The sequence below is a fragment of the Diadema antillarum genome, unplaced genomic scaffold (genome assembly GCF_040938485.1).
Source record: "Diadema antillarum isolate AM-2024a unplaced genomic scaffold, OU_Dant_1.0 seq00000384_RagTag, whole genome shotgun sequence".
In the NCBI taxonomy this organism is placed as follows: Eukaryota; Metazoa; Echinodermata; class Echinoidea; order Diadematoida; family Diadematidae; genus Diadema; species Diadema antillarum.
Genome location: NW_027271382.1, coordinates 842,558 through 903,505, shown reverse-complemented (window position 1 = coordinate 903,505; position 60,948 = coordinate 842,558). Strand labels below are relative to the sequence as shown.

At 37.8% G+C, this 60,948-nt stretch overlaps 2 protein-coding genes and 1 pseudogene across 2 annotated transcripts; 2 read left to right on the top strand and 1 right to left on the bottom strand.

Annotated features, from left to right (window-relative positions):
- The first annotated feature begins 24,568 nt into the window (after positions 1 to 24,568).
- On the top strand, positions 24,569 to 28,972 carry LOC139731745 (methyltransferase N6AMT1-like). The gene is made up of 5 exons (XM_071642629.1): positions 24,569 to 24,711; positions 25,553 to 25,639; positions 26,267 to 26,441; positions 27,488 to 27,629; positions 28,802 to 28,972. The coding sequence occupies exons 1-5, from the start codon at positions 24,569 to 24,571 to the stop codon at positions 28,915 to 28,917; spliced, it is 663 nt and encodes a 220-aa protein (XP_071498730.1). The 3' UTR covers positions 28,918 to 28,972.
- A 10,726-nt stretch (positions 28,973 to 39,698) lies between these two features.
- LOC139731744 (riboflavin kinase-like) lies at positions 39,699 to 52,733 on the bottom strand. Its single transcript, XM_071642628.1, has 4 exons — positions 52,649 to 52,733; positions 44,691 to 44,842; positions 41,062 to 41,164; positions 39,699 to 39,817 (listed from the first exon to the last, which is right to left on the bottom strand). The coding sequence occupies exons 1-4, from the start codon at positions 52,731 to 52,733 to the stop codon at positions 39,699 to 39,701; spliced, it is 459 nt and encodes a 152-aa protein (XP_071498729.1).
- A 6,013-nt stretch (positions 52,734 to 58,746) lies between these two features.
- Positions 58,747 to 60,948, top strand: part of LOC139731777 (serine beta-lactamase-like protein LACTB, mitochondrial) — a 10,457-nt pseudogene continuing 8,255 nt past the window's right edge.

Sequence of the window (60,948 nt, the reverse complement as noted above, 5' to 3'; positions counted from 1 at the left end):
GTTTATATGAATTCACATCATTCAGTACCGGTGGTAAAGCGAGAATTTAATTGTGGTCCTTGGCAGATAAACATATACAGCACTCTGAAATCCAAAACGAAATACATTGAACAAGGATGATGACATAGCAGGCTCACATATTCCAGTAATGAAGCGATGTAATTTCATAACATAACTACTTGCTTAATAAGTTCACCTGCGATAAAATTTATACATGCTTTCCGCTTTTCTTCTGCTTCCTTGAGCACCCAATCATTATTCTTATTTGAAGCTGCAATGTCATCATCCTTTTTCATTGTGATTTGCTATGAAATTTTGAAAACATCCTTATTGCTCATCCCAATCACTATAAATTCAGAAACGCTGTACCCAGTGCAACCGATTTATATATATTCTAACGCAAAAGTAAAACAAAACAGAAAATCATCTGGAGGTCACCTTGATAAGAAACGAGAGAAATAGAGAATGAGGAAACACATTGAAAACAGGGACATAAGGATGCGTAAAAGAAATTGAGAAAGAGAGGGAGAGAGAGAGAGAGAGAAGATGAAAGAGAAATATAGAGGAGGGAGAGAGAGAGGGAAGATGGGGAGAGATGCGGGATGAAAGAAACGGAGAATGAGAGACAAAGAGAGGATGGGAAGGAGAAAATAAGGTGAAGAGCTCGAAATAGCGTAGAGCATCTCAATAATGGGCCCTACGTATACTAGAAGATTCTATAGACGACAGGCGTGACTGTTTATTTATTGGTTGGGTGTTTTGTTTTTTGGTTTTTTTTTACAATTGGGCTACGCATTTAGAGGACACCGCTTCGTCCTATTCATTTTCATCTAGGAGATGCATTCACAACAATGGATTGACCCCTTTTAGGCAGAAATTTGCCAAAGATAGGGAAACAGAGAAAGAGAGAGAGAGGGGGGGGGGGGGTAGAAAGGATAGAAATAGAAGAAGATCAAAATAGAGAGCTGTATAGATACTGACAGAATGAGAGAAACAAGTAAGCCCTATATACAAGTATAGATAGATGGACGTGAGGTATCTGCACAAATGCTAGGAAAAGTGTAGATAATTAATATACTTTTATGTAAATATATATATATATATATATATATATATATATATATATATATATATAATGCTATATGAAATGAAAATAATGATAACATGAAATGATTATCTATATATATTGTTGTATATTATATACTTTTCCAAGCAATTGTACCTTCATATTGGTGATATCATAGATATAGATAACAGATATAGATACATGTAAAATGTAAGAAAGCGATAGAGAGACTAATTTTAACATTCGCTTTTCAGCATTAATGATTAGAAGGGCCGAGTCAAAGTTGCGTTGTGAGGTTGTTGTTGTTTTGTTTTTACTCAGTGAGACTTAGTAATTTATGTGTTGAGGAATCAAGATGGTGAAGATCCGTCTAACTTACCAACGGGTACGTGACTTTGAGTTCAGTGGCAAATCGCTCATGGCGACATTTAGAACGCCTTAATCAAATTAACCCACATGTCGAATAGAGGATGATGGGAATCAAGAGGCCTATTCAATCTCGTTTCTAAATGAAAGTAGTGAGGCAACCAGCGCATGAAATTGACACCATTATGGTTGACCTCAAAGTCATGTTTTCTAAATTACTTCCTATACAATGGTCACTATAGACTGAGGAAGTCGTGTGCATGTGAAAACTCAGCTATTACAAAGAAAAGCTTTTCATGCTACGCTGCCTTACATAAATATTAATACATCAGCATTGCATATGCTATCTATAAACATACATTTTAAGAGAAACGGATGTCTTACCTTATGTACAAACGGCTGTCTGTAAGGCTATTTTGTCAGAAATCGTTTTTTTTCTAATTTTAATTTTCTCGTTTCCACACAATATACACAATGTCACAATGTCGTTTTTGACATTGACATACCGTACTAAAAGCCTATATAATGTTTTTGGAACCTACATCCTACAAGCTTTGCTTTTTAGTGGGTTCCTCATATTACACGTCACAATGTCCTTATACATTTATGCAATTTGTTTCAAACTGACCGTTTTGTTAAAAACATTTCTTTTTCTAAAATCAAAATGGAATATAAAACTTGTGTGAAATGTGGCATAACATGGAACATGAATAAAAAAATTCTCCGTGAATATACTGACATTAGTTTCTCGCAGAGGTCTTTTTTTTGTATGTGTGAGCGTGTGCGTGTATGTGTGCGTATGTGTGCATGCGTATGTGAGTGTGTGTGAGTGGCTTGTTAAAACAATGCAGTTACATTATTGTTTGATACACGCCACAGTCGCTGAATTTAAAGGTACATTGTATAGTAACGATGTAATTGTCCATTGCAGGTTGGCTTCCAAAGAAGTAAAGCATTGAGCAATATTCCACCCGAATTATGAAACCATTATACTTTGTCATCTAACGTTTTCATCCTCAATATGGGTTTTTTTTTTTCTGAGACTCCAACAATACTGGCAGCAATTGCACTTTTGGTCAAGGGTTTGAAATATTCTTCGTCATTTAGCAGCTTTTTTCTTCTTCTTCTTTTTCTTTACCGTTACCTCTTTTTAATCGGGAGGTATTAATGTAGTTGACAGCCTATCTATCACATTTTATTCCGTCGGGTGAGTGCTTCCTATCTAGAGATGTCGTCATGAGAAATTTCGCCTTTGTCTCAAAAGAACTATCAATCCTATTCATCACAGAAAAAGAAACGAAAAGGAAAACCACAAAAAGGAATTTTCTCCAACAAAAAAAAAATCAAAACCAAAAAACATTAAGATAATCTGGAGCGAATAAATGAATTTTTGCATCGCTTTTTTTTCTAAACGTTTCCTTCCAGGAGGAGATAAGATCCATCAACGTCCGCCAAAACAACTTATAATGCAAACTGGAACACCTGCGTGGTGCACCCGCGAATGCTGAGAAAACGCACTTCAAAAGCCTAGAGCTCTCAAGAGTTCATGAATTATACAATTTTCCTTTTCCCATAAATCTTGTCAAATGGGAATCAGCCAGTAAAAGTGAAAACAGAACACACACAAAAAAATGCCTCGTGTATACTTCATGAGGCTAACTCAAACGTCGACCATTCCTTCATCTACTCAAGTCACATAATTATGGCTTATACCAGCATGTGTCTCGCACAATATTTACGACTCCCTATACAGAGGTGAGTCAAACTGTTGGACAAGGCGGGAAGTCTATCTTTAAACGCGCATCGTCATCAACCAATAATTGCAATCAGTCATCATGAGTGCCTTCGAAATGTCTTCGCTTTGGAACAGGTCACTTCCATCATCTTGATATTTGATATATATAATTTTTAAGTTGTCACTTGAAAAAGGCGTTTTATAGAAACCTTATTTTCTTTTCAAGAAGTGTGATACGTTTTCACCAGTTTCCGAGTCCTATACCCTAATCAGAGAACTATGAACTATTTTCTTGACATTGCGAAATTGGCTCGAAAGCGGTTCTACTCACTTTAGATTGACAATCTATCATGTCCATGTAGGGGAAACAGCCTTCATTCTTACCTCTCCTCCATGACTTCTATTTTGAACCAATCCTACTCCGGGAATGTATTGTGAAAAACTGATCAATATTTCTGTCCCTTAAGCTAATAGTCGATATGCCCCATAAAATGCAAGGGCGTGTGATAACTCTAAATTGCTTTAATTTCGTGATGAAGTAAATTGCAGCGCTGTCACCCTTTTACGAGCCATTAGATCGAGCACTTTACATAAGGCCAATGTCGACACTTAATCTTCCCAACAGGATTCACAATCCTGGACCAGAACACCCGTGTTTTTTTCAAACATAGATAGAGATTGAGTCGATATCATGGGGCCAGAGAAGGTATTTGGTGTCACCCATTGAGGCCTACCACTCTTGAAGATAGATTTCTCCACGCCGATGCTCTTCCCTTTTATGATACATATACCACTGTAATTCATTTAATAGTGTTTCAATCACCTGGGATTGAAAGCATCATGTCAATCTGGGTTGTTGCTGTTTCTTTTTTTCATTTTCTTTGTCAAGCATAATAATGAACATTGCTAACTCAGACCAGGTATTATTACCATCATTTTTCGCAATTCGTCTTATCAATGGAATACTCCAACTTTGATACTCTAAGATATGTATATGATATTATGTATATGCATATGCTGACCATGATAATTCTGATTTATTGTCTAATTTCGAGGAAAAGTCCCAGCTTCAGAGTTCTCAGTGTTGTCCCTGAATGCCATGTTCATTACATTTTCATTACCCCCAGCATCGCCAGGTACTCATTTGATATCGTACACTGCAAAAAGTCCGGTGTTAAATAGTGAACACCGAGCTGGTGTTAAATTTTCGGTGCTCATTTATGGTGTTAAATTAACACCAACGGGTGTCATTTCCAAATGTTAAACTGTTTTTTGAAGAGTTTCTTAGTAACTGCACTTCTTGTTGATTTTTAATTTAAACAAGACGATCAAGAATTTTACATTAAAATACTCGATTTTTGAAAAAATGTGAAAATAAATTTACACCAAAGTAACACCAGCTGGTGTGGTCTCTTATTGAAGCTGGACGGGTGTTAAACCATTGATATTAACACCAACAAATATCAAATCAACACCATGTGGTGTCATTTTTGAATCAACACCAGTGCAGTGTCAAAATAACACCAGGTACAGTGTCAAATTAACACCACAAAGTGTCAGGTGAACACTTTTCAACACCATCACAGTGCATTTTTAACACCTGTGGGTGTGGTCCTTTATTGAAGTTTGATCGGTGTTAGATTTAACACCCGTGGTGTTAAATCTAACACCGATGTTTTTACAGTGTATAATACACCTGGGTCAAGAGGGACATTGTGCACAAAGCATATTCTCCAATTAAGGATGAACTCACCTGGCAGGAATTCGAACCGTAGACCTATTCATTGAAAATCCACTATACTCAACCAGTGCTCCCAGAGAGGTTTTCTCGCTTGATTAACTGATATCAGATTGACGCATGATTCAATATCAATGAAGCAATAGTGAATAATGACTCACGTTTTATTCCCGCACTCTTAATCATGCACAAGAGCAAAAGCGATTATGAAAAGCTAATTACAAGGTTGCGCAAAATTATCAGAATATATACGTATATATATTAATACAATACTAGTAGATGAATATAAGTATATGCCGCTGTAACTTTGATACTACAGTAAAAATACACTCATGTGGGGGACTTTCTTACTTGGACTCAGTCAGGTGGTTTTAAGTTAAACCTGCCTTGTTCCTCACGTCCTTGGACAACATGTTTTACCCACGACGTCCTTCATAGTTCAGATGTAAAAGTACGTACCTGCCAACACTTAGGCAGTAATGACAGTGGCAAGGGCCCTTTGTTAAAATATTACCAGCGCTGTAGAGGCAACCATGGGTAACTCAGACTATCATAACGACAATACACTTGAGGAGAACTAATGAAAAAAAAGAGAAGTCTTTTTTTGGTTAGCTGAGGTCCAGAAGGGAAAATACTCAACTGATCCATGGACGTTCTCTTGCTATTGAGATTGTATCATAATTTTGTAACATGCATAGGGGGAGCTTCAAAATATATACGTTTGACAAAACAACAATAACAATAAAATGAATAAACAAATAAAAAGCAACATGAAGAGTGATAAATGCTCCCAAAACAAACAAACAGACAAACAAACAAACAAACAAACAAACAAAACTGCAGTCATACATTTCGACGGTGCAGTTGTGTGACGGTGCATCAATTTCGTGGAGTGTATTAAAAAAAGAAGTAGATATTATAGGCCGGCAAGGTATTGCTACAGCGCGGCAAGCTAACCGAAGACGGCATTTAGAGAAACCACAACTTTTGTAATACATTGTGTATTATAACTTTTCCCCAGATCAATTTTCATCATACAAAGAAGTGCAAGTGAAGTACAGATTTACAAGGGGGAGAAAACAAAGTCAAACTAACGTGTGGGATTAGTCCCTGTTGGACACACTTTCCAGAATAAACATGATAAATCCCAAGCCCTGACGCTCGTCGATATACAGTCAGTCCGCAGCACGTATGCTAATAAGCCGATCCGGCAAGATTTATTCAGCACTCTCGTTGACGATCTTTGCGTTCCGAAGGTGGTTCTTGAGTGCGAGATTTTGCGAGAGTTTGACAGGGCTTTGGTTTTCACAGTGCAGCGACTTTTACATGCATTCATTGTGGTTACAAGTCACGATAAATTGTTCCCCAGACTTTGATTTTTATTTTGATACCAAATTTGCGTATGATATCGGTTCTTGTCATGACGTTATAATCAGTTTAATTTACGTAAATTTCACTGCTTTTCACGGAAGATTTTGTTATCTAAAGTTCGTTTTTGGTTCCTGACCGGATTAAGAAACCGATGTTTCTGATTTTGGCTTTTTCGTAGAGAGGAAACTTAGATGCTCATAATTATATTGGAGACAAGGAGACGCAAGCATATTTATACTAGTTTTTCCGTTTTGAAATGTCTGTAAAATTCACTCCTAAGCCGGAAGTATGCTCCACACAAAGTGTACAGTGGCCCGAAAGAGCTCTCTCATTGGACAGCGCCTTGGACAGCGCTCGCATTCGCGCGCGCTGTACCAAGCTTCTAGCTTCTGTCCGAAGCACAGAAATCTACACGCGTTCCTATGCAAGCATGCGCTCTGCACGCACGTGGCATGAAATCATAGCAGCGTAATGACGTAATGCAAGCGCTGAATGCAAGCGCCGTCCAATGAGAGAGCCTACTCTTGAGATTGCCCGGTTTCAAACTGACCAGCACTGACAGCGATGTATATTTTACTGGTTCCTGACCGGATTAAGAAACAAATTGTCAAGATATTTACATGGATACAAAGATTAAGAGATGGGCTACCAAATAATGCATTTTCATTGAGACGCAAGGTGAATTTGGTATTCTTTTGACGTCTTGAACGTGTACTACACGAATTACTTTTTTCATCATTTTTCAAGCTCAAATTACGCTATGATATTTTTCATTTACAATAATTTGAGTAACATGAGACGATAGCTTACATATTTTCCTTGGATTTGATACCAAATTTGTGAATATAAGGTGTATTTTTGTTTCCGAAAGCCCAAGGACAAAATCCCCTTCCGCAGCTCATTACGTATGCAGGCCTAGAGCGAGCTTGCATACGAGTTGAATAAATACGAGCGAATTATCGGGTGCTGCGGTCTGACTGTATAATAGTGTCCCATGAAATATCGCATGCGATTGACACTTATAGGTATCGAATTCTTTTTTTATATATATATCGATGTGGAGATTGCCACATTAATGAGAATCCTCGAACTAAAACGTGGATATGGCTGAAAATAATTTTTTTTTTTCGATTGTAAGGACATCTACATATCTTTACAGAAGTTGATTCGTAAACATTTAAAAGTCAACTTCACTTTTACTCAGGAACACTGCTCTTCGTCTCATGCTCATAAGCGCTGACAGACGTAAAATCCTCTATTGGGCATAGCGTCTTGAGGTGTCATCAGAATAGTTCGTTTTGTTCCATGGTGTCACATAATTATAGTGATGCGAGCTTACAGTAATTTCTACCATACGATGTCAACAACAGATTCAATAACAACAATCACAATCACTTTAGACACACACAAACACATGAACAGATAGACACATAGACATCCATACATTGCACACACAAACCATTATGTATAAAATAGATAGATGGATAGATAGACAGATAGATACATAGATAGATAGATAGATAGACAGATAGATAAAACGGTGGATAGATAAAGACATACAAAGATATTCTGAAATAGATATTTATATCAGGATGTATCACAAGCATACCTTGTCGTTGTAGACACACTTTCTGACCACGTTGAAAACGTAGGAGAGTATGATGCAAAACATCGCGAAGCAGATGATGATGATGAGCGCACTTCTCAGCGAGAGTGTTGCATCAATCGAGGTCATCGTCGAGTTGGACGACGACGCGTAGGCTATATCCGAACAGGCACTGACTACGGGCATGGGGCCGCAGCACGCCGCGAAGAACCCGGCGAGAAAGAGGTGCGTGGTCCTGCAGACACCAAGAGCTCGATTTCCAGCCATGTTTGTGTGACTTTTCGACTAATTCATTTAATGGCATCAAACCGTTAACAGTTGCTAGACTGATCGATTTTAAAAGAAACGTAAAAAAGAAGGAAAATGTCTCCCCTGTAGGTTTGTCAAGAAACGCTAATAGCATGAACAAGAAGGGAAATATGCTCCTGTTCTGAAAAAGTGTTCTTTTTTTCCACGACGATTAGCTTCTTTATTGTTGTTTTCTTCTTCAGACACGGCCTTCCAGTTTAAATCAGAATGATTTGATTGTAAACGCTGATGAGCATGCCAAAATATGATCACTTATTGAACAAACAAGCATTCGGTGAAATCGTAAACCAGGAACATCATAAAAACGACACTTGGCGACCTCTCCGGGAAAGGATTTTTCTCAAAGTGAAGTCGATCGTCGAGAGACCACATCCATTTTCCATGAGGGTAACGCTCTTATTGACCTGAGAGAGGGAGAGAGAGTGAAAGCGTGAATCGCATCATTGGGAGCTCGCTTGGAGAGCGATTACACACGTTGGCATGGCAACCCTCATCACTCCTGTCTCCGATTTTATGGAGGGCGATAGTCGGGAAACAGCGATGACTGTAAAGAGACCAAAGCATCTTATCTCATTACACACCCTGAGAAGCAATTTGATTACTAACACAAAGTGTCGTCTGGGTAGTTTGAAGAGGTTTGACAAGGGTCTACCTATTCATCATTGACACCATTAGTCATCATTATTTTCTTTTAAGGAAAAGTGCAAAATTGTTGCTGAAAAGGCTAAATTTGGTGGGATTCGTTTAGGCGATTGCGCCTGTTAACTAATGCGACTCATTGATAGGAAAGGATTGAACAAAATAAATTTCGAGTCACCCATTAATTGTGTGTTATATTCGCAAATTAGTTAAGTCGCTGGAATATATTGCATGTAATCAACGTCAGTCACTGAGGTCCGGTCTTTTTCCGAGACCTGAAGGCAATACGTTGTATAGACGGGCACAATGGTGACCGCACCTTTATGATGTTGCCTATCTATTTAAGTTCGTAGTTGATTATACAAACTGCAAATTATCTAGTTATCGTCTTTTTCTTTTATCGATTACATAATTCATGGTTTTTTCATCTATAAAGAGATAGATTGGAAATTGCATACACTTAACAGTTGCTTTACAATTGAAATGTCAATCTAAATTTCAATTTAAATCGTACATGAATGTTATAAAACTATACTATGAGATCATTGTTTGTATCACAGCAGGTTTGTTACGGATAATGCATGTTAATTCTCTCAGAGTCTCTGTAGAATAGAAAATGAAACGTATGAGCATTTATTCTATACATGAGAACATGCACAATCCATATGAAAAAGAAGCAGGGCGATAATTGCGTTTGTTTTTACTCGGAAATATATGCCTTGCGTATGCAGGAACCTTTTCGAGGAACATTATATCATAATGTTCGCCTAGAATATTTGGTATCTATTGAAACCAAAAAAAAAAAAGAAATAAAATGCCTTACCAATATTGAAACTGAAATTAGGCTTATGGAAGTTAAATTAGAAGAACAAAATTTGGCAGTACTAAGATACGCTCTTTCTATCCATCCGGATAAATGGATGAATTTCAGATTTTAGTATTCTATGCTACTTTATAAACATGATAAAAAAGAGAAAATCTGTTACTCAATTAAAAATATGCGCAAATGAAGAATTCTAGATCAGGCAGCTATATCAGCTGCCTGAGGTGGGGTGGAGTGGGGGGGGGGGTAACTAGAAAGATTGATTGATAGATTCCTCCATGTCAGTATGTTGTTTGTGTATATGTGTTTTCCTTATCAAGACTTCCCATATCTGTTTTGAGGACCCACACGTCGAGTTTTTCCAATATTGTTTAAATCCTATTATGACACCATATTGTCAACTTTGCTAAAAACAACTGTTCATACGTCCGCAGAATGTGGTTGCTTGTTTGTTTTCCCTATCTGTATTTTAGAAGAATTTGCTGTATGCCCCGGGTATTCATGCCATTTATTTTTGTTTTCTATATCTTTATCCTATGTCGCATCCGTGCTCCTTATCTTGTTTTTTTTTAACGCTCTGTTCAGAATGGGACCTACGCTTAACAAGCTTGTCTTTTAGTAGGTCCATCATATTTCCTTAGCATTTATACATAGAGCCGAACTTTAATACAAAGATTGACCGTTCTGTTCTATATGTTTACAATAACTTTTTGCGCATCCTAGCCGGATATTGTATTTCACTTTGATATTCGATGTATATTCCTTCATTGAGAATTGAATGGAATGGAATAGAGGGAGAAATAGGGAGAACTTTGAAGAACCTTTATAGTTTTGTTTTGTTTTGAGGGCGATGCGGACATCAGGGCATTCTGGAAACTCATTTCGTTTTGATTAGATTCATTACATTTATCATTAGTTCGATCAGATATGTTAGATATTCGTGAAGGTTGATGCACGATCAGGTTATGAATGTTTTCATAGTTTTATGGGATTTTTTTCAAATGTTTTATAAAGATTATGTAGTATTGTTTGTGTTTGATTTGTAATGTTTGTGGTCATTGTTATTTATGACGATTACAGAATTGAGAAAATGAAAAATAAACTGGAGAACAACAACTTTGAAGATTTTACTTACCATTTATTTCTTTATCTCCTCTAATCATTGGGTTTATGATATTGAAATGTTCATAGCCACCTCGCTGCATCTAAAATGTCTAATTGAAATACTTTCCTCGATTTTATGCAATAGATACAGTCTTAAAGACTATCTTAGCTGTAGAATAATTGATGCAGCACTGTCACTACACAACATTGATATCAATACCACTCAGCTTATATACACGGATGAATACGCATTGAATATGCGATATCGCCGGATGCGGTAAAGTCCTCTGTAGATCAAGGACATTTCTTTTTTTCCATTTTGTGTCAACATTTAAAATGAGTGTATAAAACATATATAATTTGTAAGCACAAGATTTTAGAATCGCTCGCAGAATACAGATCAATCTCTATCTCCTTTTTGTAATTGTAATTGTATTTGGCATGAAGATTGCCATGACATGTATGCTTCCTGCTGTTTAATCAATCTTATTCTTCCATTCCAGCGACCTTCTTAAGCTTATCGGCAACACCGTGCATCACACACAGAATATCCTCACGTCCACCCCCCCCCCCACACACACGAACAAATACATACACAGAGTGGACACACACAATGTGTGTATGAACCGTGCGTATATGAACCTTGAGAGAGTGACTCCCATTCGTTAATTATTAAAAACAGAAAAGAACCGTGTTAATCCTTTAGTTGTGAATCTTACCCCGTCAGATGGCAAAATGTAATCAATTAACTTGCTTGACGATATGAGACGTTGAAAATGAATACTTTTACTTATATCAAAACAATCCAACATTATAGTTGTCATTAGATAAGAAATAACCTTGCCTTGTTTATCGAACCGTCCTGATGACGGGTGTATTCATTATAACGATAAGTAAAAAACGAAGATAGCACCATCTCGATGCCCAGTTGTAGAGAATCTGAATACGGATAGCTAAAAACGATGATTAAGAAGAGAAAACCTTTCGGCCATCGGAATCCGAATGAATCATACAAAATGGCGTCCGCGTGGACTACTGTCTTTAAAAAATAATACCGTTGTCATGATCAGTTGGTTGCTTCTCATTCGCCATTTCCTTGAAATATTGACAAATATAATTATCACGAGATGTTTTACTTGATACAATTCAGTACAGATTGCTTGTAATAACATGACAAATTGAAATACGGTGTTTGAAAGTGCTCAGACATAATCACAAAATCACAATTGTTGCTGTCATAAGAATTATAATATGTAATTGGTGCATTGGACATTGCACAAGTAGTTTCTCAAAATATACCGATAATCGTACCTACTTTGCTTAAGAGTTCAATTATCTATTGTATTTTGCAAAGCATTTTAAAAGATGCAATCTCTCCTGTTGTGGTAAATAGTGATATAATTTCAACAAAGTACATAAAGAATATACCCGGTAATATTTAAACCGGCATCCATAATTGGTAAGAAAGCAACTTGGTCTAGAAATCGATCAATATGCCAAAACGCAAACGAAATCATTTTGACGTGAAATTTAATGGAAGGTTCGGGCCTTCGAAAACAATGAGGATATAGAGGTTTATTCTGTAGCCAATTCTTCACAACCATATACAAAAGCATGTATGTTAGAAGTCCTTTATGAGTAACCATGATTTACTTGGTAGCTCAGATCACTATGCATGGTTCCCCGTGCCAAAAGATCTGGAAACAGCGATAGCGATAGCATTCAAATCTGTCAGGTAGGGAAAAAAGTCAGGAAACATTAATTAGCTCTAATGCAGCAAAACAGCTTTTGACAACATTTATGCTACAGGATGAAGGATATTGTTCATCCGCCAGTATCACCACGACAATAGCCTTGTCGCTGGAAGATGAATGTGTCCTTCGGAAAATGTGTCTCCAGTATAAATCTTTTTCGTCATTAACTTTATTTTTTATTACCCGACAACTAGCCACAGCATTGCTATAATGAAGTGTACTCTTCCTGTTTCATTCAACTCCTGCGATTTTCTAAAAATGAAATGTCACGCAAGAGTTGGCCTTGCATATATGAATGCACATCGCTGTCGTTTCTGTTGCTACGGAGTAAAATCTACAGCAAGAACGTTTTTATATTGAACACACGGAAGGCTTGTAGAGCCTGGAAAAGTGCAAACGTCTTGCCAGGAAATGTGCAGATCTCTAAATTGCATCAACGGGAAATGTGCAAACGCTCGATTTTGCCGGAAAATGTGCAAACGCCGCCGGGAAATATGCAAACCATTCACTTCAGCGATATTATGTTCCGTAAAAGGGCCTAGATGGAAGATAAACTCTCTATCATGTCTATCGAAACTACGCATGAACCCATTACCATTTTCTGTCTTAACGACCACCTGTCTACATGTATAACGGCCACCTGTCCTTAACGGCAATTTTTTTTTTCGTTTCCCTTGGGTGGCCGCTATAGACGGGCTTGACTTTGCAGTAAAACCTGTCTTCGCGACCACCTGTCTATAGCGGCCACCTGCCGGATACAAACACTAATAACAATTCCCTCCGAGAGAAAAGGCATGGTAAAGAACCTGTCTATAGCGGTCACCTGTTAATGACGGTCACCTTTTTTTCGTCTCCCTTGTGATGGCTGCTACAGACAGGTTTGATTGTAGCCCCTACAGTAAAACCTGTTTTAACGACCATCTGTCTATAGCAGGCACCTGCCGTATACGACCACTAAAAAACATTTCCCTCCGAGAGAAAAGGCATGGTAAAGAACCTGTCTATAGCTGTCACCTGTCAATAACGACCACTTTTTTCGTCTCCCTTGGGTGGCCGCTACAGACAGGTTGAAGGTGAAAGTGTAACAGCTCTGTCACAATCCCCCCCCCCCCCCCCCCCGGTCCCGTGCAGGGCATCCTGGATCCACCAGAGATAAGCACACTTAAACCTACAGACAACAATGTATTCATAGCAATACAGACGAGGTCCATGGCAAGTGTAAAAAGACGGGAAAAATGGATAAGAAAACAAAATTCGTAGTCTTCAGTCTCCTCCCCCAACCGGGAGTTGATTATTTAAACAGATTGAGATTCCACGACTTCTATAGGGATGCTATCTACCAATTTCATCTGGTGAAAATCTGTTCTGGCGTTTTCAAGAAGAAGCAGAAAATGTGAAAATTCCGCCTTCTCCCCCCCCCCCCCCCCACGGCCCCCGTGGGACCTGCCATTAAACTTGAAACTCCAGTCATCAATGTCTTTATGGCGCCAACCTAGCTCTCTCTTATTTGGTTATTGTTCTGGGACTTTGAGGTGCCCCTGATCTCCATAATTTAAACAAATTGAGATCCTATCAGCATAATGGTGTTAGCTGCCAAGTTTGGTGGAAATCTGTCAAGGATTTTTATCAATAGAATACAATTAATGGTGAAATTCATGCGCAGTTTCGATACAGAGTTCATCTACCATCTCTATACCTACACAATATCGGTTAAATAAATCTGATTTGCACATTTCCCGGCGTATGCAAATTTCCCGGTTTCACAATGCTGTTTATCTAAGTTTAGAGTAAGAATTACTAGTATGACAGAAGCACGCTGGCATTGAATGAATTTGTACTGGAAATGGTATAGGAATGTTGCACGGAGTTTTCATCAAACCTTTACCAAACTCTGGTTAAGCCCTGGCATTTTGCAGGGTGGACAGAAGGCGCAAAGAGACGACCCCCATCCCCCCCCCCCCCCAAAAAAAAAATAGTTGTCTTTTCGTGCAGAGGGCGCTGTTGATTTTCTTCGAGACCTCCGTGGGTGGTGCAGTGCAACTGATCCACATTATTGCAGCAGAGCCATGCGGCCGTAAAATGGTGTTTCTTACCTCCGCACTGGGAGAAATAAAATTGAGAAGACTGTCTTTAAAGTTTTGGCATTCGCATTTGCTCGAGAAGTGACTTTAATAGATGTTTGATGATGATTCTGTTTGAGACGGGGATTCAGGTTTTGAAGGCATTATGTACCATTTTGCAGATGAAACGAAAACCCACCTTTAGTGCTAAAATGTGAGTTAGGGATAGAAACAACCGATGTAATAATTTTAATCAGGACAATCAATGTCAAGTATTGTTAAATATACAAAATGTGAACAATAGTTACAACAAAAGTGTTTCTAGACTAAACCATCTACAGTTGTGGTTTAGTGAGAAAAATAGTGATATCTCCTTATATTTTATGTTTTATAGCAATTTTTTAAAATACAAATTATGGTAGGATGGTTTTGTGATACACCTGACCTACACATTATATATATGCATCAAATGTGATAACTTTAACATTTTTAAATCACTGCTCCAAATGGTAAACTTTAACTTAAAAAAATTAGAAACCATGTACTTACATGAAATATCTTTAAAAGATGATCCTACGAGGAAGCAAAAGTTTGTTTTTAAAGGAAAAATCGTTTTGAAATGCCCGAGATATCCCAAAACAAAGGAAAACAAAGTCGTTCTAATCAAAGGCGGAACCCACCTTTTTATCAGGACCTTTTTTTTTTTAATATCTCAGCCATTTCAAAACCGATTTTCATTTAAAAAATGCCTCCCCTCAGAATCATAATTATGCTTTAGTATTTCAAATAAGTGGTTTCTAATTATTTTGCAAAAAAACTAAAACCTGGGGCACTATCGATAATCAAGTGGGTTTTCTGCCTGCCCACTACTGGATGGAGAGGGTGTTTCAGACAAAGGGGGTGCACCGACTTTTTATAGATCTCAGGATGCTCGCACGGGCAACTCATTGTTTGGCAGTTTATGTGTCAGCCGGACGAGTATCATAATTAAGCCCTTTTGATGTATTATGCGGGTTGCAAATGTTGGAAAATGTTTTCAGAGCCTTTTTGTCAAATATTTTTTGCCTGTATTCTTTTTTAATTCTGTTTTGAGTTTGTACCGGTTTTTTTTTTATTTTTTTATTTACCGTGCTTTTGTACTTTTGTATTTAACTTTGTATATATTTTGTAGTGTTTTTAAGCAGGGCCCCTTTGTAAATAAGTTTTCAGTTTTTTTTTTTTAACTGAAAGGGCTACCCTGTAAAAATAAAACGGAATAAATAAATAAAAATCCCCATCTCAACCAGAACTAAACCAACCCTTTAAACTGCAGAGATTATTTCTTTTTAAACATTCATTATAGTTTTTCAAATCATTCATCTTCAGGATTAGAGTCAGTTTTATCTAGATACGCCCTCCTGCCAACAAAACCTGACCACGGCCCAACAAATTCTCTCACCAGCTGCATGCGGCAAAAGGACGTATTTGAATGTATCTGTATATATATATATATAATATATATATATATATATATATATATATATATATATATGTGTGTGTGTGTGTGTGTGTGTGTGTGTGTGTGTGTGTGTGTGTGTGTGTTTGTAAATCATATAGAGATACGGTACCTGGTATACAAATATAATAATGTATAAAGAGTAATACGGTATAGCATGTATATTTTAATACTTGTGTCTATATCAAAAGACGCAAAGTTGAATACTAGTATACTAGTACACCAGCTGTACACTCAGCACAAAGAAAAAAATAAGAAGAAGAAAACACTTTTTCAAGTTTGTATTTCTCATAGAAATTTTGGCTAAATGTTAATGTATTATATACCACATGAAAGGTAATTTGATTGGCTATCAACGTGGTAAGTCAACAAAAAGGGAATCTTATAGCATGAGTGAACACCTTTGTTTTCTCTTCCAAGGCACAAAAGTAATATTGCAAATATCAACAAGTTGTCATTCATGCGTATATGCTCTTCCATGTAACAATAAGAACAAAATACAAATTAACACAATAAAAAACATGAATTCATTTGCAAAAATATACCTATGATCTCTATATCATTGAAGCCCAAAAGATCAATAAAGACTAAAACTAATGGAGGAAAATGAAGAATTTTCTGTCAAATCCAAATTCAAATGAAATGAGAGAAGAAGCAATATTAACAAAAATTGACAATTGACTTATCAGGTTGATAGCCAATGAAATTATCTTTAATATGGTACAGTATATGATACATTGATTTTCATCAAAATCTTCTATGAAATCATGAACTCAAAGAAGTGTTTACTTTTTTTTTTTTTTGCAGAGTGTACATTACACATGAAATTGCACTCAAATATTGTATTTGCAAATGAGCTCATATTTATTTTGGCCTCGCTTGCATTCTTTTACAGAGCTGACAGAGCTTCACTATGTGTTCTCAAAAAAATAAAGGAAAAAAAAAAGAGCACAAGGGTCACTGAACTACTACAGGATATGTCTCACACTCTAACCCCTCCTTCCCTTGATTTACACTACAGTAATATTGAGTGTATCAGTTACCTGATTGTTAAAGACAACTATCTGATCATCATAAGCAGGGCTACCGACACTAGCCAAGTGGCGCACTCTTCATAGTGCGGGGACAAGAACATTGCAAACTTTGACTGCACATCTGGAACCTTATGTGAAATGTGAAGGCAGATCGTTGCAGAGGAAACGAACCCAGTGGTCAAGAGGGACAATACTTGTCGGGGGAAAATGCTCCATGCACCCCTGAATTTAACAGACGCTTGTGCAACTCAGGCAACAGTGATGGCAGCATTTCATTTCTTCTTTTTTTTCACTAATCTAAAGTACTTGACTTTCAAAGCAGATCTCAATTGCGCATTCAGCACAGTAAGTTGAAATGTAGATAAATTGAAGTTGTTTATATTCTCAAAGTTTTTTTTTTTTTTTTAATGTACTTTGCAGCAGGATAGTCACTGTGTGCACAGGGAGATGCTTGGCAAAAGAAAGTTGGCCTCTCTTTGTAATGGGAATGTGTCTGCCATCCTACCTGTCATATAAACAAAACAAAACAAAAAAACAACAAAATATAACAAAACAAAATCCAGGGCGGCTCATAAGCACTGATGCTCGGATGTTCAAAATCGGGATTATTTGTCCCTGACACAGCACGACAATGAAAATGCGCAGAAGAACAAGAGAAGAAAAAAGACGAATTATGAGGCATAATTAACACAAGTGAATGAACTCTGCTCTACAGCTATGTACACATTCTAGAGCCAATAGAGGCCAAGTATGAAATGTTTCGTTTGTAACATCAGACAAGTGGACACATGGATTCTTGTGACTGGGCAAAGAAACTTTCCACCGCGTACATGTACATAGTCTATGCATCAGCATCATCACTTATCACTTGTAGAACTCTTTGAAGGTAAAATTTTTCCTGCCATGAGAAATCAAAATATACATATCAAGGGCAAAATATCACAAAATATAACTTTTCAGAACAAATCAACAACTATCATGGCAATGCTTAAAATCGTGGTTACTTGACATGTACTAATGACATAATGACATTCGTAAATCAAAATATAAACTTTCCTAGGTCAGTGGCAGCCGATCAATCAATCTAACTTGGTATATAATATATATATTTTTTAAATATATTATCACAGCAAATTTCATTTCATTTTCTATAAAAGCAAACAGACAACTCTAAAAGGTAAGGCCCTATTTCATGGTATTTTACTGATTCAAGGAAAAAAGCACCAGTGCTTGGCACAGCAAAGCTGACACTGACACTGCATTACAATCACTAATGACCAACAGCAGACTACAATTACCCCTTTCTTAAATCATGTGCCTCAAGCCAACTTATTTTACATTCATTTAGTAAAATCCCCACCCTTAACAAAGAAATCTTCATCACAGTGTACATGTACTGGTAAGTTAGGCAAACCTTCCCATATGAGTACATTGTGTTTCAGTCCACCATAAAACCACTGTGATAGAATGATGATCCAGGAATGACCTAACTCTCAATTACAATTAGGTTTCACACACCTACATGTACATTGATTGGTTAACCACATAGCACACCAAATGATGTGCAGATTGGCCAAACAAAGCATTAAAAGGGTTAATGAATCAATGTCTGTAAGATCACATGACCTGAAAGACATTCAGTCTGGCAAGAGCATTGCCACCTGAGAGTTAAAAACAAACAAACAAGAATATACATGAAAAAAACCCCAACAACAACAAACAAGATTTGTGGTACCCTCAGACAGATTTTGCACAGCAAACAGCACATTCATTTGTTGCTGGATCAATTTTTTGACATGACATCATGAACACTGGGCAATGAAAACCGAAAGCATGCTCTTCACTGACAACCTTTTGCCAAATTTAGGGATCAAACACACTCAGTTAGGATTCTGGACAGCAGTCATCATGCACCATATCTATATGGTTTCTTGTACCTGAAAACTTGCAATACTATTCTACCTTGTTAAAAAACAACAACACCAAAACAACAACAAAACAACAACAACAACAACAACAACAACAAAAAAACAACAAAAACAAAACAAAACAAAACAAAAACAAACAAACAAACAAACTTCTGGCATAGCATACAATGTAAAACAACATGGAATTATTCAAAGGAATAAGAATGATATCTACATATAGTGATTTGCATTATCTTGCTTCTGATTCTCACGCAGAAATATCTTTGTGACCTTCCGCACAAAGAGCATGCCTATTACAAATAAGATTGTATGCATGGATTGCATCTCTTTGCTGATGTTTTTTTCATTTACATGTATTTATGACAGTCCTATTATATGGGGCCTTTTAATTTCTTTCTGACAAAAGAAAAAAAAAGTTTCTCTGAACTACAGTGCCAGACCAAATTCATCATATCCCCATGACAGTGCAATTAATACTTTCCATCAAAACATTGATGAGTACTGTTAGCTATACAAAAGACACTACATGTACAATAATTTACCCAAATCAATACAACCATAAAATACTGCCACTAAATATCATCAATCAATCCGAAAATGTACATGTACATAGTCTAAAGAACAAACTTCAATTTGACAAATAATAATTTAAAAAAGTAGACCATCACATAAAATCAAAATCAGGCAAGCACTTTTACTATCTATGCTTTGTCATATCATATACACCATACATGTATAAATTCGCCTCAATATCAACATCATTTATAATAAGATTACATACAAAATAGGTGGCCTCATATGGACTACACATGATATGAAGTAAGAGGACATTATTTGACAAACTGTATCTCTTGCCTTCACTGCTGGCCTGCTCTATTTGATAACTCCTTCCATCAAGATACTTAAAAATCCAAGAATAAAAACTTTACAATCCATGTGACATGACAAGTTCTGAGTGACAAAATGGAGTAAGATTTTACTTTGAAGCACTAGCACCTACATAAGAGAAATAGCATTCATGCTATGAAAGGCATTTGGCTTTCTACATAAAGCAAAGGTCTTTTACAACTACCTCAGGCATTTAACTGACAAACTTTTGCTGTGACGCCACATTCAATGACTAACAATATTGCTCCATTCCACTGGTGAGCAAATCTCCACTATCTGCCTTTAGAAACCAAATATCGATATGTACAGTTGTATGAACATTTTGAAGGGATGAAGTATACTGAACAGTATCTCTCTTACAGCAGGAATTCTCATTATGTTCTATCACTAAAAGGATGGCTCATTCATCAATTTAGTATAGTTCTGTTGTCATTTCTTTTTTTTTCTGTTTTTTTTTTTCTTTCTGAGGTAGGGGAAATTTAAGGATATGAGGATGTAATGTGTTGCATAATATTTGTTAAATTTTGAGTTTAATATATATCAGTATACAGTATATTAAGATATATACAGATTTGATACTGCAAATATGATTTTGTTGTTGGTATTGTATGATTATCATACATTTTTGTGTTTATTTGTATGTATGTGTTCATGCAGGGCCTCCACGAACAACAGTGTTTAACCCACTGACGGAGCCACCCTGTGAAAATAAAACATATAAATAAATAAATAAATAAATAAATAAATTTTACATTGTATTTTACAATTTCAAGTTAGTGAATCATCAGGTAGGTTCGATATACATGTAAAGTGTAACATTCCAGTGTACAACATACTTCACGTTCAGAGATACAAAATCATCTATAGTGTTGGCAATTTGATTTCTCGTCCCCACCCCCTAAAAAAAAAAGAAGAACAGATTATATGGATTCCTGAAATAATAAATGCCTGAATTCACTAGAGGATGCTGTGCAAATAACACCTACTCTCGGGTCTGTACCCTCCCAAAAGAGCACACAAGTACATATTAACATACAAACAAAAATACTGATGCACTTCATTGAAGAGCATCTGTTCGAGTTGTGTTTCAAAATTTTCATCAGAATTTCAGTGGCCGCATGTTGTTATTATTTTTGTTTAGGTATCTATTTTGTTCTGCATTGCCTGGTTTTGTTTCAAGTATAATCATAACCTTTTTGTACATATTATATCGTTCAATAAAAACATTAATAAAAAACTTTCATTAGGATTCTTGATTTCTAAAATGCTTTAGTTGATAAAATGTGTCAATTTATGATCTATCAAGTAATTTTCACATATTTGTACAGTAAAATATGGATACAATGTCACACTCACTGTCCCACTGTAATTGTAGTTTGCACACAAAGAACCTTCAGTCTTTCTACATTGCATGCTGCTGCAAAAAAAGGCATCAGAATAACTCATGGTAGGTGACTTGGTGTGCCTCTGAAGCCACTGTTTACATCATGACCCAAACATGATTTTGACATGGAAAGCACGTAAGAGAGCCTGGTGCTGTTGTGGTGCTTTGCGTGTCTCGGCTTGATGTAGCAGATTCAGCATTCAAATGAACAGATTAATACAGTATGCATGGAAATTAGCTATCTGCAACAAATCATATCACAGGAATTTCACAAAGTACTAAGCTAGTAGACAGCTTGAAATGCTCAGTATTAACTAACAAGACGTGATGTACATGACAACCAGCAAAAAACTGTAGTGGTGTTCCAAGCAGCTGGATGTAGCGCTTAGCGTTATCTCCGCTTGGATTCCATTTTCCTCTGTTTCTTATCTCGACGTGCCTTCTCTCGGCCATGGATGCTGGTTGCAAGCTTATAGACCACAAACCCTGTCAGTGAGAAAAACAAGACAATGAGACAACAGTAAACAAGAAGAACAAAATAAATAAGAACATGATAGTGGTACATAGATTGATATTGGAAGTGTCTCATATGCAGCTAACCCCGGGCGCTCCTTGTACACAGTCACTGTTTGGGCTGGTCGCAGTTAATGTGCAGCAAGTATCATTATTAGATACCCTATGAAATGAGCAAAAATCAAGAAGTTTACATTCCTTTGTTTATGAAACCTGACAAAGATCATTAATGAAAATAATGATGAAAGTGCACCAAATTTACTGAACCAAAGCAACCAGCTACAACTGTAGCAATAGCACAAAATACTCCAGGAAGTTTATGTTGATCACGCCCCATCCTCTAATCCTCTTTTAACATGAAAGAAATGCTATGAACGGACGACATGTGTGTTCAAAGCACTGCTGAGCACTGACTCCCCCACCCCCCCCCCCAAAAGAAAAACTTTATTAACTAATGAACATTATTTTTAACGGATTGGCCTAAACTAGTAGTGTCTAGTGACAATCACAAAACAGACACACATATTTTGTATAAGCTAAAAGAATAAAGGCAGTCCCACTTAAACTACAAATGTTTATCTGATGTCACTGATGATACAGACCCAACGTGTTACAGTGTAAATTTATGTCCTTACTGACCTTAGCACTTATCATCATGTATACTGGCACTTTGTATGCACAAAATGTATAAATACAGATCTACTTAAGATGTGTGTTAACAAACAGTTAAGTTGAGTTCTCATGTCAATCACCTTTCATTCCCATGGTGTTGTCAAGTTGAGAATGACTTACCAATCAAGCCCAAGATAATGATGGCTGGAATGATGAATACCCGATTGTCAAATCCTTCTTCCATGGGTGAGTTAGGGTCCTTGAATTCAACCATGATTGCAGTGATGACAAGATGATGTGGAGCGTGGCAGGACGTTTGAGTGAAAGATTGCCAATTAATGCTTCAACCCGACTACTATACTTGCAGCTGCTTTTAGTTTGGTACCATATGGTAACGTAATTCCTAGCCGAAGCTCTGGCGGCCAATGCACTGCCACGTTCAGTGACACACGGCCACGGCGCGGCGGTCTTGTGAATGTTCGATGATTGAAAGATAACAGTTTCCGTGCCAGTCGTTCTGTTTCTATGATCAAAAGCCCACTAGCTGTATGTAAATAACCTTTGAGACTTTCGAAGTCTCAAAACGGACCCTGTTCCTCACTACGAGTAGAAAAACAAGATGGGATTCGCAGAAACATAAGCTGATATAGGGATTATTTTGGTGGTAATTACGTGATTGTAATTTCCACCATAGGTTGATAGTTTCCGCTTTATACAGAAGCAACGAATTAAAAAGGGCACTTCGCTGTACGTGTGTACCTACCTGTGCAAAGCTATGGTGTGATGTAAAATTTTGCTGTTAGACTTGAATCTTTCTGCTTGGTAAGTATGGATCGAAATAAAGCCTTTAATTTAGTCAACCGCACGATTTTGTCATGGCAAATAAACCGACAATACGTTTAGCGAAAGGTTTCGAAATACCCTGAAGGTATTTCAAGACTGACACTGGTAAATGTTTTGAAACGAAGTTTAAGAGCGATATGCGATTGTTGCGAAATTTGTACTTGTGGTCCCATGCGTACAAATTTACGTAACTATGAAAGTGATGTAGGACTACTAGAATACTAGTCTAGACAAGTAGGTCTATAGACCCTAGACTAACATTGCAAATGCAATCCACAGACACAGTCAGTATACTGAGAGGTCTAGTTGGTTTAGGTACCGGTACCTATGACAATCATTGGATCCCCATGATCATTAGCCAGAGCCCCAAACCAGGCCAGGATTATAGTACATATTCAAATCTTTAATAGCTCAATTGAGTTTAATGTCTAATGATAAATTGAAGACAAGTTTGCTGGTGTGCTGGTGCATGGTGATCTGCAGGTGTCACCCTGTCTTTGCACTACTTTTGCTTTGCACTACCATGACTAGAAATTTACAGTTTAGCTGCAGCTGTAGAATCTAGATCTATATTCATTCCAAATTGATATCTATTTTTATAGTCTAAATTTTTATGTGATTAGCTAGCCCGACCAGACGCTGTAATTACGTACAGCGACTGGGCTGTGTATAATTAGTGATTAGCTAGATCCAGAGTCTATGCAGAGACTTGACCTAGAGCTAGTCTAGTGTAGTGAATACCAGTATTCAGTAAACTTTACCAAATGCCATGACCAGGGTGCACCCGGCCCGGTGGGTAGACATACAGATTGACATTTCAGTATTCTCTTGATATAAAAAAAGCCCTTGATATACAATAATGTATCAACATTTAGTCTAGCACTAATGCAGTTTCATACCCCAATGACATTCTCATACTTTCTGACAACAAGCCCAAACCCTGATCCCAACTTCATAATTAATAGCATCATGTAGATGTCAAGTCTTAAATCCTAGTTCAGATAAAAAGAAAGAAAAGGAAACCACCTGGATGGCAAGATAGCAGACTTTTGAAAGATTTTGTCATAGATTTTTTAACCTCTTTTTTACTTTTCACTTGATGCACAATAAAAGTCAATTATCCTCAGTCAGTCCAGACAAATGATTCCAGGGAAGGATGTGCCTTTCGGAGAGTATAAGTTGATTGAAAAAATTGAATTAGTATTATTGTTTAGTGCATGTAATTTACGTCGCAAACATTTGTATGTCCTGCATGTCATATTTTCAAATGCTCTTTTTATTGTGTTGACAAAGATTTCTCATGGCTTCCAAGTATGAGTTGAAGACACCAGATGTCTCGCATCTTACAACGGCAGATTTTGAAAAAGTGTACGAACCTGCTGAGGACTCTTTCCTCCTCTTGGATTGTCTCCAAGAAGAGGCTAGCTTTATCAGAGACTTGAGGTACATAAAGTAAATGAAAAGAAGTGTGTTTTTGTATTAGAATGCAGTCCCATACATTAATTCTTACATGTGGTATTAAATTCATCAAATATGCATTTTTTTTAAAAATTTACCCTATCCCCATTGCACTTGTAAAGTATTTGTGTTTTTATCGTGAAACTGCTGCAAAATGTTCTAAAGCCAATGCATACCATTTCATCAGGCACAGCAAGACTGGACTTGATTTCACCCGCAAACTACGTCTTTTTCATACAGGAAGAAAACAAAGAGGGGAAATAACCTTGCAGATGAATCTAAGGCAAATTATGGGCTGGATCTTCAGTCAAGATAAATGTCTTTCCTGTAAACTTTATTCTATTAACTGTATAGTACCAAACATTGTTGTGTGACAATACATATGAAATTTCCTTCCTTAATGATTTTTAAGAAATGTCTCATATTTTTTGTTCTATATCATACCGATTTTTTGTTTGGATATTACATTTAGCTATCTAGTTTGTTGTCAAAACATTACTCCATAGTTGGAATGTAGCATGATTTGTCTACTTACTTTCTGTCATTGGGTGACAGAAAGACTTTCCCACGGTGCTATTTTGACTCTTACTGTGTCTGTATCATTATCATACTTTAGCTGGTCTGTATTTCTTTGAGTAAACAGGAAAAGCACGGAAATCAAACATTCTTTTTTTTCAGATTTTTATCCCAAATGTCTACAAAAGCTGATGATTGTAGAGGAAGATTTCAACACGGTGTGTGAATTTTAGCATTCAGAGTTGCAGAATTGCAATTCTATTCCATCACGAAAATTAATAAGAAAATGTTCTCCAATCTTTCTGCACAGGCCTTCAATATGTGTGGAGATTGGTTCTGGTTCAGGTATTGTCATCACAGCTCTCTCACAACTCTTGGACAATACTGCACTCTGTGTGTAAGTATTCATGATAAATCTCTTACTTTGATGCATAAAAGCCATCATTTAACTGTAATATGTAAAAAAAAAAAGACAAAAGACAAAACAACTAATCCCCCCCCCCCCCCCAAAAAAAAAAAAAAGAAGAAGAAGAAGAAGAAGAAGAAGAAGAAGAAGAAATGAATCAGATTTAACTAAGGTGCACTCGTGTCATAATGAACACAATAATGACCAAATTCTCATTACAATGAAATCAAAATTCAGGTTTCAAAATTATCATCTATGTGTCTTTATACACACTTTTTACTTATCGGTTATAACAAAATTTCATTGTAAGGAAAGAAAACCGCCGGTCTTGAGGACTTCATTATCATTACAGGAGTACATTGTACAGTAAGTGACAATTGATTTCGTATCTCTGTGAATACTGACCATATAATTGAGATGAAATTGGCCAAAAATCTCTAGTCTAATATAATTCATAGTGAAGGGCATGTGAGTCACTAATACAAATTGTACTTGTTACATTTTGGTGAATTATAATGAAGAAAGGAAGTAGAAATATTTGTGATGTAATTTTATCAACATACAAAACAAGTTGCCGGACAAACTTTACCCTTGTTATTTTCCCTATCTCCAAAATAGTGCTACAGACAGAAACCCACATGCAGCCATGTGCACACAAAGAACCTCAAGACAAAATGGCTGCCAGATAGAGGTTGTGACCTCTGACCTACTGAACCCCTTCCAAGACAGGTTCTGTGGAGCTGTAGACATCCTCATCTTCAACCCTCCTTATGTTGTGACCCCTTCAGAAGAGGTACTGCATGCTGACTATTCTGTTTGTTGACAGTGGGGGATCCAGGGGGAGAGCACCGGGTGCCTCCCTTTATTTTTTTGTTTTAACAAAAGAAATAAAAGGGGAAAAAATGTGTTCACCCCCCTTTAGTTAAAGGTGCCCCCTTTTACAGAATTCCTGGATCCGCCCCTGGTTGAGATGGCATTATTTTATTGGTTCAGACATGTATGTGTGTGTGCCTTTGTTCAGAGAACTGATGAGAAGAAATGCCCACAGGTCATGAAATATCATGACCAAGCTACAGCTACAAAGAATCAATTGTTTCTATGAAGTCCTGCCATATTCTGTTAATATATGAGATTATCATGAGATAGTCTGCTCTAACTAGGCCTTTATGTAGATAGGTGAGATTTTAATGCATACTTGTGGAAAACTACTAGAATATTGTGTTACAGTGCACTCCCGTTATAACGAAATGCTCGGGACCGGCAGTTTTCTTTCGTTATAACGAAATTTCGTTATAACCGAACAAATACAATATATAACGGAAACAAGGAAACCACGTATATATATCATATTCTGTTTGCTGAATACTCATACACTGGAAAGCTATGTGAAATGTGATGGGATAACTGTATTACAATAATAAACGCAAGTTCCCCTCAGAAACTGTGCGTGACACAAGGAGCGAACACACAGTGGTGTGAAGCGTTCACCCATGCTTGTTCCGCTACGTATTTTCGAAAGCAATTCGCATGTCGTTATAACGGAGCACATTTCTTTTGTTTTTCTTTGTCTGTGGCGCTCGGAAAAGACTTCGTTGTAACGGAAATTTCGCTATAACCGTTTTCGTATAAGCGAATTTTGTACCACAGACTTTAATGGTGATAATTTTGGGACCAAAAGATTTACTTCGTTATAACGAAATTTCATTATAACCGTGTTCGTTGTAACAGGAGTGCACTGTACTAAGGTAATGCTTGGCTTGAAATAAGAACACTTTGGCATTCTCTTTTGAATATCAGTGATTATGTGATCTTTACTAACCCATTCTCCGATAATTACAGATGACTAGCAGTGGGATAGAGGCCTCTTGGGCTGGTGGTATTGATGGCCGTGAAGTCACAGATAGATTGCTTCCGCTTGTGGCATCATTACTCTCACCGCTTGGTGTAATGTACCTCATCACAATCAGGGAAAACAAACCACGTGAGTTTTCCATGAAATGGTAGTTTTTGCAATAATATAATCTATATATGGAAAATAAAAGTCTTTATAGTATGCCTTGCAACAGAGCTTTATACCAAATTAATTTCACACTGTCTACAGATATTTCTTGTGTTATCTTGGCAAGGGAAATGCTACAGCTCAAAAGATGACAGATTAAACACCAGTATGTTGCATTTTCATCTTACACCCATCAAATTCATTGATACCAATGTGATCATTTCACTGCGTCACCAGAAATATTGAGGCTGATATTCTTAAGAGCAGACAAATTTAACAAATTTCAACCCCAACTGATGCTACTGCAGAAGATGGAGGAGAAGACGTGAGGTGCCATCATGTACCCTCAACTTGTAAAATGCAGCTGAAAGTGTTTATTACATGTACTGTCAAGTTCCTTGTAGGGCCTACATGTATATGTTGTTCATCAGTATCAACATACAGTGTAGTCCTATCAAAGAGCCCAAATTATAATATGTTACACGTTTTCTGGTTTTAGACCCAGTGCCCATATCATATCATAAGCAAGAATTCAATCCAGGATGAATATTTGATTACATCTTACATCTATTTGATGTAATTTTATGTCAAGAAAGCATGAACCAATTAAGCCCCCCCCCCCCCCCCCCCCGCAGATAGATGGATTGATAAGAACAGAAGGAGGAATAGATAGATAGGAAGATACTAAAAGAGAGTTAAAGATCAAATGATTCCCTGTTTGTTTGTTTGTTTGTTTGTTTGTTTGTTTGTTTTTCAATACTGCTAGTGTTTGGATGCCATGGCTAAAGTTAGCAGCACTTGCATAAAGTTCAAATTAAGTGGACAAGTTCACACTGTGGATGAGTTCATACACCTGTATACACTGTATTTGGTTTCACAGAGGTCTAGCATGGCAACCAAGCATGTCTACAAATTAGTCATTAAATTTCCTGGGTCATTCAAGTGCAATGTTTTTCTGTTTCTCCATGAGAAAGTCTGGGTAGGAAGCTTTCATGCATCCTTTGGGTGGGTTACAGACTGAGGCTGGAATGATTTGATCAGCATGATTCATTGCTGCACGTTTTATTTTTTGCATGTCATGGTCAAACCAAGAATGACCAAGTTTCACCACATCATCAATGCCTCCTATCATGTTTTGTTTATCACTCCTGCAGACGAACTGATGAAGTGGGTCTCAAACATGGGTCTAGAGTCAAAGGTCGTCTTGGAAAGAAGAGCTGGTCCCGAGCATCTTTCAGTTCTCAAGTTGTTTAGAGCAGAAATAAGGTGACAAGCTCTCAAATCGTACCCAGAAATTTGAACTTTCGAAGGAAAAGGAACATACACAGAAGGACAAGAAGAAGAAGAAAGAGAAGAAGAAGAAGAAGAGGATCAGGAGGAAGAGGAGGAGGAGGAGGAGGAGGAAAAGGAGGAGGGGAGGAGGAGGAAGAAAAGGCAAGGAAAGAAGATAAACATCATGGTGTTACCTTGTACAATAATGTAATTTGCAAGTGTTACTTAGTCCTTTGCATATACATGTACAGTATTGCTTTTGGTATACGGTACGTTGTATACAGTATATGTAAATCTGTTCTGATCTACAGCAGTGTCTCGAGGTCCTCCTTTCAGACATTTGCAACAGTCCACATCACTGAATGGAAGAATTCCTGACTTAAGGAATCATACAAATGACTACCTCAGAGGGAGATTATGTTTTATGTGAATGAAAACATTGTCAAAGTCAATGTCAAGACCAAATTCTTGAAAATTCTTTAGCAAGCTTTTAACGGAATAGAAAGTAATAACCATTATTTCATGGTTCTCAAACAAAAATTATTACACCGTTTGCTTCAGTATCTAAAAGTATGTCAAGTGATACATTTAGCACAGTGAGCAGAATGTATAGCATTTGGAAAATTACTACAATAGATGGGCCAGAGGGTATAAGAAAATAGTAAACATTATTAAGCATTTGTTGTTTTTTATTGCTTTGGTTATGCTGAGATTGTGCACATTAATGGGTTATGAATACTATTGTTATTATCTCTGTGAAGATGATTTAGCCTTTTCATCCCTGATGAAGGGGGAGGCCCCCAAAAATTTGAAATTTAAATAAATACCAATGGGTAATTAATGCATTTCTCTACTGTGTCATTCCTTGTACTATTATTACTGCCAATATGCAGAACAAATTATATATAATGCATACATGTATATATATATATATATATACAGTAAACCTCGCATGAGTCAAAGCTCTCGGGACTGACAAAAATGCGTCGACTTAAGTGAACTTCGACTCTCGTGAGAGTCGATTTTTTTTCGACTCACAGTTATGTACATGTATTATGGTATATTTGCATGCATGTGTGTGTGTGTGTGTGCGTGCGTGTGTGTGTTTGCATTCAAATTTGTCTGTTCTTGAAGATAATGTTCTTATTTTGTTCTTAATTGAACACGGAATTTGTATCAATACTAGTAGTTAAACGTAGTTTTGAGAATGTCTGCGCTAATGTGGCAATGTGCATGTGTTATGTCTATGGTGCAATATAGGTAGCCATCTCTGTCAACCTACCCTTGAGACAAACACTCTCCCAGGCCCATCCCACCTCCATTGAACAAAACTATACAGCCAGCCGGGCACGCACAAACAAGCTCCGCCCACTTGGCCTGTCACTAAAATATTAAAGCAGCGATTAGTTGACCAAGGAGTTCTGGCTTGACATGGATAAACTATGGATGTGCTGTGTGTATGGATAAATGGATCGATGTGCTGTGTGTATACTATACATGTGTATGTATTCGACATGCGTGCGGCGGAGCGGTACAGTGAGTGTGCATGCTTACCTGCAGCAGGTCAGGGACGGGGTTCTGCGACATGCCGATTTTTTTTGTTCTCTAAATGTCATGAGAATGCCAGACAAATCTTCTTCGGCTCAAGTGATGTATACTACGTGTATTTTGTACAAAAGGGACTGAATGTTTTACTTCGACACAGCCGAAATTCGACTCTCGTACTTCGGCTTATCCAAATATTTCTTACGGAAAATACATAGGGGAAAATCGGGACTTTTTATTTTGCTTCGAGTTAAGTGATTTTCGACTCACTCGACGTCGACTTATCCGAGGTTTACTGTATATACAACGTATATATAAGTAACAAAGCTGCAACAAAGTTCATGCTGTATTCACCAACGGTTTATTTCTTCACACAAATTTTCGAGCGTCTCGCCGCCCTTTCTCAAGTGTTGATGTATATATATATATATACACTGTGAGATATGAGAAAAGGAGAAATCAGTATGTAGCTTTGACATATATATATAATGATATGTCAAAGCTATGTACCGATTCCTCCTTCTTTTCTCATATCTCATGATATATGAGATTTAAAAAAATGCTATTTTAGGTTTTTATCACTTGTCATCACATATACAGTGAGATATGAGAAAAGAAGGAGAAATTAGTATGTAGCTTTGACATATCATGTATATGTATGCTTTTCAAAGGCACTGCTTCAGTGCATGTATGTGTGTCCACTATCAATAGATGGCAGCATACATTTGAAGACCTGAATATAAGAATGACCGAAGTCCAATTTTTGGCCAAATTCAGTTTGACATGGGAAATTGTAGCTTATGCATGGGCTCATCTTGTGTATAAATGATAAATCCTAATTACCCCCGGAAGTGCCTGAAATGAATGAGTTAAATCTTATATTAATGTAAGAATGAAGGACTTGGGTCATTCTTACATTCATATTATAGCGCCCTCTCTCATCCTTCTCTCGCCTCTACAGCAGAATATCATGCATATGAATCAAAGAACGACCCAAGTCCACCACACAAAATGGCCTTTCCACAATTAATGTAAATATTAATTGTCATAATAATATTTATTCTAATTTGTATATACAATGTTGCCTTCCCATCACAGTTAAATAGAATATTATTGGACAAATAAAAAAGATATGAAGTTTTTTTTAGTTTACTTGAAATGGTCTTCCATGGACTTGGGTCGTTCTTATATTCATATACTCATTTGTATGTGGTGTATTTTCAGAAAGAATATCTGAAAGTGTAAAGACATCAGATTCAAAACATTGGGTGTCCTCCAAGATATGAAGATGCATTGTCTGTTGCAGCAAGGCCTCAAAATAAACCTAAAGAAAAATGTGGATAGAGTGAAAGCAGCAACAGTAGCAGAACACATCAGTGAAAGTTTGAGGAAAATTGGACAATTGATGCGAAAGTTTTGAATTTTTAAAGTTTTAGTGTTGGAACCGCTGGACGAGAAGACTACTAGAAGTTATTACATGAAAGAGCACTCGACTAACCTCTTTCAGAAGCAGGGGAATAATTCCTACCTTTAACATATGTCAGTATCAAGTTGGTGGAATGTGTAATTTTCACGAAAAAGGAATTTTTGTGGAATTCCCTTTATACATGTATTTTCTCTATAAATTGTTGTCCACATATGACATCACAAGCTCTAGTAGTCTCCTCATCCAGTGGTTCCAACACCAAAACTTTACAAATTCATAACTTTTGCATTAATTGTCCGATTTTCCTCAAACTTTCACTGATGTGTTCTTCTACAGGAATGTTGCTGCTTTCACTCGATCCACATTTCTCCTTGGGTTTTGGTTTCCTTTAATACAATGTTGCATCTCTCTGTCACTGTGTGACCGACTTAGCACATCTTCAAGGAGAGCAAAATACTCATTCAGATCACCATTCTCATGCACACATCAAAAGAAAAAGTTGATAATTGATATCTGTGAGCATGAGTCATTAGTAACCATTTCTGAGTTCAAGACCACAAAATAAACTGCAGTAGGTGAATACTAATTGTGCTGGAACACAAACATAAAACATGTAACCCAAAACATATAATGGTGCCATAGACTATTTATTGGCATTGATCAAACTTTATGCTATTTGTATAATCATAAATGGAACAGAAAATGTGATGTGTGCATATTCTCCCATAGACCACGGTCACTGTAGTGTCTATTCAATCTGTACAGCTACATGCTGCACAAAACCAAAATCAGAACACATTTCTATCTTATATCCACCACCACTGTGCCTCATGTATGCACATATATACATGTATATTTGCTAAAAAAACAACTTATCTAATGCAGCAGTAGATTGGCAAAGAATATCTGATTATCTATCTATACCTGCACGGTAATTATACACAATTATGTCATGTATCATATGCTAACGTGGGAATGTGAAAAGTAGTGTAAGTGCCTATTTTAGCATCTTGCATCACCTTTTTGGTAATTTCCCCTATGTGGGCAACATTCACATGTACAAGCTTACATATAAACTTTCTGTTGACTGTAGTACATTGTATTAAGCAGCACACTTCATGTGTTGCACCTTATAAACACTACATGCAAACAAACAACAAATACAAAAATTATCATTCTTTGAGAAGATCGTATAGACACATATCAGCACTATCAAAGGCACTCGGTGTGCTGTGTATATACTTGAACATCACTTTCAGTAAAACAAAAAGGTGCAAGTAAAGTACAGTCGACTCCCAATATAATGGAGTCGATCCTCAGGACCAGCATTTTTCTTCTGTTATATCTAAATTTTGTTAAAACTGATCAAATAATGTGTATAAAGATACACATACAATAATTCTGGACCTGAATGTTCACTTCGTTAAAACAGGAATTCTATTATAACCATGTTCTTTGTGCTGTGTGTATACAATGACATGTACCTGCACATCACTTTCACTAGAACAAGGTGCAAGTACAGTTCAGTCGACTCCCATTATAATGGAGTCTATCCTTAGGACCAGCATTTTTCTTTTGTTATATCAAATTTTTGTTAAAACGGAATAAATAACGTGTGTGAAGAACTTTCACTAGAACAACTAGGAATGTTGTTATAACCATCCTAAACAGGAGTACACTATAATTTCAATGGACCACCTTTTCTCTGATCCCTATCCCTGCATAACACCTGGCTACGTCAAAAAAAAAAAAGAAGAAAAGTGCTGCAAGTTTGTAAACTCCACAGTTCATGGTAAGCAGTTGTTCTCTGCACCTTTTTAGATGGATACGTATTATGGATACTGCATTGATGATGGGTCACAAATTTTGGAGCATGGTAGGTAGGCGGTATAAGTGAATACTGTAAAAGCTGTTATTTTTGTAAATGAGGAGGTCACAGACATTCTTCAGGAGACTTGTTTCATGATTTGACAACTAGGCTATTTTAAGTGCACTGATGCCTATCTGGTCACTTTGCAAATTTAATGTGATCAAGATCAGGTCTCAATATTTTTACTCACATTGTTAAATTTGCGGCCCAGCAGTGATTCAAAACAAAAGATTTTACAGTATCCCATCAAGTATTGACAGACTCTCATTTTCAGCAGAATTTTATGGGAAGTCTTGGTATAACTACAATCAGTCACGAAGAAAAATTGCGTCTGGGCTTAATGAAAAGAAGCGCGTACACTGCACATGTCATATATTCAAAATATTTGGAAATCTATACAGCGCAACAAACGACTAGTTCACACGCTGTATATCCAACAAAAACACTCCTCAGATTCAGGTGGGACACATATGATCACACAACTTCAAATGATAGCATTGTGGAGTTCATGCCCTCCTTCACACCTTCACTGGCATCAATTTGCCCCAAAGCTATGCCAACACTTTTATATATAAAGGGATGCCTCCATCAGGTCTTTTTGTTGTCGAAGCACAAGATACTGATGCCGTAGGACGAACTGCAGTAGCCTGTGCGACATGGCAAGTGTGTCTTTTTCTAGTTCATCTCCGATCAATTCCATTCCGTAGCATATCTAGGTTATAAATCTGGACACATTCATTCACTAGGGTATCAAATAGATTTGGACAAGAATCTGTGCTATTTTTTGTATTTCATAGAGCAAGCAATGGAGTTGGTTTGTCACTGCAACACAATACTTATCTCGTAAATCACAGGAACCATTCGAGTGTAAAATGCCTTATTTTTTTTTTAAACTCATGACCTATTTTCAAACCCATCCCTTCATGCTGCATTCAATTGTTTTTCTTTCTTTATATTTTGTTGATCAAATTCCAGACATTGTACTTTCATATGCTTTTTACAGAGTCGATGGCATTCAGTTTGACTTGAAAGCCATTCTCATGACCTAGTTCCTGGAGGTACATGAACAAGAACCATAGGCAAATATAATATCACCTGTTCTGTGCTACATGTACCAAAAGTAATAGTGAGTGTACAATTCAAGCAGAAGGGAGGCTTGTTTACCCGCTGACTTTCAGTACATTCCATCTGTTTTTATCTTTTCAATTGGCATCTCACCAACTATCTTGTCCCGGGAGAACTTCAAAGGCATTCTTCACATACAATTTCTACTGAAAGCTGAAAGGGGGGGGGGGGTTACCTCTACGTGCATTATTGATGGGCACGGCTTCTGATAAAGCACAATGCAAATAGGATCGACATGTCCATTACCCTGCCCTTCTCTACCAGAAAACTGCTCCATCATTCTGAATAAAACATCACCTGTAACCATGACAACACTGGGCAAGTCTGGATGTTCCAGCTTTAATAGTTACATAGCTTCAAATGATTTATCTCTGAAAATTTTCCTGTGTACATGTACGTGTCAGCACTGAGGAAATTCATGTCAATTTATGAACACAAAGACAGAAGCATATTTTGCACTCACTATTTTTCAAATGTGAAGTTACAAAAGGTAGGGTAGGTTCTATGTACTATAATGCATTTCTCTGCTAGGTTTGTGTCACATACCACTAATTTTTATCTCCACCTTGAGGAGAGCAAAGGATGGCTTGTAGGACATTAAAAGAAACCAAAGCCCAAATATCAATGTGGATTGAGTGAAAGCAGCATAGAACACATTTAATGAAAGCTCGGGGAAAGTCAGACAATTGAATCAAAAGTTATGAATTTTTAAAGTTTTGGTGCCATCATTGCTGGATAAGAAGACTACACTACAGTTCATGATCATGTCATTTTGGGCAACAATATAAAGAAAATATAAGAATTCTACAAAACCTCATTTTTCATGAAAGGTACGCTTCCATCCACTTGTTACTGGCATAAGTAAAGGGTAATATCATTCCCTATGCCTCTGAAAGAGGTACCAAGGCAAGTCAATTGCTCTTTCATTATGCTAGAAAAGTGAAAATATATCTTAAATTTCGTTATATTTTCCTTTGTCCATAATGACGTCATGAAGTGTAGAAGTCTCCTTATCCAGTTATGACAGCACCAAAACTTCAAAAATTCATAACTTTTGAATCGATTGTCTGATTTTCCTCACACTTACGCTGATCTGTTTTATTGATATTGCTACTTTCATTCTATCCATGTTTTATTTTGGCTTTGGTTTCACATACCAGTTGATAAAATGACAGTTTTGTCAGCACAAACGGAATTTAATTGAAATCAGATATGCAAGTGAGAATTATAGTAGTCCACATTTTGATCTGAGTGAATTACATGTTGTATTAGCATTTGAATACAAAATGGCTGTGACCATCTTATCAAATTGCGGGGTTGCCAACATCTGCAAATCAGCAAAATATACAGACAACAGTATGGTTTAAATCAGAGTTTGGTTATAAAATATGAGAAAATTGCACATTCTCAGCATGCTACATCATACTGTAAAACGAGGAATGTTCGCGTGCATTTTAATTTCGGGAATTTCGCGAGCGCCAAGATTTGCGAAATTAAAATGCATGCGAAAGTTCTTGTCTACACTATTATATGCATTAAATGCCAGTGGCAGTTCGCGAAAATTTCATGCCGCAAAAAAGGCCGTCGGCTCCAATTTGTGAAAAATTCATGCCGCGAATATATCATGCTTTACAGTAATTGACGTTTCAGAGAACTATTTTTTTCACTTTTTATGTGGAAATATAAAACACATCATAAAAGCATAAGTGTTGGCAGTCTTGATGGAAATGCACGTGGTTTGAAAAAATAAAAAAATTAAATCCTGTCAGAGGTAAGATAAAAATGAGAATAAGAAATAACATTCCCTGAATTCACGTGGACTGTTACAAAAACTCACAACATAATGCAGTACAATAGAGTACATAATACACTTAAAAGAGTAAACACCAACATAGACCCTTAACAAGAACAACTGCTCAAATAATTACTTGCAGAGGAATTAGACTCACATATCTGTGCACATTTTTTTTATAATAATAAAGTACACAATCCTTTGGCTAGTTACTGATAACATCCCTCCCCATGCCTTCTGAAGAGGTTGAAGTGCTCAATTCTATTCATTATGCAAGCAAAGTGAAAATACCCTAACTTCTCACAATTGTTTGTAGTCTTCTCACCAATCAATAACAGCACATAGATTTAACCAAAACTTTAAAAAGTCAGAACTTGAAACGGATGGGTCCAATTTTCCTCAAGTCGCTGGTCATCAACTGTACTATACGCACATATTCATTGTACCACTGAACAATACTGAATCCACATATGTCATACTAACTTTAAGCTCCTGACATTTTTACCCATACACCTGATCTGCATGTGTTCCCAACAAAAGCACAAAATTACCCAAACTGGTGTAGAGGTATGCATTAGAGGTATACATTGGTAATGCCTCAGGATCTACTATACAGTAACTCACTGGATTGCTGTTGGTTTTAAATGGTGATGTCTCCCTCATTTGCTGCATGATTTTTTCCTTGGATTGGATACACAAGTGCATACAAAACAAGATGATGACTGTATTCTGACTTCTTCAGATATCAAAAGCTGTGCAATTACTGTGCTGTACAGATATTATACCTTGTCTGTCTTTTCTAGTAGAATTTCATCGAGAAGTGGTTCAAACCACCTCAAAAAATCATGCAGACTGACTCTCTTGTAACATTCAAAATAAATTTGTCCTTCTGTCAGTCAGATTTCAGCCATTCAATCTTATAGGAGCAAATACTAAAAATAAACAACCAAAATCCACAAAGGTTTGGAATGCGGGAACTATCAGGGTATATATGCTCATAGAAAAAAAAAAAAAACTTACCATAGAATACTGATAAAGATGAGAGTTACAGCATTAGCTAGGATTTTGTGTGATAACAGTATCTTTGCATAAAATTTCTGTAGCTATGCTAAATCTGCTGCAAGGTTGTTAAGAACTCTCCTGTGACATATTTTTAATCAAATCAATGTTTGAACTCCGACCTCACCGAAAACCAACAAACTGAGTGGTGATCCTGTCACATGAATACTTGGTACTCTCACTGGCCAGCATTAAATAAATCTGAAGGCTTGTCTGACCAATAACAGGATACAGTGAGAGGTATGTTGTATGTGCAGCAAAGGACTACCTGTACATTCACAGAGCACACTGTTTATTGACATGGCATCGCATATTCTATAATAGTCTCATATCTCTCACTTGATCAAATGCATGACATTGTCTCCTTTAAAGCCCACCCCCGCACTGACCATAGGAGTCTCATCTGATCCCCAAAATGCCAAAAAAATAATCCAAACAGAATAAATCAGTGCTTCGAGTTCCAATGAAATCTGAGCTAAGAAGCTCCAGAGATTCGCACCGAGGCTCATCAATGGTGATACCAACCAATGCCAGAAGAGCCCTAGAACCCGAGCTCAAATTCACTTGTTCTATTACCGTTACCTTGGTAACCCTTGGATGTTCGACCGACTGTAATAGGAAGCCAGCTGGACATGCCCAATTGTTGCAAACACAAAGGTCATACATTCCAATGATTGGATTGACTCGATACTAATCAGATTTAATTGACATTTATCCGACAATGACTTGCTTTGCTACTGAAAATGGTGCCCGAGGATGAACTAAGCTCTGAGCTTAGTTCCTTTATTGGACGATCTTGCCTCATCTGACACATCTGACATGATAGTTGACTAACACAAATCAGATTCACTGGACTGTGATACGATACACTTTAGTCCGAACCCCCCCCCCCCCCCAAACTTTGCTTGTGACAAGTGAGCAAAAGCTCTGTGGAAGAGAGGTATCATGGTCTTGCTGCATTACACTTCACTGTCAACATAGACTGTGCTGTCATTTTGGCAAGTACAGAAGACATTCAGATTACAACATACAATGACCACGCATAATTCTTGGCCCAATTTGTTAGTTTTTCTTTTTTATTTTACATGTACCATACGAGGAACAGACGACATAGATCTCATCTGTTATGAACTACTGTATATAAAACTCACAAGGTGAAGCTCATATTCTTAGAGCAATACAAAGAATCCTTTTTTTGTGCTCCCTCCCCACCACATACTAAACATAAATCATGTTTTTTATGGTCACAAGGAAATGCTGGCATCAAAGAAAATGTGGTGATCTACACCATAACAGACACAATGGTAGCCCTATTTGTCGTTACTGGCAAACAGGACTCTGTAAACAGTGATGGGAAATTGCAAAACAGAGCCGTGCCTCTTAGAATGACGAAATGGGAAAAAAATCATTACAAAGAAGTCATTAATCATAGTCACTGTTCTTTTGGTAGCACGGTTGATTTTTCTGAAAAGAGTTTTAAAATAAAAAGGCCTCCATTGACACTTTATGCCAGGGGAATAATAAAAACGAACTTTAACCTTGAAAAAACACCCTTGAAGTATTGATACAGTTTTGAGAGCACCTCATCACATACAAAAGATTCCTAAGAAATATTCTGAATAACTTATGATTACTTTCTTTTTCATTCAAACAGCATCGCTTCCACCACGCATCACAATCAATCCACTCAAATTCACGCAACACCTGTACTACCAACATGGATATGCACCACCTTTAATTCTAATTCATCAGTGTATTTCATTTAAAGAACATTTGCAAATTTGTGACAGAAATACCATTAAGATAAATTTCTATTCCCACTGACACTTACAGGTAGTTGCTTCCCATTTCTATCAATAGCTTTGAGCTTCTTGCAAAATATATATATATATATATATATATGTAACAAGTGCATATAAAAATCTGATTTAAAAACTACAGAGGTCAACATTTAAGATATGGTCACAATTGTGAAGTCACGTCCCTGAAGAAGTTTTCGTCCTTGTATTTGATGGCGTCGGGCTCTGATAGTTGCTTCTCTGCATGGGCTATGTCAGACTTGATTGCATTTATCAGTTCATCTGAGAAAAAGAAAGTAAAAAGAGACAAAATATGTACAATTGTCATGTATTTGTATTCAAAGCAATTAGCATAGTGTCACACCACAGAAGTCAAAACCTTAGATAGAATAAAAGCTCTTTTTAAAATGTACTAGCTACCCAAGACTATTTAAATTTTGATTCCATTTGTTGTAGTATTGAATGAATTACAATGCAGTACATCTGGCTACACAAAAAGTGAATTTGCCACATCAGTGTGACTGAAAGAAAACCTCGGTCACATCTAGACAAATTATGGTATCATTTCTTTTCTTGTGAAATAAGACAAATGTGAGATACATGTACACCAATTTGACACAAAAAGATACAATGTAGGTGTTAACCAGTCCAGAGGGAGTAGCCATCTCCAGGTAATGAGTTTGGGTAGAATCTTGAGGATTTGCAACAGGGAGCCAAAACTCCTACTCTTAAAAACCCTCTTGGAAAGTCTTTCTCTGAATCAAGCATCTACGACCAGAAATGCTTGAACAGGTGCTTTAAAGGGGAAGGCTAGTAACTGATCAGTGGGAATCAGTGGAAATGCTTGGAGATGATTGTTCCAATCCTTATGGGATTCATTCAAGAGTTCATTGTATATCTATTGTTGTGTGAAAATGATTTGCTTCAGAATGGTCTCATATTCAAGTAATGTGCAGTTTAATGCTTCCAGGTTAGCGTCCCTGGTCAGTGACGGAGCATTAATCTGCACATTACTTGAATATGAGACCGTTCTGAAGCAAATCATTTTCACACAACAATAGATATACAATGAACTCTTGAATGAATCCCATAAGGATTGGAACAATCATCTCCCAGCATTTCCACTGATTCCCACTGATCAGTTACTAGCCTTCCCCTTTAAGGGAAATACATTAAGTGGGACCATGATTTAGTGAAAAGACTATTGACTCCTAATCAGCTGATCCTGAGTTTGAACCCTGCCTTGTGGGAATGTCCTTGCCAAGTCATTCTCTTCACCGAGATGTATAAAAAAAGGATGAAGAAGAAGAAGAAAAAAAAAGGGACACCTGACGTTGCTGGGGGTAATGATTATAATAGGGCTCCCTCTGGATGTGCAGTGCTAACATTGGAAAAGCTACCTGACCCTGGGTAACAAATAAATGACCTTATTTTCATATCTAAATGAGATATGCTGGTAATGTGCACCCTATCCATATTCAAGCCAACATCTCATTGGGTCACCGTGGTGACAGAAGGCAACTCACCGAGACTGGGGTAATTTTGCTCGGGTCGGACGTACCCCACGATCCCAACCTTCAGGATGGAGCCATAGAAGTCTTCCTTGAAGGTATGGATGATATGCGTTTCCTACAGAAGAAGAACAAGAACGGGAGAGGCTTTGAACTATGAAACTCTCTTGTGAAGAAGAAAGCCTTTCTTGATACACAGCATACATTGCACTTATTGCATTCTGTGTCCTGGAAAATTGTCTTGATGAAAACATTTAAAATAGATGTGCTACAGGAAAAACATGCAAACACAAGCACGAGAATATCTGTGATACAGAGATCTTGTCTACAATTGTAGGTCTTTATACTTATAATGGTTTTTACAACAAAACTTTAATTGCATAATGTCATTTAGATCGATTCATGCATTTTTTTCAACTTCCTTACAAAGGATCCAATCACTGTAAACACTACACAACCACTGTGGACATTATGATTATTTTAAAGTCTTACAGTTGTATTTAACATGTACTGTATACACACCTAATGACACTGCCACATTTTAAGTGCAGAAGTTCAAGGAAATTATCTACTGACCAGTAGGGCCTACATACCGGTACAGGTCTACATCTATCTATCTGGCCTTCATAATCTGGTCAGGAGACTAGGTGCAAAAGGCTAGTGGTATCTAGGTGAACTGGTCTGTACAGCCCATACCATTAAAGAGAAATACAACAACAACCAAAACATGAACACACAGAAAAGGAACAATTCATGAGTCAGACAGAAAAAACAAAATTTCCAAATGAACCAGCAGATAAGGTGTGGAGAGGAAGAAATGTGTTGTTTCTCAGTGTGAAAGCGTCGAGAAGGAAATGGAAAGGAGAATACACTGTAGGTAGCAAGTGGTTTTATCATTAGGGCATGGCAGAAGAGGAAATGTGGGTCAAGTCAAATCCAGGTTCACTTGAATCTAGGTCTATGTGTGACACATAAACTTGACTTTCCCTTGACGTGGCATAATCCTCTGACATGACATTCACGTGGTCATTTCAGTGCCACGCAGTCTTCTTGGCCGTTACTGTGACACCTCTGACCCCCTTTCAAAAATCTACATGAAATTACGATTCTATTCCTGTTGGGGCAACAAAGTCTCGTGTCTCAAAAATGTCAAATGTTCAGCAGAGCAAAATAACACAGCAGCCAAAGCTCTGAGATTAAAAATGGGATTGCCTTTCCTTTGGCATACCATGGTGACTTCAAGGACAGCTAGGAGTTGGACAGTGCATTTTACAAGTTGTACATCCTTGACTGACTACTGGACATGTACATTAGGTTGATAAATGAAAAAAAAAAAAGTGACTTCTACCAAAATTTCATAATTTGTAAGTACTTCAGCTTTTGTTGCCCCAGTGACAATGAATATTTCCTAGGATCTGGTGGATTCACAATTTCGTGCACACTGACACAAAAGAACTAAGTACTGGTTTTCATAGAACATGCTATTTATTTAATCATCAAGTACAAACTATAGGTACACTGTACATGCAAATGCACTGGTACTAATTGTTCCTAGAAGGTTCTACATGATGTACAACTGTACATTGTGTACTTAAACAGGGCAGTGAAGTGAACTGATAAAAGAATTCATTTAGTCACAGAAGAACTCTTGTCAACTGCCAGTAATTTTCTTGTATGTACAGTGTACACCACATACAGTGTACATGTAATAATGCAATAACAATTCTAAACTTATTCCTAAAAATGAGTAGTTTTTTCCCATAAACCATTAGAACCCTGGTACAATATGACTGATGGTGCTATGGGTGCAATTTACATTGTATGCCATCACTCTGAATTTTCAATGAATGAAATGATTTTTTGTTCTTTTTTTGTTCAAAGGAAAAGACAAACATCAAATCACAAAGAGGGTCCCAGATCTATCATGATCAGAGGTACATAAACTCCCTCTTTCTTATCTTTTTTTTTGAATGTACATTTTTGTCACTTTATCACCTACAGAAATGGGAGTTTGATTTACTGTATGAAACAAAAACAACTACAAGAGGTACAAGTACTGTACATATGAATGTGGGTTGGGTAGTGAAACAGCATTTCCAAGGAGTATTGATATGCTGGCGCCAGCTGGAATGTGAAGACCTGAGGCAATTTGCGATAATCTCACTAGAATTTAACTTACATTGTACAGTATATGTACATTTTTGACAGTGATAAATGACAGGAGGGTGTGACACAAGAATACAAAAGCAGACACTGCCATACAAAGCATAATGCCATGGCTTGCTAATTCCACAGTACAGACCTGAAAGCCTGCATGGGAAAAACATCCTTTCATCTTTTTTGCTGGCTGGCACGACATATAAAACTCTAGAATGAACTAGAGCTGTACTTTTTGACCTTTTTAAACTGGATGCCATCTTTGGCTCCTGTATTGCAACAAGTGTTTGAGGCCCAGTTAGATCAAATACAAATAATTTTTTTTTTTTTAAATTCTATTTTGGAAAGACATCACAGCCCACCTGCAAGAGTTTTGCTACCCACAGATTGAGAAGCACAGAACTACACATTGTACATCTATGTGCAATGTACACTTGTTGAGTAAACCATACTCATAACTTGTGCCTTCACACAGTGGAACTTCAGAAAAGGTGAAATGACATTTGCTCCTGCTACAGTTGCTCTGGTCTTATTTTTTTCCGAGGACTTCAGGTTGGGGCAAGGATTGTGATTGGGTTTTAAGTTTAGCTGATGTGAGGATTAGGAGTCAGGTTAGGGTTACAGTATATATGTTTGTGGGTAGAATTTATGCTTGGCTAATATAGCTTGCAGATAGTAATCATAGGAGCAATTGTTGCAGGAACAAACGTTATACTGTAGAACCCCATAAAAAGGACCTGAAACACACAACAAAATGTCAGCCAACAAATTCATCATGAAGGATAAGCTTGATGACCTTACCTTGCTGACTGTATAAAATAACTTTACAGTATCTACACATTTCAAGCACTGTATGTTTTAAGTATGTGTATCTCTGCAGGTCTGTTAAACATTGACACGAGAAATCAGCCTCCAGGTAAACATCTCATGGATAAGAGAAATACCTGGGCAAGCAGACCATTAGTGTAAATGGTCAGCTGACCACAGCTGACCACAAAGTTTGATCAATGGAGTAGTGATATTGATATAACAAATGTGTGGTGATCTCCTGACTTAAAAAAAGAAGAAGATAGGCTGCAATATATGCTCTTGAATGACCATGATGACTTTAAATTATTTTTATTTTCAGATTTAACAAGAGCAATCCTCAGTTTATCTTTATAATTCAAATCTTATCGACATGCTGTCACATCAAAAGCTTTTCACACAAATCGTTCTTTGATTATTAAAAGTATTCTTTGTTCATCTGTTTGTTTGTTTCTTGGAGAGGGTGTTAAACCCTTATGAAAATACTGTATATCGCAATAAATGTTTTCCAAATGTTTTCCACATGTTTACTAAATTATTGTTAAAGGATATTTACACTCTACAGCATTATTCAGTATCACTACAGGATGCTTAAAGATTTGAACATAACAACACTATGGATGAAAAACCCTGATGGTAAGAAACAATTTTAAGGAAGAAAACAACCAAACGTTACTCACCATGGACTTCTTTTCATTGTGGTAGTACGGGTTCCAACCAACGCTCATCACCATCTTGTGAATGTCGCCATTGTCGACCGATGCCCAACCATAGTACACCCCGGTGGAAAGGGCTTCTGGTAGGTGCTCTACGACGTCTTCTGGGAAGTTTGCTGAGCGATATCAAACACAAGGCAAGGATTTATGAAAGGCTGAAGGTATCAGTAGGTGAGGGAACAGAAGATTTTCTAAGTTTTGATCTATCATGATTGATTTGTACTGTAACTGTACATTTCCATGTTCAACTATCAACCCACTGAGGACGAGTCCCGAGTATACTCGGGCAGGTGTCTATGGGAAATGCGTGTTGTAGCAAAATCAGTCCGTCCCCAATGGGGACGGACTGATTTGTTGGCTCAGTGAGTGTTGGCTCAGTGAGTAGTACTCACTGATGTGTTGGCTCAGTGAGTAGAGCGGCTGCCCTCACAATCGGGAGGTCGTGGGTTCAAACCCCGGCCGCGTCATACCAAAAGACGTTAAAAGATGGGAGTTGCTGCTACCTTGTTTGCCGTTCAACAGTTGAAAAGGTTAGAGCAACGTCGATCTGGCGCTGCTCAGTGGCTGCCCGGCCCACGATCAATTTGGCAAAATGAATTTCCATTCTTGGACAATAGAATTTTGAGTTTATATCCAAACAATTATTATTATTATTATTATTAATGCTCATACGTACAGATGCTGTACAGCTGTATGTCAATCACATAGGTCTGCTTCTGTCCACAGGATGGAAGCATTCTTGACAGTCCTTTTAATGATACATTTTAAAATGACCAAAAGTAACTGTGATTGCCTAGGTGTAGAGTCTTCTCATTTTCGCCAACATGACTTCAGGCTTGATCTGTTTTTGCTTTGTTTTGTTTTGTTTTTTTTGGGTTTTTTGCACTTATGAAGGACTCTGGCATTTAGTAACAGCTTCAACATTTTCTTCCATGATTTTGAGATCCAGAACACCACTTTATGACGATCAGCTGACTTCAAAGCTGTACAGGGTTAACAGGAAGCACATTTTATTTAAAACAGACAGCAGTTTAAAAAAAAAAAAATCACATTTAGCTGATTAGCTGGAGAATAGAAAATGCCAGTTGACAACTGAATATGCATGAAAATATCATAAGAGAGCTGTACCTGTATCAAGACATAGGAAGGAAATGGGATGGCACCATAGGCGCCGGAAGTGGGGGGGCAGGGGGGGGCGGCCGCCCCCCCAATCCAAAAAGTGGGGGGGCAAAACGCATTTTTGCCCCCCCAAAAAGCCCCCCCCCAAAAAAAAAAAAAAATAATACAAATAAATGAATAAACAAAGAAAATAAAATAAATATGTATATATATGAATAAAAGGGAAAAAATATGGCTACAAACGGCAGCTTTTGGACTGTAAAATGTCAAAATTTTCAAGCTCGCTCGCTTCGCTCGCTCGCATCCAGCAGTTGAGCCCGGTGCGCCTCCCCCTTAATTTCTAAAGTGAAAAACATAGCTACGACGGCAGTTGTTGGACTCTAGAATGTCAAAATTTTCAAGCTCGCTCGCATTGAAGCGTTATGCCATTCTCCTAATGTTGCTGACAGTAATTGCCAGTAGTTGCGCCTGATGCCCCCACCCCTTCATTTCCAAAGCGAAAGATAAAATATAGCTACAAACGGGAGTTTTGGGACTGTAAAATGTCAAAATTTTCAAGCTCGCTCGCTTCGCTCGCTCGCATTGAATCGTTATTCCACTCTCCTAATGTTGCTGCCAGTAATTGCCAGCAGTTGCGCCCGATGCCCCCCTAATTTCCAAAGCGAGAGGTATAGTTACAAACGGGAGTTTTTGGACTGTAACATGTCAAAATTTTCAAGCTCGCTCGCTTCGCTCGCTCGCATTCAATCGTTATGCCACTCTCCTAACGTTACTGCCAGTAATTGCCAGCAGTTGCGCCCGATGCCCCCCCCCCTTAATTTCCAAAGCGAAAGATATAGCTACAAACGGGAGTTTTGGGACTGTAAAATGTCAAAATTCTCAAGCTCGCTCGCTTTGCTCGCTCGCATTGAATCGTTATGCCATTCTCCTAATGTTGCTGCCAGTAATTGCCAGCAGTTGCGCCCGATGCGCCGCCCCATTAATTTCCAAAGTGAAAGATATACTGTAGCTACAAACCCCTTTTTTGGACTGTAGAATGTCAAAATTTTCAAGCTTGCTCGCTTCGCTCGCTCGCATTGAATCGTTATGCCATTCTCCTAATGTTGCTGCCAATTATTGCCAGCAGTTGCGCCCGATGCGCTCCCATTTATTTCCAAAACAAAATATATAGCTACAAAACTCCAGTTTTGGAACTGTAGAATATCAAAATTTTCAAGCTCGCTCGCTTCGCTCGCTCGCATTTTATTGTTATGCCATTCACCTTATGTTGCTGACAGTATATAATTTGTCGATCGTTTTACACCGTCATTCCATCTTCCACGTAAGGAAAACTTACAATGTTCCTCAATGACTGCGTTGTTGAATGTATCACATTCCGTAATGTATTGTAGTCCCATTATTGCTCACGCACACACGCACAAGCATACAGACCGTCAAAATTACTTTATGGTTCCCCCCATGTTTCGACCCACCGTACGCCACTTTACATATATTTATGTATATATATATATATATATATATATATATATATATATATATATATATATAATAGATGTGTGTGCATGTGTGTGTGTGTGTATGTGTATATTGTGTAACATATGCATGGTCTAATCTTGAGCCCCCTCCAATGTTTGCCCCCCCAATCCAAAACTGCTTCCGGCGCGCCTGGATGGCACAGTATGAATACAGTCAACCTTGCGTAAGTCGACCTCGCATAATAAAGTCGAATAATCGCCTACGTCGAAGGTCTTTTCAAGTCCTGTTCCCTTTCTATTCTATTGATTTTAACCACTCATAAGTCAAATTTTCCCTAAGTCGAAGCTACACTGTATTTCTTCAGTCCAAATAGATTCGACTTTAAGGCAAGGTTGACTGTACAATGTACATGATATGTAAGTAGTGTAAACCATCACCTCTTCACATGAGAAAAAGCACTCTTCTGTCCAAGAGTGGAGAAAGATTAGTAAAAAGCCTTGAATTTGAATATATCTTTACTATTTCTACACTACACTTGTATTATGTAAAAATGGGTACTTGCACTTTAGACTGCAGACATTGTACATGTATCATCCATTGAAAGAGGTAATTGTTAAAAAATACAAATGAAAAAAAAATGCCATAAATATGAAGCGACAAATCACCCACAAAAAAAAAGTAAATCAATCTTTCGCAGAATGGATTCTTCTACTCAAAGTACCTAATGTCAGAAGGAAGCACATTCAACATCATGTGCCCCCATTTGGGTACCAGTATAGCTGTGGAGAAGCTTTCATTTCTCATTTTACTTTTCACTGAACAAATGAATGTTCACAGATGCAGACCCAGACACACATAAAAAACAATGAATGATTATGATGAATTGTGTTTGTTATTCAACGAATACACCAGTTTATTGTTGCAATTAAATATCACTTATGATTTGCGGAACAGGCTTTCTTCGTCTGGTGTTATTGAACATCACTGTATAGTATATGACACAGACAGACACACACACACACACACAAAAAAGAATTATTATGAGGAATTTTGTTTGTTACTCAATATGCCACTTTGTTGTTGGAATTAAATATCACTTATGATTTTCTTCTTCTGGTTTCATAATGGTTTATGACAACTAATCACAACTTAAAGTAAATTGTACTTATTTGAAAGCAGCAATAGAGTGAATAGTACAGTCTACTATGTCGAAATATTGGGTCCCGTGAGATTTTCGTGCCAAAATTGATTTTATTTGCTAACTTGGTCAATATGTGGGTGCTGAATCCAAAAAACTTTGGTTCCATTTTTTCCGACCACGTCTTCAGCCGCCATTTTGAATTTCAAAATGGCCGCCATAACAAACTGTGTTTTGACCCAATTCTCATAATGTGAGCATCATAGAAGGTTCAAATTTAATGCAAAAAGCATGTTTATGATGTCAGCCATTCTAATGCACCATTTTCTGATACCGTAGATAGTTTTGATACAGTTTTTTGGCAGCCATTTTGAAATTCAAAATGGCCGCCATTGCTAAATATATTTTACCCATATCTAAGGTTGTAAGCATTGTGGAAAGTATCAATTTAGGTCAGAAAGCATGCTCGTGATGTCAGACATGCTAACATAAACATTTTTTTTTTTAGATGATGGATCATTTTCATTGGCGGCCATCTTGAAATTCAAAATGGCCACAATAACGAATGTAATTGGGCCTGTATCTCATATCGTATACATTGTGTAAGGTTCTAATTTGGGGCAAAGAGCATGCGTATGCTATCAGACCTTCTGAAGCATCTTTTTCTGAAACGATGGTCAACTTTGATATTGAAGGAGGCCGTCTCGAAATTCAAAATGGCCGCCATACCAGAACGTATATTTTGACCCATATCTCATGTTGTAAGTAATAAAGAAAGCTCACATTTCGGGCATAAACCGGGCTCATGATGTTGAATATTCAGATGCACTTTTCCCCTCCCTTAAATTGCAGATCACTTTCGAGGTGGCCATCTTAACAATCAAAATGGCTGCTTTTCAGCTAATATCTCTGGTTACAAGCAACTTTTAGACATATGAATGTTTAGGGGGCGCACAGTATTCTTTTAAAAAAACACACATAGGGCCTATACATTCTGTAATAATGGATTATTCGCACTGGCCGCCACTCTTGAAATTCAAGATGGATTTCGACTATATTTGGTGCTGTAAGATCTTTAAACTGCAAACCCAAGCATGCTGGAACACTCATGTGTAAGTCAATCACTTCAGTGAATTGCGTAGGCGGTACTGCTTCCTGTCCTGTAGGTACACTACCATGTTGAAATGCAAAATGGCTGCAATGGGAAACATTCCTTTAAAAGCATTGCATTTGGGTAAAAATTGTGAGTGGGAAATCATGTGATTCTGACGTCAAAACAAATTAATTTCAAAAGAACCTCTTGTGTCTGAGTGACTAAATGCCCCAGTTAGACGATTTGGTTGTAGAGTTTACAACATTAGCCCTACATTCTAAAAATTCATGGGATAGTCACTTTAATAAATAATGTCTTCTGTTCTTATTCCCTGTATATGTTTTTGAAGTCACCAGCACTTTAAGGCTGTACACAAGGGAGAATTGGTTTTATAAAATTCTTCCAGAAACAGTGACTTTTGCATTTCTTGCTATGAGCATGATAATGAATTCTGTGGCCACCGTTGGTGTAGGAAGCTCAAAGCATTTAATTGAACATTTTATGCATACCTTCCGGAAATAACTACAATGTAATATATCATATTTTCCTGTAGTAGAGGCACAAATTAGGTTGTGAGAGATTACGAGCTTTGCTCTCTGGATTTGTTGTATCAAGACTCTACGAGGGTAAAGCGGGAGATTGTCCTGGTTGAAATCATCCACGCCAAACTTTGGGAGGTATGGACTGTGTCATTGCATATTCTGCATGATTCCAGGTTTAGATACTTCTTGGTCCATCTGCTCTTTGAGACATCCTCAAATTTTCAACTTCAGCCAGCACCATAAAAGGCATGAAAAAGCAGACCTTTGTTTTTTCGCAACGAACTGCAGAAGATAATTGTACGTCTATCATTTCCTTTTCCAGTGATGGAGCAGATATCATGCAATGCAGTAAGTAAAACAAACTTACAAGATCCATGAGGAGAATCGAAATGTCAGTGTCTACGTATTAATCATCAATATCTCTGATTTTCCCTATGCTCTTGAAGTAGCATCTACATACAATGGAATGGGACTCTGTTTCCTCGTTGTGAGTGACGGGTGACAGCTCCCATGGCATCTTTGATGAACCCTTTGTTTCTATTATTTCCGTGATGTCGTCTCTGTGTCACATGGAAATGGCTGCTCAGTATTTCAACTTTCAGGCTGATTATATGGCTCAGTTTTGTGGGTTTCTAAGGCATGGGTATGAAAAATGAACCTTTGTTAGTGAGAATGAGGAGAAGGCCATGAAATTATGAGATGAAGAGTGATTGTGGAATTACTTGGAACTTATACCTTCCGATAATTGTATTGTTCAGCAATGACTGGATAATGACAGGTCTATGAGACTGTAGAGCCAGTAGAAATGTTATGAGAAGTTAGTGATCCTCTTAAGCTTAATGACTTTGGATCCAATCTTACATGGTGTATTTTGATCGCACAAGTTCAATGTCTGCGCTTTTTCATACTCTCCCAGAGATTAATAACTATATTTTAATTTTCCTAGATACAAATTCTTAGTACAGAACATGAAAACTTCCATTTTCATCTCTTTCTAGAAATATCCCCCTTGATTGTTTCCGATAGCTGATTGCCAAACACCACATTCATCAGCTTCAAGGCAGTGACAATTTTTGAGATTACCCTCATGTGATGGTCTTCTAAATTGTGGAGGAATTCTGATGCATGCAAAGCGCCACAGAACTGAGCTATATTATTGCTCCTTTGTTGTTTTAGAATCATTGGCTGTATAGCAGTAAGCAATTTGGAAGTCTTAATAACTGAAGATGACCCACTCAAGGGCAATCAGGAAAAAGCCTACTCATTCCTTATTCATTCTGTATCATTCGAGAAATATATCTAGTGTTTATCAAATCTTGTTTCAGTTTGTGGCCAACAAACAAGCTTGTGAATTGGATGCCTGGTAGGGTGACCATGGCCTTTCTTGCCATAGGCCATTGCGAGACTTTTCCTTGTTTGTCTTCATTCTCTCGAGGCAGCATCAAGTTTTTGAAGATCACCTTCAGTTGTATCAATGCTTGCTTTTGTACAAATATTTTACTGACTGGGCTTAAATATAATCATTAACGAGGTTCCACGATGCAAAATAATGTGATTCCCGGGAGGCAAAAATAAACCGCTTTAGCGTGCAGTTCGCGAACCGCATATACTGTACCCGTCTGGCTATATGGGATGTAACGCTTACACGCTTGCCCACATGTATGGGACAGTGGTATGCCCCCTTCCCCCCGTACGCAGTTTTTGCCTCTCAGCATAGTCCTTACATTTTTAATTTACGGCGACCATTTTGAATTGAGAGATGGCTGTCATTCTGCTTGACCTGGAAATGAATTCGGTCTATCTAGAACAATTTTGGCTAATTCATCTAAGGCGCTTACAACAGTATGTTTTCTATGGCAACCATCTTGAATTTCAACATGGTGACCTGCCTAATGATCCACAATTAGAAAACAGCTGTACTGGAATGATGGACACCACAAGCATGTACATTCTTGAAAATTTGATGCTTCTACAATAATTGCAACCTGAGATACGGGTAAAAACGTTATGGCGGCCATTTTGAATTTCAAGATGGCAGCCTACAATCTGTACAAAACAATCCACAATATCAGAAAAAGATATATCAGAGTGTCTGATATCACAACGATGCATTTTGTACCAAATTTGAAGCTTCTACAATGCTCACTTTATAAGATATGGGTCAAATTACAGTTTGCTATGGTGGCCATTTTGAATTTCAAGATGGCAGCCTACAAATTGTATCAAAACAATCCACAATATCAGAAAAAGATATATCAGAGTGTCTGACATCACACTCATGCATTTTGCACCAAATTTGAAGCTTCTACAATGCTCACTTTATGAAATATGGGTCAAAATACAGTTTGCTATGGCGGCCATTTTGAAATTCAAAATGGCGGCTGAAGACGTGGTTGGAAAAAATGGAACCAAAGTTTTTTGGATTCAGCACCCCCAAATTGACAAAGTTAGCTAATAAAATCAATTTTGGCACAAAAATCTCACGGGATTACATAGTAGCCTCTACTAGAAGTATTGGTTGACCGAAGTGGGCATTTCGTTATTGCAATCTCACCCGTGGGAATGCCCAATTCCTTGCTTCCTCGTCCAAATCCCTTCACCACTGTGCCTTGGGTGAAAAACGGTAGATGGTCAGCCATTCTACGTGTCAGATGACGGAGACTTTGGCGAAACACAGTCCAAGAAGACATACACAACATGGGCAACATGTACACATGTGCCCACAGTTTCGCGGTGACTGTAAGTTCTGACTCTGACTCTTTTCTGGTGATGGCAGAGCGATCGGAGCTGAGCTGAGTGAGTGGCCGATCTCCACGACACGCGAGGTGCTAAACACCGCACACTGCCCGTGTCGCTCCTCCTGACTTAGCTTAGCTCTGCTTGGGTTCACCAACCCGTCCCGTTCATGGACTAATGCTCTTGATTAAGAAGAATTTCTTCCGCTAACCTTGTCGGCGAGCCTTTGATAGTGCTAGCGTTGTTTGTGACGAACCTCAACTCTATTGTCAACTGTATTTTGCGGTGGATGGTGGATCACTTCAGTATTTCGCAACTGCACGCATTTGCCACACGTAGCGAGTTTACACAAGATTTCACGCATGGGTCTGTTCTACAGAATTAAGGTTGCGCAACATGCCGGTATGTAGGGCTAGCGGCTAGCGTTGAGAACGGTACCTCCCGTACGCACAAATTTCTGTGTGTTGTATACAGTGAACGCCCCCTACTAACAACTCGGTGTAAATGTGGGTTTGGTTCGACCCACAGAGTGGACTGAGTCAGTGGTTTGACCATGGTCGACCATGGAGGTGGTACCCTCCCTGTTTCGACGGCCTCATAAGTAATCTCTTCAAAGAAAGTATGGGAATTACCCATATGGGTACCCTATTTCGAAAGAAGTTTGAAACTTCCATGCATGACCACAGTCACTGCGCGACAACAATTAATTGCATACACATCACCTATTGATTGCGTCCTGACTGTAGCACCGCATGGGAACTATACAATATTAGCATATTTCTGAAAAAAAAATGTTTAAATGGAGAAAAAATCGTGCCTCATTTCTTTCAGATAAAACTGGTATTCAAAAAAAAAAGAAAGACAAGAATTACAGTCTCCATTGGTAAGATCTTTGCGCATTTCTGTTTATATACGGATTAAAAACGTTTTTTTTCTATAATAATATGTCCCACTTTGGGTCTGTAGGCGTACATCAAATCTTGTTGATACCTGTAATTCTTAAATCTAAGGCTATCGTGAAGAGAATTTGCAATGATGCACATAAATATGCACTGTATTTATCTCCCCTCTCGCTCCATGCACCCCTTTTCCTTATATCTCGTTCTCTCCCTCTCCCTCCCCCCTTCTCAATTGTCACTAAAAGATTTCCATGACTCAAGTTGTAATCCATATGTTATTGACAATATCCTAACAAAATGCAACATCATTTTTTTTTCACTCATCATGCATGCCTTGAATATTACCATAATATACGAGACCATATCTATTTATAATCAGTATACGCCTTTGCCATATTATGTCCCCCCCCCCAAAAAAAAAGATACAAACGGGACGCTCCACAATGATAACTTTAAAAAAAGTGAATCAATCCAAATAAATTTCAGGGTACGAAACTATATATAGATAACTCATCGCCCACATCTTACAGAAAACCCCATTCGATTTGCTTCAGTGGTCAAAGAAAAATGAGGAATTTTGTATAGAGCATGTCGGGAATTTCTTCCCTCCAAGTTCTATTGTGTTCACACACACAGAGCATCCAAGTGCTGAACTTGGAAGAATCAGACTCATGACGTGCATGCTTTACAACAATCCATATTTCTCTGTGACCGCTTAACCAAATTGAATGGGGTTTTCTGCAAAATAGAGCTAAGATGTTGTAGATCCTGCAGTAGCATTTATAGTTTAATCATATTGGGTGTTATCAATGCGAAAATCTTGGGGGGGGGGGGGCATACTGTATAACAGCCAAACTTCATCAGAAGGGCGAATGCTCCCTCCCTTCGGCCTTCACTCTCTTTTCACTAGACATGTATTGTGTATATACGTGTAAAAATGTAGAGAAAGATGGGAAGTGTAGCAAAAAAAAAAAAAAAAAGCTGCTGAAAACTGCTTATCCAATAGTGGCGAGCCAATGGAGTAAAATGGAGTCTAAAGGGGGAATGAGCTTTCGATCCTATATAGCAGAATCTTTGTCAGAGGCAAAATTATGCTATCCTAGCAGAATCTTCGTCCGAGGCAAAATCACCTATATGGTCATTTTGCCTCTGACGAAGATTCTGCTATAAAAGGATCATAAGGTGAGGCCCCTTTTGACTCCAACTGGCCCTTATCCTTATCCCTTATATGTATATATATATATATATATATATATATATATATATATATTTATATATATATATATATATATATATATATATATATATATATATATATATATATATATATATATATATCAGATATCATATCATATTGGCATCATTGCTGGCTTACATATATATTTTTTTTTCACGCCGTGACATCCTTGTCTGATGTTCTGAGAGTTGGACTTGCTATTCCAAGTCCAAATTGACATTCACAAATCATATTCAGACTTTTAATCAAAACTGGTCGAAGAGCATTTCAAGTTTTGAAATCACGGAATAGTGAAACTTTATCATCGTACTTTGGCATCATTGCTGGCTTATTGCAGCACTACTTTATTGTGTAGTATGTGTAGTATTCAAAGTATATATTCTCATTTATCATTGGAAAGGAAAATGTTTAAGGTTAAGATTCATGTCCAACAGTCCAATCTATGGCTTTAATGTTTGTATATAGTGAGTTGTTATATTACATGTCTTAACTTGCCTTTCCAGGGGTTCTTATTATACAAGCTTGCTTTTCTAAGACCCCTCCACTTTACATCTATAAGCATCTACATGCATTGTCAATTTATATTCAATTCTGCAAATTGTTTTAATCGCATATATTCAACAATGTATTCCTTGTTACATATTATTGTTCTTATGTAATTTTTGTATTTTGGAAACTTTGAATAAACTTGAACTTGAAAAAATGTAGCTCAAATGTAAACTTCTCAAAGCCATGACAATAACGGCTTGATATCAACTATACGCGTCGACTGCACATTAAAATTTTATCTTTTTGCACATTTCATGCAAAGTCATTGAAGTGCTTTCAAAATAGATATACTAGGCAAGAATTGGCAATACCATTGTCATCTGCAGGACAGGTTTTCTACACGAGATTTGATCTTAACCAAGGAGATTTGTTATCGATTCAAACCATACAGTGTAAGCATCCTCCTCGGCAACCCATCGTCAAGGATGCGTTGTTATTGGTGAGAGGTCGAGGTGTAGATGTTTGTGGGCCGAGTTGGCGGAAGCAGAACTGCAGTCGTCACGGCTAGCTAGCTAGCACAGCTAGCAGTCAAGTTGTCGGATGGGCGATCAGAGGCGAGAGAAAGCAGAGCCGATGTGATGTACGAACGCGAACGAACGCTGGGATTCCCGGGGGCGCTGTGGTACGATCTCGACGTCGACATTCTGTATCCTTTCGAACGGTGAACCGGACCCTGTGTGTGCAGTTGAAGCACCAACAATCTGAGGCATAAGCCCCCACCACGGTAAGAGCAAGGAGCTATTAGCCTACACAGCTCCTTGGTAAGAGACCACAGCTTGCAACTAGCAACTCTAAATGCAAGTCACGAAGTACACTGTAAATGTAAATTTTACTTCAATACTCATAGATCTATAGCCCGACCAGACGCTGTACATGCAGCGACTGGGCTGTGTATTTTATAGTCAAAATGCAAGTAAAGTTTAACTTCTAAAACCAAACATCCTTTGGCTTTGACAAAGCAAAGTCACCTCTGTGATGTTTACTCGTACCACCCCTCTGCTCTATCCCTCTAATTCAATGAATTGTTCAATTGTAGCCTTGGCAATGAATGTGAATAATTGTGCCAATGAATGAATCAATCCTCGATTTGAATTTAGGCTTAATTTTACTAACGTACAAGGCACTGTCAAACGTTTATTACATGGCATGGTCAGTGCTGAAAAGCCAAATAAACTAAAAAGTAATAAGAATTGTTGTACATTGTCATTGAGGAAGGGGGGGGGGGTGGGGGGAGGAGCCAGGTACAGTGTAGTATGCAGTTAGTTTATATTAGGCTGGTAACCTCTGCAATTCATGAATCTGTGGAGAAAGTGAGTTGGCCAAATCGTGATATTGGTTCCCTCTCGTTCTGCGTGTACGTCTCCACTATGTGCAAAGTCTATGGAGGATGAAAGAAGTCCCCGGCTATGACGAAATGAATGGCGGTGAATGGAGTGGGGACCTATTTCACGATACCAAAATGCCAGTGAGTCACACAAAAAGGAAGGTTAGGATACTAAATCATAAATGTTGCACAATTGAAAGAAAGTACTACTACATTGTAGACCCTAGCAAAATATCAGACATTGGGATTGGTGAGTTGATTTGCTATATATGTGACCTTTCAATAATAAAACATGTTTCTGTGAGGTTTGATAACATAAATTTACACTCATTAGACTGTTTTCTACAATATGTACAACAGTGTACACGGGTCCCCAAATTATACTTCAACTGGTTGAAGGGCATGACACCAGTTAAAATTTGGTTTACAAGTCATAAAAAGTGAGTAGAATTGTTTACATGAAGAGTTACCCCACTGTACACCCAAGGAGGTTCGAGAAATAGAGTCACAACAGTCTTATTCGCTTTGGTAAAACGTCCCATGCTCGAAACCGCCACTCAAATTTATTTGAAGTAAACATGTATGTGTCAAACTGGATCTGCCGCTCAGATGCGAAGACAATTGACTCGTGTCTCATTGCATAATCACCAGCCACTTTCCAAGGAAGATATGTCTTTGTGATGGTAATTACTTTTCGCTATTCCTACTTACAAACGATGGGCGGTAGACAATGGCACGGGGGTGCGTGAATAGAAATTGCTCAAATATTGCTGAAATAGATATCAAAATTACTCGACTGTATGTGTCTGTACACTAATTTGACATATTGATTTATAAAGAACTATTCTTGAAGATGATACCATATTAGTTTCATTTGGCGGAAATAAGGAGAAAAGTGATAAAACCGGCTTTCCATGGGGGTAAAATTTCAAACACTTTCACAAAATACGGCTCAGATTTACACTTTTGCACATATTTTTGAACGGAATTGACTTTGTGTTATCATTAGGTGAAATTTCATTGCATTTGATATATAAACGAGCAGCATACCCAGAGCTACAATGTGTACCAAGTCTCACGCATTCTGAGTGAGACTCAAGCATTTAGGGTCTGTGTCACGATCTCACGCATGACACCCATTTTTCTCACGCATCGGGCAAAGTCTGCAACTTGGGCCTATAATAAGGAGCATAGCTGAAAAGATTAAAGTGATAGTTGCAATTGAAGGTATATTTTCCTTTTTTCTTTCAAAATAAGTAAAAAATAGTCACTTTAGTATGTACCTGATTACACCATTAAGAGCTAAAAATTGAAAAAGCTCCCTACCGTGGGAGGCCACAGGGGAAAAACCCCTCCAACACCCTCGCTCGCGTGCACATTCGCTCGCCGAGATGCAGATCTAAATCATGAAAATCTCACTCATAAAAATGTTTTGAACTTGGCATCCCTGCATACCTGATATTATGTTAGCGTTAAAAATGAATCTTCAGATTGCTCAGAAAGATGGCGGCTTCAAGCATCGAACATCAAAGGCACAAATGCACCTGTGGAATTCTTTTGTCCATCCATAGAAAACTGACAGCTGATTGAATAATTACAGTCAGTTGTAACTCCATCTCTCGAACCTCATTGGTACACCTGTGGCTGTAACTCTATGAATAATCTTTTATAAATATAAAGTGTCTAGATCTATTCATTCTCCCTCTCTATTGGAATACAATGGCTTCATCAGTGCAATGCGGAGCCTTCATATGTACAGCTGTATGTAAACATAATCAGTTTGGTTTTTGCTGTTCAGTTGCTCCTATCAAGGCCCTGTGTCTGGCCCTTTCTGCAAGCGCACTCTATCAACAGCTTTGCCAGCATTAAAGTCAAGGATGCTTTCAGGTGGCATATCAAAGCTACGGTCAAGGCTGACCTCACCACTGACCAGTGGTAGCCGTAGCCGTAGAAGTCTGCTGCTCTCCGTTGGGGCTCTCGTTGGCGGCGGTGTTGCCGCTTATGTGACCGTCCACAAACTGAGAGATACCCCGCCATTGCCAGAGTACAGGGCCTCGTGTTCAGCATTGGAAGCACCTCAGCGACAAGAAGGGGCCTGCAAGGTCACAGATGAAAGGGTAGAGAAAACTGGAGTGACATCAAGGGACAAGTATGACGCTGCAATCCGCAGAGCGAGGGATCTTTTGCAGAGAGCTAAAGTAAGTGATACAACTACAGCTGTATTAAACTTTTACCTTGATTTACCCTGATGATGGGCATAGAGTATACAAAACAGGGGCAGATCCAGGAATTCAATAAAGAGGGGACACCTTTACAAAATTAGAGGGGGGCATACGCACCCCCCATTTTTTCTTTTTATTTCTTTTGTTTTGGCAAAAAAATAAAGGGGTACTGCACAACTTATTTGCCCCTCTGCATCCTCTTGTGTCTTGCTACAGATATTTTATGCACTACTATTTGCATACATAGGGCAAGAGCATTAGTGGGAATTAACTGTTGAACTGTTGAATTCACATTTCCATGCCTTCTGAGTTCTCTAAATTTGATTTGGAGGAGTTTATACTGTTGCTATTGATGGCTTCCAGTGGTAGGCTGTTCCAGAGGGTGACTTCATGATGAGAGAAATTCCTTTGTCATAGTCTGAGTTTGTGTGGAGTTTTCAGAGCTTAAGTATGTGACTTCTCATCCAGGAATAGGTACTATATGTTGCTGGAAGAAATCTTGGCTATGCAAATCATCTAGGCCATTAAAGATCTTAAATATCTGGATCATATTATTTGCTCTGTTTCTCCTGAAAGACAACATTTGGAGGCGCAGTTTCCTTAGTCGTTCTGTGTAACTCGGGTCTCTCAGACAAGGTAACAGCTTTGTTGCTCTTCGTTGTACATTCTCCAGTTTGACAATGTCCTTCTTTATAGAAGCCAAACACTGCTGCAGTAATCTGAGGATGAACGAATGATAGATTCATGTAGATAATTGTACTAAGCCTCTTTCATCCGGGTTAGAGAAGGATCTCTTGATTAATCCCAGAAGTGGATTTGCCTTGGCGCATATTGTACTCTGTTGACATGGTTGGAGAAGTGTAGACTAACTGTCGAAAGTTACTCCAAGATCGTTTTCATGTGTTACTCTGAGAAACTTGTACTGATATGTCGTCAGGGTTTAGACGATAACTCACTGGAGGTTTTCTCTTTCCAAGGCACATTATTACTTTACATTTCTTGGTAAATTGAATAAAAAAGATAATTGCCAATCTTTGGCCCATGATGTGAGTTTGAACAAATCTTCCTGAAGGTTGTTATTATCGTTCTCTTCATGTCATGAGGCATACAGTTTGGTGTCATCAGCAAATAATTTAACCATGGAAATTGAAGATATCATCTCTGGTAGGTCATTGATGAAGATGACAAAAAGAATTTGGCCAATAACACTTCCCCGAGGAATTCCACTAGTTATTTCACTTTCATGAGAGCTGGCTCCTACTACCAAAAAGGTACTACTCATTGTGTATGATCAATAAGAAATGCTTCTATCTAGTTCCAGATTTGCCCCCTCTGTTTCCATATCCATGAATTTTCTTGAGCAGTCTTGTTTGTGAAACACTGTCAAAGGCTTTTTCAATGATCGCACATTCATCCACAGAGGTCTTGGTTTCCCAGAGGCGGGGACTACTGGCACAATATGCTCAGTCAGTCTCTTTATAATATTCATAAAGGCCAAGTTCTTCTACTCCTCGTGATTGAGACGGTTGACGTCGTCAAATAATCTTTTGTCTTCTGTGTACTTCCCCATTTGTTCTTAATTTCCTTTGAAGTAGGCGTAGCGAGCAGATCTCCTCTGGTCTTCTGTAACAGACATCGTCAGTTCAAAAGTTACAGCTAGGTGATCACTCTTACACAGTGGGGCTTTAGTTTTATAACATTAATCATTTCAGGCAGGTTTGACAATATAAGGTCCAGAGTAATACTCACCCATCCTCCGAGTCAAGTGTGTTCAGTATTAACCAATTGGTTGTAAGTGCACAATACATTCCATAAATTTGTAGCTGTAACTCTCTCTAGAGTCTGAAGTCTCCAACCAGTAAATAATGAGATAAATTTAACTTCCTG

Coding starts and splice junctions, on each gene's coding strand:
- LOC139731745 (XM_071642629.1), top strand. CDS start 24,569: ATGGCTTCCAAGTATGAGTTGAAGACACCAGATGTCTCGCATCTTACA. Junction 26,442..27,487: donor TTGTGACCCCTTCAGAAGAG/GTACTGCATGCT, acceptor CGATAATTACAG/ATGACTAGCAGTGGGATAGA. Junction 27,630..28,801: donor AATCAGGGAAAACAAACCAC/GTGAGTTTTCCA, acceptor TCACTCCTGCAG/ACGAACTGATGAAGTGGGTC.
- LOC139731744 (XM_071642628.1), bottom strand. CDS start 52,733: ATGGCTGACCATCTACCGTTTTTCACCCAAGGCACAGTGGTGAAGGGA. Junction 41,165..44,690: donor ACAATGAAAAGAAGTCCATG/GTGAGTAACGTT, acceptor CTTCTTCTGTAG/GAAACGCATATCATCCATAC. Junction 39,818..41,061: donor GCAAAATTACCCCAGTCTCG/GTGAGTTGCCTT, acceptor TCTTTTTCTCAG/ATGAACTGATAAATGCAATC.